Source organism: Populus alba, chromosome 6 (genome assembly GCF_005239225.2).
Source record: "Populus alba chromosome 6, ASM523922v2, whole genome shotgun sequence".
Taxonomy (NCBI): domain Eukaryota; kingdom Viridiplantae; phylum Streptophyta; class Magnoliopsida; order Malpighiales; family Salicaceae; genus Populus; species Populus alba.
Window position 1 is genome coordinate 2,456,133 of NC_133289.1, and position 70,436 is coordinate 2,526,568.

Consider the following 70,436-nt stretch of genomic DNA (forward strand, 5'->3'; position numbering starts at 1 on the left):
TTTCAAATCTTATTTAAATGATTAATGACTATAAAGTTACGAATAAATATGATTTACTGACAAAATTATAATAATATCATATAGTATTATAAAGCAAATCCACCCTCAGCTCTATATATCATGTTTCATTTTAGTACTTGAAATATATATATATATATATATATATATATATATATATATATATAATCTTCAAAATGTTTTTAGCTAAAATAGGTTAAAAAATAAATAACAGTGAAATCGTGGGATTTGAACCACCATTAACAAATCCAAGACATAGATTAATATATTTTTGCATTTCAAAAGCGTTTTTAAAAAAAATTAATTTTTTTTATTTTTTTATTAACTTCAAATTAATATGTTTTTAGTGTTTTCAAATCATTTTGATGTGATGATATCAAAAAAAAATTTAAAAAAATAAAAATACATCATTGATATATTTTGGCACGAAAAATTATTTGAAAAACAACTACAATCACACTGTCAAACAGTTTTTACCTTCTCATACTGCAAAAGAAGAGGGATAGCTGGCACAACAGGCCTGTGCTAAATACTAATAATAATATTTTGATGCATTACTAAATAAAAAATATTTTAAAAATTAATTATAACTACACTTTTCAAATACAATCACACAGTAAACAAAGGGCTGAGCCCGGAAGTGCTGGACGGTATGTAGATGACACATAATTTTGGTCACCGTCAACCCATAGGAATTGGGAGTTGATGGGTGCTTTGTTTAGAGAGCAACTATCCTTCGTAACTGGAACAACTAGAGCCTTGTGTAATTATTAGAGAATAATCATTCTCATTCAATAACCCTAATTTCTCTTTTTTTAAAAATTTTCTCTATTTATTTTCATAAAAAATAATGATAAAAAATGCTTGTAAACTTCAAATTTCAAAATATCTGAATATACAAAAAGGAAAGAAACATGGCTCTCGTCTACAATTTGTACGAAGCCCAGTTACCGTCAAAGCACCCAAGAAGGACACCAAGGTTCCTAAAATATTAATAGGTGTATGTGTTATTTGAGCCCATGCTAATAATTATTTTTAAAAGTAATTTATTTAAAAATATATTAAAATAATATATTTTTTATTTTTTAAAATTTATTTTTAATATTAGCACATCAAAACAATTTAAAAATACTAAAAACTTAATTTTTATTTTTTAAAAAAATTAAAACTCAATATCAAACACCTTATCCAAACAATTTAAACCTGCCCCAAAGATGATTACAATAGCCCAAACGCGCAGTGACAGCAAAAGGGGAGTGGGGCAAAGAACTTGTAAGAAAATTTTATGATTTTTCTTGTTCTGCACATCAATCTTGAATAAATGCCATATCTTTCCCGAGAAAAATTCTTGGAGTATTTTATGGAAATTAGAACGGTAATATATATATGGAAAATGACAATTGAGTCGCATTAACTTCTTTCACCTTAATATTTGAAGATTCTTGGAGCAGCAGGCCAGTTGTGCTCGGGCCTAGCCCAACAGATGATACATTATCTATTTGAAAATAATATTGCCTCCAGGATTCAAACCCATAATCTCATGCCTTTTTCTTAAAAATAATAATTGCTTTTAAAAATATATTAATTTAATATTTTTTTATTTTAAAAAATTAATTTTTAACATCAAAACAATTAAAAAATATATAAAAAAAACACATTTCAAAAAACGATCCAAGCAGCTCATGAGTTATAATACTTTAATTGTTATTAAATGATTAAAAAATATATATTAAGGTGTTTTATTAAACTATGGGTGAGTGTGTTTAATTTTGGATATAACCGAGCTATCAAAATATTTTGGCAGACCACCATCTCAAAATAAATAATTTTTTTGAAAAAAATTGATGCAAGAAATCCTTGGATGTATATGTTCAACCGCTATGATTTTTTGCATCACTGAGACAATAAGCCACTCAAAATAACCTTGTGGATGATGAATGAATGCAGGCTAACTTGTTACACAAAACTGCATTTCAGAAACACTTCAGAAACAAGACAAGTTCAGAGACAATAGCAGAATTATAGCAGCTAAATCAGACATCCTCAGAATAAAGGAGAATGTGCCTGTATTTTTCCCTCACAGTGACAACGGGTGTGTGCGCTAATTGTTTTATACAGAAAAATCGAGGTGTCCTAGACTTGCCTATTTCTTCCATCATTTAATTAGTCTACAAAATTGAAGTCCATAAAGCTTCATGATATACAGAACTATCAATCGTTGGGTGGCCTTACCTTCAGAACTGGCAAGGACATCTCCTCATGTTTTATAGAGTTAGCTTTGCCACTTGATGCACCTCAATGGCCTTTATGACCAGTATTTGTGTTTACACAGAATAAAGCCTAGGAATCTGCAACGCAAAACATCATCAGATAAACTTCATATAAAATCAAAACAACATTGATTATTAACACAAAATCCATTGTTAAGGAGAAGAATGTTGGTCAAAAATACAACACATGGTGAGTATGAAGCAGTGGACATGGGAATTCAAGTAAAAACAACTTAGTAGTGGATCCACTCAAATGATCCCAGAAAAAGAATTTCATAATCCATAACGATTCTGCTTATTGGACAGGGAATGGTCCAACATGTATAGAGATAGCCAGAATTTCAAGTTCTAGACTTCTACGATGAGAATCCCATTAATTTTGGGTGCCTTTTGAATAATAAAAAATTATTTATGACGGACAGGCTAGCTACTTTATGATCAGAAAATGGTAGACCTGGTTTTATGTCTCCTTAAGGGCTGAAATAAGGGATAGTTTACCTAGTATGCTATAGTTTTATAGCAATTGCCCCTGATATAGCAACTTCACATTGTGTTGTTTTGGTAAAAAGCCTAAGTGACTTATTTTTACCCCTAAGAATTCTTTGAAACCTAGAAAATGTCATGGATTAAAATTTTCGTAAATGCCATCTCATTACTTCTACTTCTATTTTTCCCCTCTTGCTCCTCTCTCTTGTTTTTTTTTTTTTTGTTGAAAAATCAAATAAGGTATTTCATCCCTGGCTATGTACTTCTATAATTAGAATCACACTTCAGCAGTATTGCGTGAAAAGGAAGCCCCGAGAAGCCAACCAAAAAAATCAGCCAGTGCCATCTCAGAAATCTGGTGTTATTACTAGAAACCAAGACATTTATTCTACTTCTTACCCCTCTGAGGCAAAAGTAAGTTCAGCCCCACCAAAAGCAAAATCTTACTGTGAGTGGGTTCACTGGGGTAAGGGTGGGGGTAATTAGCCATTAAAATGAATTTGGTTCCCTATGTCAGCTTCTTTTCCGACAAGCAAAGCGCTCTTTCAATATGAGGATCGTCCTTAATCAATTTCACCCAAACATTAGATGCTATTGCTCACTTTCATAATCACACTGAGCAATGATTAAATATTTTTCCAAAGTGAGATACCATTTAAGAACTTCAAAAAAGTTTGGAATGTCTATCTATAAGTAGAGAAATTCAATTACAAAAGGCTTGCTTTAAGTTGTATTTTGCACCCAAAGAGCACCTGAACCACATACCTTACTTATTTGGCAAGAAGGCATGACCACAAAAGTAAGTTCACTTCTGGGATGAACAATTGTTATGACCAGAACCAGACTTTCCTCCATTGCTAATGGCATCACTTGTCTTCACCCGTCGATAAAAGAGAACATATGCAGCAGCTGATTTCACATCTTCTTCATTTATAGGTGATATGTGGGTGTCATCAAAGTTGTACCACCTGCTCTCGTCCAGAAGCTGCACAATACAGGCACAAATAAAAATAAAGAGATTAAAAAGGAAGAAAAAAAATGCACGCTGAATCCTAAAAGTTTAAGAAATGAACCAATCATTGGAAAGCCCATGGTCCCAAGATTAGATCTAGAAGCAGAAACTGGATGAACAGAAATGTTCTGTCAGCTTAGCTCCTAAATCTACTAATCACAACAAATAAAGACTTGAACAGGATACCTTATCAAACATATGAACTGTAGAAAGGTCTTAATGCCCCAAACATTTTATCTAACTTCAAATTAATTAGCACCGACTATTGAACCTTTCTTTGGAAACTGTCAATACTAGCCAATAATATGAGCTGCACACCAATCTTCTAAATCATGCACCTATTATCAGTTCCCTCCATGCTCACCTTGATATGTGCAGTGTAGTGCCCACTTCCCATGCCACCATAATGGTTGGTCAATGCATAAAGTTCATAGAGTTGACGTTGAGTGTTGTTCTTGTTGGCTATGTACTTTGTCAAGTCAAAGTCATGAATAGGAAAGTTGACAAAAGTTTCTAGTTTATGCTTCATTGATCTGCTAAACGAAAACCTTTTCAAATGGATGACTAACACTTCTGGAAGCCTCCATAAGTCAAGCTTTTTACTTGCTTGCCGTCGCTCCTTACATTTTGGGCAGTACCTGCACCAGATATATTCACACTAATCTTTTAGTGCAATTCCTTTCCCTTCAACATGTGAACAATAAATAATTCTATGACATGCAAATGCACAAGGAACATGCCAACTGGTGATATTCCATTAAGGATTGGTCTACATTCAAATAAAAATTTGCATGTGGGGGAATAATAGACACTAACCACATATCTTCAGGCACCAAAGGCTCTTCACGCAGAAAAGCTTCTAGACAGGTGTACAAGGAGAGAGGTTCAGTACGAGCCTTCTTATTCACGGGTCCATACTTGCACACTTCAGGCAAGTTTTCCAAGTAATGAGTATCATACTTTTCTAAGAGCTCCTGTGACCAATCAACGTATACAAGTATTGATGTTGATGTTGAGGATAATTTAATTGCCTTGTCTTCTCCCACAGAAAGATCAACACATGCATTACTTTCCTCAACCAACTGGAGAGGTAGTTTGAATAATGTTACTGCAGTACTATCCTTGTTCACTGAATCTGACATAGGGTTACTACATGCTTCACCAGAACTGCTGTCACAGCACTTTTCTGATGCCGCCAAAGACAAGCAAGGCTCAGAAGTATCAGCTTGTCTCAAACTTTCAGATCTTAACAAAGACGAGAGCATTGTGTTAGCTACTGTCTGTATGTCACCTCTTGTAATTACTTCATCACGTGAGATCAGAGAGACAAGAGGTGTTCCAAAGGGTTTCCAATGTTGAGCAGCCTGTGTAGCACCCGTTTCCCTGTCATTCAATTAAGAATTAAGAGATCCAAACAGATGCATACACAAGCAAGTACAAACAGATAGAAATATAAAGCAACTTAATGCACAGCGCCTTCCAGACAAACAAAGACAACAATTGGTGTAGGGTATGAATATCCAGATCAGATAATACATACTGTTCTTGACGGCGATGAATCAACCTAATCAGAAGTGTTTTCTTCAGAGACTTTGGTATCTTGTAGGCGACAAGGTGGTCATCATCTTTGATCATGGAAAGGGATATTAAGGGGTCTTCTAAAAATCTTTGAAACAAATGGTTCCGTACCTGTGAACAACATGTTCCATAAGTCAAGCCAAGGAATTGCACATCCATAATTTTATGAACATGTGTAACAACAGTCAATGCTATTAACCTCAGCAAGTTTAAGCTCTTCATTATTCTTCAAGGAACAAGCACTGCTAAGCGCATTGATCAAGTCCCTGCATCGCCCCTGCTTCGGAACAGTCACAGTGCAAGAAAATGGCAGGGCACTTCCATCACAAGTAAAAATCATAACAGTCATAGAACGTGTAGTGGTGGATTGAAGTGGCAAAGAGAGGTACATAAAGGGATCGAATGTAACAGAGATTTTATGGCACTCAGGGCAAACCAAAGTCGACTTGTACTGGCCCTGTGAATAGTGAAACAGTCAACAGTACAATTTAGAACAGCAAAAACAGTGGAATGAGGGCAATTAATTGGTGTATGTATCCACATGGAAGCATAAAAATTAGCACATCTTTAGTATGAAGCAAGAATACCAAGCTTCACATCAAAGAATTCCATGAAAAAAATTTATAGGTTGGATTTTGGAACTACACTAAATTCAATCACTCACCTGCACCAGTACATCCTCGTATGACGCTGTCTTGACCTACCCTCAATGATTGGCATATTTATCTTAATATTTTTTACTCTTCCTACAAATTGCAATCACCTCTTATTTAACCATTTCAAGCATTTTCAAACATTCATCTTAATATTCCCGCTGTATGTTTTAATAAAAATTGTGTCTTCACCACGAAGCATGGATTACCACGTTATGAATCTAGTGCAGGCCTAATCACAATTATATAGAATGTACCCTTCAACAAACTAGAGATCCATACTTGCATGATACCAAGCAATGTTTCTTAATTTCACCACCCTAGGTGCCAATATGGTCACATTGAGGCGCCTTTAATCAAATCAAACTAACACCTCCATTCATGTTGCAACGATTACGATACATGAACTCTATTTTAGTCCTGCTTGCATGAAACCTTGTACTCTAAAATGGTTTTCCATAACTCTAAATCTCTTATTTTCCCCAACTTTGGCTTCATGGTTATCAAAACTATTTCACAAGAAAAAAACCATGCACAATTATTTGGTGTGCCTGTGCTTGTGTGCGTGATTTAGCTGCACACTATCCAATACCATCCTATATATGTCCGGTCAGTTCATCCAAGACCAAAAAAATAAGGATTTGATGTAAGCAAGTTTGAATAATCACTATAATATGCACCTGGCAAACATCAACAATTATAGAATCATTACGAGCAATATGATTTGCCCAATACTCGTCAGCAACTTCTTCATCTGGACGACCATCAGCATCTTTAGACTTTTTATAAGGCTTGTGTTTAACACGATTCAGATCTTCATGGAGACCATCTAAAAGAAATGCTAAAAGCTCCTGCAATGATACCAACCATTTAGCTTACACAAACTGTGCATAATCCATAGAAAATGCAACAACATGACCATTAGTGAAAAGTTCATTGCACTTGAGAACTTGAGAACCTGAGAATCGTGCTGATTGTAGCCACTAAATTGAGGTGCAAATCGAGCCAACTTCATTTTAAATTGTCGAGGAGCAATTGCTGTTCGTCCAGGTGCCCACAGCCTTCGAAGTAACTCACCAAATGCTAAAGCGAGCTCACCCTACAAAACAGCTGACTCAATTCAATAGAGTATTAACAGAATAGTTCAACAATGACTTGCAATACTTAAATAGCTGAATAAAACTTCCATCAATAAAAAATTACTCCTAATATAATCCATCCATTAAAAATAATTTCCATTCAATCATTCTTAGTGATAGATGAGCTTTGCATCTCACTGTTTGACCTAGAGGTCTTTTGATTGGCTGGAACTCATTTCCAAGGTAAGCTACATAGGTATCCAACAGCCATATGAATGTAAAGAAATATGCTCCTACAGAGTCATATCTATTATATGTAGAGAAGGCCACGCCAAAAAAAAAGGGGGGGGGGGGTTGGGGGGGGAGAATCTATCGTTTTTAAAATCGGCCTTCTATTTTATTCATTGATGAGAAATATCTTCAGTAAGCAAGCAATGTGTACAGGAAACATCAAAATTACATAATTAAAAAAATTGCTAAAATGCCAAGTTCTGGCTGGACAGAACTCAAAAAATCCATTCACTCAAAGTTTTGCATCCATGATGCCATTATTTTTATCATTTCTATGACCTTATTTTTACTGCAGTCTCAAAAAAATCATGTATCTCACAAAGCTACAAAAAATTAGGAACAAAGCATGTTTCCATGCTACAAACATTATTATACAGAAGGTAGAAAAAAGCAATTAGTGGGATGCAGAGATTTCCCAGGAAGTCCACAGATACATCTGTAAGACTTCAAATACATGCTTGTACATTGCAGTACACAAATTTTGAGTGAAAACATATGCCGTCCCTTTATTAATTTAAACAATAGTTCATATGCCTATAAACATTCTAGGTTGCTGAGCCCACCAAGTTTGAAAGGGGCTCAAATTAGTTAAGAAGCTCTACTTGTGAATGGTACAAATGAAAGGTTTTATCTATTTTACACCTGACATAAAGTACCAAACTACCAATCACTGCCACAAATGATCTGATCTAAACAACTCAAGAAAAAAAAAAAATAAGCATGAACAAAAGCTATGAAAGAAACAACAGACTGTACTTCCAAAAAAAGATGGTTATATTACTCAAAAAACAAATTGCCCCTCAATCAATATATGAACTTAGTTCATGAATGGCATGAAAGAAAACTGTGATATTTATCAACAAGACACTTCAAAGACCATATCATTTAGATGATATCTAACAAACTCAAAACTGAGAAATTTTTGCTATCCAGTGTGTACCTTTTCACTCAGAATTTTAAGTGTTTCAAAATCATGCTTGGAAAAAAATAAGCATAATTTATACTGTTCATCAATAATCAAACTTACCACCATACCGAGTGGGTTTTGCCAATTTATCTCTTGATGATAATCCTCTCGAAAATATTTGGCGAACTCTGATGTGTGAACAAGACATTGTATTGCACTATTCATAAAGCATGTGTTCCCTAGGTTCTGCAACCCAATCAAGCCACCAGAAGACCCCCTTGTAGTAACAGTACTGATCCCATAGGTGTTATCCAACTCCCTACCTTGAGATGTCAGATTCAGACTTTGTGATAGCTCTGTACTGCCACCTCTAGAAGCACCCTTGCTTGCAGATAAACCTCCTGCAATGGATAAGCTTGACTTAGAAGGCTCTAAAAGAAAAGAACTAGCTTCCTTCACAGTAGATCCATTGCCCTGGGCAGATCTTATAAAACGACTCAATGCAGTACCATTGGCATTGTTATGAACCTCCACCAGAATCTGTATATGGTTAGAGAACAAATGAAAAGTCAAAAGTTAAAACAAGAAAGTAACATGTAGTTTACACAATGGCACAGTACAAGAAGACTTACATCCTGATCCATCTGTAAGTTGGCGTCGTCAAGTGTTCTATCCATGTCATTCATCAAAGCATGTTTATGTTGGCCATAGTAATCCCAAATGCATACCTGTAAGAAAGAATACTAATTGATAAGAAATTGAATACAAGGAATAATTCAACATATTTTCACAAGAAGCTTACTATCTATATTTCAAAATATAAAAATAAATATCTGGGGTATTTTCAAGCCTTTACCTGCTCTAAGTTCAGATCAAAAAGCTCACAAGCTCTTTTGTGAAGCTCTCCAATTGTCTCCTGTGAAAATGATTCAGTTTTTGATAAGTAATCACAAGATATACATGGGGAACATTTCATAAGATGAAAACTTACAACTGAGACTTTAAACTATTACCACTCAAATTGTAGTATTCAAATTCCAAACGCCATTTAGAAACAATACATTGGCTCTAATTATTTATTAGCTGTAATAATCCAAGGTTGAAACTGCATTTATTTGGCGAACAAGGTATGCAATTTCAAATTTATGTCTATATTGCTGCAACAATTCCAACATAGTAGTTATCAAGGTGGTCAAGGAATTTGATGAAGAAATGACAATTTTGTGGTGGATTGTGGTGGATTTAGGGTAACAGTTGTAGGGGGTGATGATGTGATACTAATAATGAGATGGGGCAACATTGTTGTGATGGTGTAAACATAATGCCAAGTGTTACTTTTTAGCAATTTCCTTTTATTTACTAGTTTTTTAAGTGTTCTCGAGAATTAGTTTATTTCCAGAAACACACCCAATACTGATTTCAGAAACATTCTCAAAGTTACTTGAAAGATCAAGTGTTGAAATTTTGGATAGTCTATGCTAATTGAGTCGCCAAACATGTCCTTAAGTCAAGTTACAACAAAATGAGTAGCTCGATAAAGTAGTAAATCATGAAAGATTTCAATTCATACCTTCTTGCTAATTCTTATTGTACTTTGATCACCCTTCGGCATAACAAATAGCCGAAGACGGAGAGGATACACCTCTACAGCATACTCTGTCTGAGAAAGACCTGAACTGATTACTTTCCGAGCCAATGCTGGACCACCTCCATACCTATACCCAACAGCGCCAACATATTATAAGAGCATTTCCCCATTTTAGTTTTTCCTCCAAACAACAGTGGCCCATTGAAAGATGCAATTTAGCAATCTTTTATTGCTTGTGATTATGGGAAGGCAATAAAAAAAACTCCTACCCATGTTCTCTATTCATGTTGGCAGTAGCTATTTAATATGGGTATTGATCATAAAAATCCTAGCAAACATTAAGATTATAACTACTGATCCTTGTGTAAATAATGGAATTCAAAAATGCAAAGACCGAAAACAAAAAAGAAGAAGAGAGTAATGTCATGTTTTTTGTTCTTCCACAATTTCATACACAACTCACCACGAATACAACTGGTTCCAAACTTCTTGTGGAAGCAATATATAATCTCGGCCTTCTAATAAAGTATCATGAATCTCAAAGCCAACATTTGACTCCTCAGAATTTGCGTCATGTATCAAATCAGAATTATCAATACTAGCAGGCCTTCTTGAAGAACTAACCGCGTCACAATTCTCTAACATAGATGACCCATCATTAGTAACATTCGTTTGTTCTTGGTTCACATAATCAATCCAATGTTGCCACCATCTATTATAACCAACAAAAAGGTATATCAGCAACCTTATTAATAAAAAATTACCAGCGCAAACTCAATTCAAAAAACACCTTCCATTCTCTACCACACACGCAGTGAACAACATTATTAAGTAAATTCCTAAGTTCCCACTTGGCACCTAAACAATAAAAGTCTCTTACTTCTAAAAAAGACTTGAAATATACATTTTTAAGAAATTTCAGGTAGCTAAAGACCTATTTTATAGTAGAAAACAACAAAACAAAACAAGCCCACTTTGCACTTCTAACATTAAAAACTTCTTAACACTAAAAGAATCCAAACATCAGGAGAAAAAAAGACTTGAATTTAACTCTATAAATCAAAACTTTGATATTTTTTAATTCACAAACTTCATAACACTAAGAACCCACACAGAGAAGAAAAATAAAGAAATTAATGTTACCGTTGAGTGATTAAATAAAAGCTATCGCCTTCTTTACTATTATTTTCTGAAGTAATTGCAATGTCTCTAATCAAAACCCTCTCTTCTTCTGGTGTCAGCTGTGGCCCACCGCAACTATTGTTGCACTCCACCGTCAACTCCTTCATCAGAGAAGAAGAGAAGTGATTCCTTTCTTCGATCTACTGATTTGTGAGATTTTCTCTTTCGTTTTTGGTTTCCCTGGTATTTGTTTTTGTTTTCTCGGGAACCAAACAGAGAGCGAGAAAAATATCAGGGGGTTTTAATGTAATGTCTTTTTGAAGTTTGTTAGATAACTTGTAAATGGGTTGATTTTTCTTCTAAATGGGTCGGTTTTAACTTCGATGGTTAAGGATGGTTATTTGACCCGATCCAATAGATACTCTTTTCCGACCTATCTGAAAACTCGACATCCACTCTATAAAGTAGTGTTTGATGCATCGTTCTCCGACTCGATTAGGGATTAGATTATGGAAAATCTGAAAATTTATTTTTATTAAAATAATATTTTAAAAACAAAATTAATATTTACACCATTAAAATTAATTAAATTTAATCGTATGAATCAATTTTAACTAAGTTAATATTTTATTTGAATTAATAAAATTTTCTTCAAAGTTAAGTTTAAATCCTACATTTACATTTTTTTTTCCCACATCTTCAAATTGAATTTGATTTAACAACAACAATAATTCATAAAAAATAATAATAATAAAATGGTTGGTTGTAGATGCTTGGAATTTAACTTATGTAGTAGGTATATTTGTTTTTTATTATTATATGCATGTTTAGAAATATGATTGCGGTTACTTTTCAAAGTGTTTTTTACTTAAAAATATATCAAAATAATTTTTTTATTTTTTAAAGTAAACACTTTAAAATTGATCTAAAAATATTAAAAAATTTAATTTGAAATTAAAAAATAATATTATTATTTTTTAAAATAAAAAATTTTAAAATACAAAAAAAATAAAACATAACCTTGATTTTATTTTTTTAAAAAAAAATACTATAAAGATTTTTGTCAAGTATAAAACCAAAGAAAAGGAAGATTTGCTTATAGAGTTTCCAAAATTAGATGGTTTCTCTAAATAAAAAGCCCAATAGCGTATTATCACCAGGCCCAAATAAATTCCCTAACCAGCCTAGCCTAGTTTCCATAGCCTATTCACCCAAATGCTGTATATTTTTGTCAGAATGAAAACGAAAAAAAAAAAAAATCAGAACATGCACTCAATTTTTTTACCTTTTCTCCGTGTAAAATTATTTTTTAAAAAAATATTATATTGATTCTCAAACATTACTCCAAATTAATAAATATTAAAATCAATTCGGCTTAATAAGTAAATCTAGACATTAAAGAGTGTTAAAAAACCAAAAACTAAATAAAATTTAATTTAGTTAAATTCAAAGGACTTGATAAGTTAATTTATAATTGAATTTAAATTTTAAAAAGAAAAATTAAAATGATGTTTTTAACCTATAAAAAAACTTGATGACGCTATGTTGATTAACCCTTGAAGAATTTTTAAATGAAGATATTGTAACTGCAACTTAATTCGTGGAAGAATGTCTTCACAAAAACTAGGTGAAGGCAAACGAGCTATGAAGTTGTACAGTAGTACAATTACAATGAAATAATATCGTCAACAATTGTAAACCTTTTCAGCTGTACCAAGTTCTACCTCTCCATTCCCTGCAGCACCATCTTCAGATGCTTTAAAATCTGCTTCCATGTCTTCTTCCAAGGGTTTGTAATTGTAAAACCAGGCACAAATTACAAAATACACAAAATTTACAACTTGGATGCCTGTTACAAGCCAATAATAATAGTCCAGCTTTCCTCTATTAAGGTTCCTGTCGGGTAACCAATTGTTCTTGTGGCCTGTGTACTTATGAACTAATGACACTATAAATGTGCCCAAGTAATTTCCCATAGAATTTGCTATCCAAAATAACCCTAAAGCAATGCTTCTCATGCTTTCTGGGGATTGATCATAGAGAAATTCCAACTGTCCAACAGTCATGAAGATTTCTGATATTCCATGAAGGGAAAGCTGAGGAACTAGCCAGAATACACTTATAGGAACAGTGGCTTTAGGGTTATCCAATAGGTTATGATGCTCTGCCACCGTTCTTCTCTTTTTCTCGACCAATGCAGAAACAATTGACGTGAGAATGTTGAAGATTAGGCCTATGCCCATTCTTTGTAGGTATGTGATGCCTGCAGGGGTTCCTGTGAATCTACGCACAAAGGGCACGAAGAGGCGTTCGTAGAGAACGAGCCCTATCATCCCGGTCAGGATACCAAAGACGGACATGCTCGCCGGTGGAATTTGAAAGGAATTTGACAGATGACGTTTCATAGTCCAGGCCTGCTGAGTATTGAAGCTGCCACTGTGTGAGTTAGCTGTGACAAGTAGAATCCCTGCTGCCCAAACTGGAAGCAATCTGAGAAAGGATTTTAGCTCCTCTACTCGATGCACGGTTGCTATCTTCCATGGATTTGCTGGGTTGGAATCTGTTGCTTCACCATCCTTCATTACTGCTGCTTTATCAAGCCACCTGAAAAACGAGAAGGCCGGTTCAGAAATTCTTCAACAGCAAGTTTAAGGCCAATGACCACATGGTACTGGACTAGGTCGGGTTCCCATATTGTTCAGCATTCTAAAGATATTTTGAAAACATATAGCAACATCAGGAGCTTAACACAACTTACTTGAACTGAGGGGTGTGTAAAAGCCTTCCATGTACAGATATAGCAGCATCAAGTTCTTTGTTTTGGTACAAGAGACTCGAATCTTCTGGAGCCACAGCTTTTCTCTTCCTTATAGCAGAAACAATCACTTGAGTTGCTCTGACCAATGGGCTTCCTCCTGGTTTCACCTTCTTATAAAGCGGAGAACCAGCTAGAAAGACAATGAAAGCTATACCCATGGCGATAGTAGGTATTCCAAGACCCCACCCCCAACTCACATTATCTTGTATGTAGACCACAACACTCACTGCTGTTAGTCTTGCTACTCCCAAGCTAAAATAGTACCAATTGAAAAAGTTCCAGCTCCGAGATTCGACGCTTGATTTGCTCATATCCAATTGGTCTGCAGCATAGGTCATAACACAAGGCCTAGTTCCACCCAAGCCAATAGCTAAGAGGAGTAGAGACAAGTAGAGGGTGCTTAGTTGGAAACTCGAAGCCTCTTTGCAGTCCACAAGCGTTGGACAAGGTGGAGGATGTAGTGATTTCAATAGTGCTGTTGTGGTGAAGCTAATTAATCCCTGTGGTAATAATTACAGATGTGAATCTATTGGTGATACAGCGGAGATGGCAAGCACGGAAATGTATTGTAGTTTGGAATTAAGCTTTCTGAACTAACTAGTTTGGATCGACCACTGAGCTTCGTGTCCGTTTGGGAACACAGTACAACCTGCATCAGAAGCTTACTGCATTCCCAAACTGTCTCTTCTCGTGTAAAAGCCTTCTCTAGCCCATATCGGACTAGTGAATTCATGAGAAATTCTTCTCTCGCAATCTATTCTTAAATTTGAATCCAAAATGATAACATGGAAAACAAACGCATTCGAGAATTAAAGATTGATTTCACGACTATATTGAAAGCCCAAGAGACCTTGTTAACAGCTGCACATCAAGATTCTACTTTCATGTATGGATCTTCAGTTAATTAAAAACTTAGTGCTACAACATTAAACAAAAATAATGCCGAGAGAGTGAAGAGAATAAGAACCAGTTCAAAGATAGTGGAACCAACGGCAATGGCCCAAAATGGGCCAGCAAATGAGTCAGCGATCAAAGCACCGATCAAAGGTGTTAAGCTGGATGTTCCATCGAAGTTTGAGACAATGTTAGAGGCTCTTACAAGAGGCAAGTTCAGCTGCTGAGTAAGGTATGTTATCATGTTTGCATGGAAACCAATGGTAGAGAATCTGTCAAATATTTCAGTTGCTGCAAAAACATGAAGGTTAAATAACAGACATTTCAGCTCTTCGCCGGCCAACTTAATAAAGCAAAAAACAAACTAACCAAGGATGAATGGAGTTGCTTTAATGCCTCCAAGCTTCTTTCTCTCATCATCTTCCTTGATCTTCACCTCCCCCTGCTTCTCTTCATGAGATTTCTTATTGTCCTGAGATTCCATTCTTGGTCCAATTCCCAATGTCAGGAAACCAACCAGGTTAATGGATATAGGGCAGGCTACTGTACTGTAAGCTAAAAGGGGTACTTATAGGAGCTAGGACCCGTATATTGCGTCACCGTCTTCACCACTGATATCTACGGCATTTATGTCTATTAATCACATGCTTATTGACGAAAACTTCCTCAGATTATCATGATGAGCATCTTACAACAAAATAAAAAAATAGATTATTGATATATTACATCGTATAGATCAAACTTGGGATAAAACAAATCTACTTGCGAATTTATAAGTTTGTGAGCGTTATTCTATGTACACTAGGAAAAGAATATTTGGAAAAAATAATTAAAAAATCCTGCTGAGCCTCAGCCGTACATGCATTTTGATACTCTCGTTCCCTATTTGTGGATCTGTAATATATCTATTGAAAATTTACAGAAGAAGATGAACCTGAGGAAGGTGCATGCATATAGGGGAGGTTTATATTGCCAGCAACTGTATATATACAAGCCAACTTTTACCTACCAGCAACAACAAAAAACCCGATTTATCAAAGAAAAAAAATCCCCGACAGGATTTATAAAATAAATAAATGCAAAATAGACAGGAAAAGGTCGATGGGAACAAAAAAAATGGCATTGCTGACTAGACTTTGCTAGCTAGTTATGATTCTTTTTAGTCCACGCAGGACAAAAGAAAGAAGCTTACAAGTCATAAGTCACACACCATGTTGCACCAACTATTCTTGCTACAGTGTTTTTTGTATTGTAGCCGGATATTTTTTAAAAAATATTTACAATATACTATCCTAGCTATATTTAGATTAGGTTTAGTCAATATCTTGTCTAAGAATTCAAAGTTAATTAAAGAGTCTCAACTAATCTATTGAAATAGGTCAGGTTTAATAATTATTTTATTAAATTACAGAGTTTTTCAACTATAACACGACTTTCGAAAAGCAAAAATATAAAAAATAAAAAATAAAAATATAGTGTTTAGAGTCTCCTTTGTTTTTTTTTTTTTTCAAAAAATTATCTTAATTTTAAAATTTAAATTATTAAATTAGACTCTAATTAAAATATGATTTGTTCATAACATATTTTCTCAAGCAAAATTTCTTTAGAATTAAAACTTACATAAGTATATATTATCTTAAACTTAATTTTATAAATTAAAATTTGATCGTACGGTGAAATTTAAATTTTAATTGTTTGGTTATTCTATGCATTGATTGAGAAACTCGATATCTTTTTTTATTTAGGAGTTTCCAAGTTAGTTTACAAAATTGCACTTTCTATATTCAATAAAATTGTTTTGTTCCTTATTTTGCACAGCTATTGAACGGGACATTAATGTAGTGGCATCCAAGGAGATCGTAGACAACTATCCTAGTGGAGAAACAGGTTGAGAAGTCCAGAATTTCATAGCACCTTGATAGCTTAATCGTTCTAGAAACAATTCGTGATGAATAGAATTCGTATTTCGTACAGCACAAACCCAGAATTGCAAAACAATTAAGCCATCAGATATATCATCCCATTCTTTTTACTAACAATTGAAACAAAAAGATGTCAAGTAAAAACAGATCTGAGCTCAAAGAGGACAAATGGGGATGCCTCCAAGTTCCTGTCTCTTGTTATCTACTCGATCTAATGTCCTCTTGATTCTCTTCAAGTGTTTGTTTCTGCGTTTGTAACTGCGTTTTGGCAAATTTCAGAGTTACGGTTGTACTCGTTTTGATGTGCTGATGTCAAAAATGATTTTTAAAAAAAAAAAAACCAAAATCAATTGTCCTGAAACCCCAATCAAATGACCCTACAAGAGCATGACATGTGTGTGTGTATTCGTGCTAATAGTGTTAAGACTCAAGACCAAGAAGGGGGGGGGAAAAAAAAAAATTTGTATATTTCCATCCCTATTTTTCATAAAATTTATAATTCAAACTTCATTTTAAATAATAATAAGAAAAAGAAGAAGAAAGGTGCATAAATTAAATCTCGGTTTATCTAAAATCATCAATTTTAATTAGAAACTTAACTCAAAAATATAATTTATATTATTTTTTAATACAGTTTATTTCAGCATTATAATTTATAATTTAACTACAGAATTCACATGGCTAGTTTTAATCTCCTGGATAAATTCTATACTATCACTTTCCTACGAAGTTCTACCTCTCCATTCCCTTCAGCATAATTCAACCGCTTGTGTTGAATTTCATCTTGTGCTGGAACATCATCATCTTCTTCCTTGACCTCCTCTAAGGGTTTGTAAGTGTAAAACCAAGCACAGATTACATAATACACAAGATTTATAACTTGGATCCCCGTTACAAGCCAGTAATAGTAATCCAATTTTCCCCTGTTAAGGTTCCTATCAGGCAACCAATTATTTTTCTGGCCAGTATACTTGTGAACAAGGGACACAACGAGTGTACCTATGTAGTTCCCCATGGAAACTTCGAGACTATTGAGTGCGGCGGCCGTGCTTCTCATGGTTTCTGGTGATTGGTCATAGAGGAATTCCATGTGCCCTACAGACATGAAAACATCTGCTATTCCATGGAGAATATATTGAGGAAGTAACCAAAACACACTTATTGGGATAATGGCTTGAGGAGCATCCAATAGGTTGTGAAGAGCAGCGACTTGTTTTCTTTTGACCTCAACTAATGCTGAAACGATGGTTGCAATTATGTTAATAAAGAATCCTACGCCCATTCTTTGCAGGCAAGTGATGCCTGAAGGGTTTCCTGTAAAGCGACGAGCAAAGGGAACGAATAGACGTTCGTATAACACAAGTCCTATGAGCATTGTTAGGATGCTGAAGATGGAAAAACTAGCTGGTGGGATTTCGAAGGAGTGCGACAGGTGACGGTCCATAGACCGAGCTTGTTGAATAACAAAGCTATGGAGATGTGAGGAAGCTGTCACGAGTAGGATTCCTGCTGACCAAATCGGCAGCATTCTGACGATGCATTTTAGCTCCTCGATTCGGTGGACAGTGGCAATCCTCCATAGATTTGGTGACTTTGAATCCTTTTCATCTTCATTTGTTACTATTGCAGCTTTGTCAAACCACCTGCCAACACAGATGCAATACATTTAAATTTGACCGAGTCATTATGTTCAAATTAAAAATCCAGCTCAAAATCCAGCTCTAAGTTATGATTTAGTAGCTCAATCTATTTTAATAATTACAGTTTCAGTATGCTAAATTAGCCTGAGAATATATACCACCCGACCATCAAATAGAAAAAAAGTAGATTATTTAAGAGGATTCTGTCAGCATTGCTTACTTGAATTGATCGGAGTGTAAAAGCCTTCCGTTGACAGAAATAGCAGCATCGAGCTCTTTATTTTGGTACAGCCTACCGGGGTCCAGTGGCATCACTTCTTTCCTCTTCTTCGCGGCAGCAACGACGACCTGAGCCAATCTAACCAAAGGGCTGCCTTCTGGTTTTAATTTATTATAAAGTGAAGAACCAAATATAAAGGCTACAATGGATAGAGCCATGCCAATAGCTGGGATTCCGAGACCCCAGCCCCAGCCCACGTTGTCTTGAATATAAACTACAACGGTCAGAGCTGTTAATGTCGCCATTCCCATGCAAAAATAGTACCAGTTGAAGAAGTTCCAGCTGCGTGACCCGACAGCTGATTTGGTCATGTCGAATTGGTCTGCAGCAAAGGTTACAACACAAGGCTTAATGCCACCAGAGCCTATGGACGTGAGGATTAACGACATGTAAAGGATCCATAGCTGAGAATTTGAGGCTTCTTTGCAGTTCACTTGAGATGGACATGGAGGTGGCCTCAGTGATGGGAGCACTGCTGACACTGTTAGGCTGATCATTCCCTGTCGCCCGAAAATAAAATAAAATAAAAAACTTGTCATGTGGAGATTAATCTTCAATCCATTTTCATGTTAAATTAATATTCTGGCAAGTTGATGTTTTTTTTCACTTTACTATAGTTGACTCTAGAAAATAGTTAAGTCCAAATTGACCCACTGTAATATCTTATTTTATACACCGAAAATGATATATAACATTGAGTATAAATATCTTTGTTCATAACTACGTTAGTCTGAACAAATTTAATTATTTCACATCTCCCAACATTAGATCACCAATAAGATCACTTTGGTCTAAATGGTACAGGACTTGAACTAATCTCCAGTTGAAGTCCTGGGAGTTGAAGCATTGAGGTTCGAGCTTTTTGACTTGTGAGGAATTTACGGGATTATTAAGATTGAATTGAAGAATCGTCAATCAGAAGTATACCCAAACTAGGTTTTAGTTTAAATCCAAAAGAATATCCATCTCATTAAATATGGTTAACTCAATAAGACTCGTAATTCAAACAAACTTGATCTAAACTTGATCACATCAATATTTAAAAAAATTATTTCACAAACCAATCATTAATCAGAAGTATGTCTCGGACTAAGTTTTGATTTGAATCCAAAAAAATATTCATCTCGTTAAATATAATTAACTCAATGGGACTTATAATTCAATCAAACTGGATTTAAATTAACTCGATTAGGTTAACATTAGAGATTTTTACTTGGTAAACCATAATTTGCCATGATGACTTATTAATTTAGGGTGTGTTCAAGATTATAGTATAGGTTGCTTTGTAAAATAATTTTTTAAAAAAATATACTTTAAAATAATTTTTTTTAAAAAATTATTTTTTAAAATTTTAAAATCATTACATCAAAACCATTAGAAATCACTAAAAAAAACATCAATTTAGCTTTTTTTTCAAGCTAAAAACATTTTTAAAAAAGTATTAGAGAATAATATAAATCATATCTTGATATTTTATCTAACTTAAGTTATTGAATTAAATTAATTCTTTAATATAATATCAAAATTTTGTGATTAACTAATCATGAAATTTAAATGTTATTAGCAGAGAAGAAAAAAAAAACAGCAAAAGTTATGAAAAAAGACCGTATACCCTTTTCTATATTAATTCCCATACTAAATCTGACAGCTATAACTAATACTACTTTTAATTTAAAATCTAAATTATAGAATAATAGATAGAGAATGTGAATATCAGCATAATATTGATATATTAAAATATTATATTTGAGTATAAAAATACTTTACACACACACACCATATATATATATATAAATGAACACCTCTTTCTTCAGTTTAAAACTTAAGTGGATTCAACATGGATGTGTAACTAAATATATCATCGTTGGCTCAAACACCAAGGGTGTGAGGAAGTTACCAATTCGTAAATAATGGAACCACCGATGATGGTCCAATACCGGCCGGCGTAGGAATCGGCAATCAAAGCACCGATGAGTGGCGTAAAGCTACCCATCCCACCAAAGTTGGTGAGTGTGTTTGAGGCTTTAACCAGAGGCAAGTTCAGCTGCTGGGTCAGGTATGTTATCATGTTGGCATGGAAACCAGCTGCAGCAAACTTGTCGCATATTTCATTTGCTGTATCAAAAATATTGGAAAGAGAAAAAAAAAAAGAAAAAGAATGGATTATTGTTAATAAGTCATCAATTCAGTATAAATTTACAAACTTGGCTAATTATTTTTATAGGGAGTTTGAATTAGGAGAGAAAATATTTACTCTAAGCTCTTGAATAATGCAAACTCACATAGGATGAATGGCATTGTTTTGATGCCTCCAAGCTTCCTCATCTTGCTATCTTCTTTCTCCTCCTCCTCCTCCTCCTCCTCCTCCTCCTCTTTCCCTTTCCCATTGCCAACCTTGCTACTATTAGTTTCCAGCTCCATTTCCATTTCGTGTTTCATGTCCAGAGGCAAGTTCCCAAGTAATAGCCATATATATAATGGTTCAGTGCCAGAGATAGGACGAAGATGAGTGATGGTCAGGCCAATAATATCAGATTCGGGATCCACAAAATGGACCCCTTCCATCTATGCATGTGATGTGTTGTCTTGTCGCATTGCTTCACCTGCCTGTTCAAAAGAGCCATCTTCTTCCTTACAAAATATATTTTTATATAACATTAAGTAGTTCAGTGATAAAAATTTAAAATTTAAAATTTTAATTTTTTTATGATATAAAATTTGAATTATATAGTTAATAATATAATAGTTATTGAAGATTTATATAATTATTAACTTTAAAATTTATAAAATTAGTCGAGATGCGTGGAAACTAACCCAGACACTTTTATATATATAAACATTCTTATCCTTGTATGTGTTATATATAAACATTTCGAAAAAGCCATTGTCATATATGCACGGAGAAAAGTAAGAAATTTAAATTAAATCAACGTTCCATTGGGTATTGAATGTTTTTTTTTAAAAAAAAAACTATATATTTTTATCATAGATTGAATTCCTTTTTTATTTTTCAATTATTATTGTTAAAAAATCATTCTAATTTAATAATTTAAAATGTTACGTGATATTTAAAAATATAATTTATATAATTCTTTAATATATTCTCTTGACTGTACCTTGTTTTTAATTATTTATAAAAAAAATCATGTTAAACAACTATTTTAATATAAAAATAAAGCTTCAAAATCTTATTAATTTATACAATTCTCTAATAATTATTAATAAATCATTCCTGAAGAATATTGTTACTTGGGATCCAGGAGAATATATATATATATATAAAATGGATGTGTGAATTGTTTTATTTTCATATGTGCTTCTTTTTCATACATGTGAAAAGGAATTTGTTTTATTTTCATATGTGCTTCTTTTTCATATATGTGAAAAGGAATTTGTTTTATTTCCATAAATTTACAGAAATAAATACCAAAAGAATCTTCAAAAAAAGTACCAAGAAATTAAGAAACGACAATTAACCCGTGAACTCATGTGTGGATAGAGTGTCGAGCATTGTCTGATCGGAGATGAGTTCTCTGCATGTTCTCGAAGAACAGATTGATGTAAGCTATACAAGAAGAAAAGTGGTCCATTTATAACAATATTAATTAGGTAATTAAACATATTAAATACTAAAAAGGACTGTAAAGATTCCTCGGAAGTCTTGAATTAATAGAAATTAAGAGAATGAAAAAAAAAATTATTTAATTTAAAGAAATAAAACAAAGACTGCATGTATAACTTGTAATTTTTATATTTTATTTTTTAGTGAGTTTATTTTATTATTGAGCAACTTGTGTTATGACATGGGAGACATGTTCTCTTATTCTCAGGAACGTAAAACTCATTCGGGAATTGTAAGTAAAAAGTGTTTTTTTATATAAATATATTAAAATAATATTTTTTTAATTTTTTAAAATTTATTTTTAACATAAATATAAATATAATTCAAAAACTAAAAAACAATTTTTTTTCTAGTATACATCATGAATTATTAACCGGCTCCACAATCTATCGTTTGTGAGCAATTTCTGGAATCAACAGTCGACATAGGGCAATGTGAAAAGAAGAAAGTTTGATAGCTGTAATAAATTAAACAAAACAAAAGGATTGATTTGATGCAATCAATCAATCATCCCCACTAATCAAAGCATATTTATTTTTATATTTCAAAAATACTTTTAAAATATTTATAATTTTTTTATTAATTTTAAATTAATATTTTTTTAATGTTATAAATAATTTTTAAAAACTAAAAAAATATCATTAATATAAAAAATTTTTTAAAAAATAACTATAATTATACTATCAAACAAATTATAAAAATTCTGAACCGCTAGCAGTAATCTCATAATTGTAAGAGGACAAAAACATAAAGATGTGGACCAACACACTGGAAAAGAATGACGTCCCTACTTACGCAAACAAGATCAAAACTATACAAGATTGACTCCGCCGATGAACATCCATCATGCTACAAACAAAATTCTAGAGAAAAAGATGAACACGCCTGCTATTGATTGATTGTGAGGTCCGTGACAACTAGATCAAGTCCCAAAGTTAATTCACATTTTTTAATTGGATGGGATGCATAAGGAATATATTTACAGACAATGTCGCACCCTCTAATCACTCACGGGTCGCGTTGTCATGGCGATATTTTTCGAGCTAGATTCAGAATTATTTTTTTTTATTGGTTAAAAAGTCCTACTATTATAACAATCCTAACTAGGTTTTTTAAAAATATTAGATAAACAATGATTGAATAAAAAAATATTTACTCCTCTAGGATAAAACAGAGGTCAATCAACCCAACAACATATCACCCACCTTTTATTCTTTAAATCCAAACAATACGGTCATTTAAGGTTTTTAATTTGAAATTGATAAATTTTAATTGAGCTTTTATTCTTCTAATTTCTTTTAATATCATCTATAATTATCTTCAAACCTTTAATTTCATACAATTTCATCTTTGACAAACTCAATTATCAGCCTTTAAGTTAGCTTTTTTATTTATTTTGATCTTTAGTTTTAAATTTTTTATATTTCGATTCTTAATTGACCAACAATCTTCTAATTTTTTCAATTTGGCTCATGATTTGGATAATTTCAGTCCTTATATTCATGCATTTTTTTCAGTTTGGTTCTTAATTTTGAATTTCTTCAATCAAGTCTCTAATTTTTTATCAAACGTTAATATTTATGCAATGAAGTTCTTGATTTGACCAAATTCACTTCTTAAATTGTTAAATTCTTCTTGATGTTATTTTATAATTTTTATTATTTCCAATGTTGTTTTTTTATTTTACTTATCTTTCAAGGTTAATTTCTATTTTTTTTTCCTATATTGTTTCTATCAGTTTTTGTTGCTATGTAAAAGGTTTGTATGATGTTCTTTTTAAGTTACTTTAAGATTTGTTAATTTTTTACAATTTATCAAGATTTCCTATATATTTTTAAAAGTCACAATCTCTAATTTCTTTCTTAATACAAATAATCTCTTATGATAAAACCAGAAAGTATTCACTAAAATGAAACAAACAAGAAAAAAAAGCTGGAGAATGTATTTGGTAAGTGTTACTGAGGTCTGAATACACAGATTTTAATCCAATAAATCATTATGACATGAGAATGAAGAATTTAAATGTATTTTTAAAATTCTCCATATTTTAGTTAACATCTAAAACACTACTCTATTAAAGGAGTATTTAGGATTAGGGTGCAGAGTACCTTTTAAAATATATATTTTTTTAAAAAAATACATTAAAATAAATTCTTTTTAGTTTTTTATTTATTTTTCATACCAACATATCGAAATTACTATAAAACACTAAAAAAAAATCAATTTAATACATTTTTAATCTAAAAACACTTTTAAAAAAGCATCTAAAAACAGATATTAAAACACACATCGATAAAAAAAAATTGAAAATGATGAATTATTTAATTTTAATTTGAATATTTTTTATTATTATTATTATATTAAATGAATGAATTATATTTCCATGTACTAAAGATCAACAAGAATGCGAAATATTTTAAAAGAACAATAAAAAAAAGAAATATAAGATAAAATTGAGAAAGGGAAGAGATGTTCTCCTTTATTATATACAAACAAATCCGTTGTTCAAAATATTTAAAAAAAAAAAACTCCTGGTAAGCACAAAAAAATGGGGCTCGAAATGGCCATATGACAGATGTTAGGCCCGTATTTGTAGGCCCACAACAAGGTGAAGTTAGTTTTTTGGGTTTTAAGTCCTAAGGTCTGTAGGCCCAATATATAAGGGCTGACTAGAATGATCGTGGGTCAGGCTAACTAGGCCTGAGCAAGAAACTATTTCCTTTTGCTTTAACTTAACTTGGTGGAAAAAACTTTTAGTACCATGATTTGGAAAATCATGCAAAGGCCCATGGCTGACAACCTTAAAATTATCAAAGTCAAAACTCCAAAAGTAAACTGGTTTCAACTTGAACACACCATGGTAACGAGCCTAATTATAAAACTTGTACAAAAGGCTTTTTAGGCTGTGTTTGTTGTCCATTTATTTTTGTGTTTGTGGTGCAATAAATACAATAAGATATTTAGTAATAAATCAAACTGTGTTTTATACTGTGAGACCCATTAAAAAATTAAGTTTGAAATGCAGTTTTTACATGCCCTTTTAACTGAGTTTCGTAAAATTCTATTTATTTTTTCTTTTCAAAAGCGTTTTTGAATAAATTGAAGAATTTTTTATTTTTTTATTTGTTTCGGTTGCCATTAACTTATTCGTGAAGGAGACATTAAGATGCTTGACCATCCCGCACCCAATATGACTCCATGTAAAGGAAGGTGGAAAAAATGGCAACCCTTAAGGGTCATTAATTTAATAGCAAAGGATAAAATCAAATAAAAAATCAATTTAAAAAAAAATCAAGTCAACCCATGTTAACTCGACTAATTTGCAATCCGAGATATGAGATGGGGTTAATCTCACAAAAAAAAAGTTGAATAAATCACAAAGTTTAAGGCCTAATAAGTCGGAGTCAAATGAAAAAAATAATTCTAAAAAGGATTTTAAAAAATACTGAACTCAAACTAGGTAAATCATTGAAACTAGTGGACTGGGTCATGAGAATGAGACTACCATGTAAGAGGGTGACATGAAAAAATTACAAAGCAAAATTCTCAATTATAAAAAAATACAAATAAAAACATAAACAATTAGGACTGAATCTTGCACAAAAAATAATTGAAAGAAACTAATTAGGGATTAAATTAAAAATAAATAAAGAAAAGGATAGAAAAGGAGTAATGAAAAAAATGAGGAACAAAATTTGAAAAAAATAAAAGAAATGAAATTCTAAAGGACAAAAAAAAAAAGCAAAGGATAAAAAAAATAGCAATTAAAATAATGAGGATCATATTGAATACAAAAAATAAATTAAATTAACTGTGGAGAGGGATAAAATTGAAAAAAATAAACAAACTTCAAGAAACATTAAAATTAAAGCAAATAAAAATAGAAAAAATGAGAACCAAATCCATAAAAAATACAAAGTGGAGGACACAACTAAATTTTTAAGAGCCTGACACAAACACCAAGGCCCAGGAGAGAAAAATAAATGGCAAAAGAAAAATATTCAACACAATCAAACTACTGCCTACCTTGCTAAACACACTACCCTAACTATTGTGCCACAACCTTAAGCATTGAATGAGATGGCTATCGGGTTTTTTTACCATTTTAAATATCCTCACCCGTCTCTGGAATAACTTGGAGGACTCTAACGCGTGCATGCATGCATCAATGTATTTTATTGATTTATTAATATTTTATTAAGGCAAATTATAAAAAAGGTGTTGGAGGCATTTCAATATTTCATAACAACAATGGTGCAAGGACAGAAATGCCCTCTGGGATCATTGTGAAAATTTTAAAAGTCAAAGGTTAAATAGATTATTTTATTGTACAAAAACAAATATAGATGGTTGTTGCTAACCGCGTTCATGGACACTGTGGTTGTAAATTTATAATAATAGCCGTTGTCACGACAAAAAGATGGATGCTAGAAATGTTGTCATTGAATCATTGGCTGTGTTTATCACTTGATCATCGTTGGCGTGACAAATTAACACCGTTGTGATCTTGAAACACTCCCAGCTGGTTGCTATATATTGATCCAACATAATTTTGATGAACTATATAGTATTATCTTTACGTAGTCCAAAAACTCTAAGTTAATTTCAAGCTATAAATAATACTTTAATATTAGTGGTGTCATATAGCCGCATAAAAATAATGAAGAAATAATTTTTTATTATTTTTATGGCCCTGTTTTGGATAATGCTAGCTTTAATGAGCTTTATTGTATATATTAATACGTGATAATTCAGCAAAACAAACACGTATTAATATATACAATAAAGCTCATTAAAGCTAGCGTTATCCAAAACAGGGAGTGAAAAGGTTCATTGTCGTCCAAGCTTGCAATTGGGTTCTCCCTTTCCACCCAAACAAATTAAAAATGTTAATGTTGGGAATAACTTCATATATATATATATATATATATATTATATATATATATTGCTGGCTTGTTTCAGGAATCTATGAAAACTAGGAAAAACTGCCTGAAACAAGCTCACAGCATACATTGATTCCTGATTCTATCTTGGACTGCAACTTATAACTTGCGATACAGATCAGTTATTCCCAACATTAACGTTTTTAATTTGTTTAATTTCTTGCCACAATACAAACAAGTCAATTCTAACATCGATCCTGAAAAACAAGACACCAATGTATGAAGTTCAAGTCCAGGGAGTCAAACCCCCTTCTCTTTACATTTTTTTTTTTTATTCGTGAATAAATAAATATTTTTACCACAATGGTAATGATAAATCTATAATAATCTATTTTTCAAAACAGTAAATTTACTTGAAGGTGTCTCCAAAGGGACAATCCCACTGTTTAGAATGCGAGAATTTTCTTTTTGAAGTATTTTCTCGACACACTTGAAACAAAATTCATAAGATATATATATGAATCCAAAATATGAAGCACCAAGTACACATTACCGAAATGGAACAGAGACAAGAACATGTTTTTATTTGTTGTAGCAACTCAGATTATAGAGCTGAGCCACTTTATTACCATCCTGAACTTCTTCAAGACCCTGTTGGATGATGCTGTTTATAGCGCCTTCCTAGCCAGTGGAGGAAATAGTTTTGTCCAGATGTTGCTGAAGAGCAAGCATGCTGCTTTCATCCAAGGCTAAAAACACTTCAATTCCATCACCATCTTTAGTGTCCATAAGCATAACAATGCCAGATGGTACGTCCACGCTACTCACCCAGGAGGGTTTTCCCCATCCAAAATCTGCTTCATACCATGGGAACCGACACCAGCAACTGAATATAAAGGTATCTACACTGTCTTCTCCAAGTGCTTCACCCACCTCCCTCACCTTACTGGACACCATAGAGTAAATGTCATCACTACTTGAAGCTCTTGCACAATCATGGGTGGTGGTGCTTATTGCGTCGTGCACCCGATTCACGAAGTGATGAAGCTCTATCTTGATCTCATCATCTGGCATAAATTGCGCATTCGCCGAATTAACAAAGTTTCCACAGGAGTAGTCCGGAGTGGTCATAGCTGTCTTCCCTCGCATGTTAAATGTGTTAACAATTACGGTAATTATCTCCAAGTTGGATTTGCAGCATTCAAGTCCTACATTGTCTCTGATATTAGCTGGAAAGATATATTCCAGCATCCCAGTAAATACGTGATTGTATCCTAGTAGAAATAGGTTTCCATGTAATTAGCAAATCAATCCTAAACTATAGGATCTGATACGTAGGGATTCTTATGTAGAGTAGCTATATATATTCTGCTTGTAACAGAGGAAGCTTTAAGTGAAAATAAAACAATTGAATCCCTTTGAAAACTCTGCGTATGTTTTTTACTTGGTATCAGAGCAGGTTTATTATCTGCTCTTTATATCACCCACAAACCTTATAAATCTTACGAATCCTCCTTCTCGTACCATGGCCAGTGACAAAACCGAATCATCCTCTTTTCCAGTTATCCAGGTTCAGTCAGAGAATTCCAGTTTCTCAACCAATGTCACCCTTACTGAAAGCAACTATGATGTCTGGTCTCAAATCATGGAGATGCAAATTGCAGGACGAGAGAAACTTGAATACCTTGTAAGCAACACAATCCCAGAAAAAACTGATCCATCCTATGCTAAATGGTATGCTGAGAATCAAAAGATTAAAGGATGGTTGTTGACCTCCATGTCACCAGAAATTATGAAACGCTATCTTAGATTGCCTACTGCACATGAAATCTGGAATGCTCTAGCCAAAGCATTCTATGATGGGGCAGATGAATCACAGCTATTTACCTTGAACCAACGTGCGTTCTCCACCAAACAGGTTGGTCGTCCTATCTCTACCTATTATGGTGATTTGGTAGAAATATTTCAAGAACTAGATCATCGTGACAAGATTGTTATGAAAGATCCCGATGATGTCATTGCCTATAAAAAATCAGTTGAGAGACTGCGGGTGCATATTTTTCTGAATGGCCTTGATGAAGAATTTGAACAAATTCGTGGTGAGATCCTAAGGAGAGATTCTGCACTAGACCTTGAAGAAACATATGCTTATGTTCGCCGTGACTCTATCCGTCGAAACACACTGAATGGGGAACCTGGACACTTAGAGCCATCTGCTATGATAGCTCGCCAAAGTAAGTATCAACGACCACAGAACCTGAAACCAGATCGAGCTTCTGGTTCACTGAATCATAATCATTCAATTGGATCGCAAAATCGCAGCTATGAAATAGGAGCTGCACAACCAGAACGCATATGCACTCACTGTGGTGAAACTGGACACACTAAGCTACGCTGCTATGAATTGATTGGATATCCAGAATGGTGGGATTTTTTCAAAGCACCCCGTAAGAGAAACTTAAAGGCAAATCCTCATGTGTCTGTTGCTGTGGCAGAACCAAATCATATGTTTGGCAATAAATCTGGGAAAGACTCCTCTTCTGGTGCTATTACTGGGAATGCACGCGACACTGCTGAGAACACAGGTGCTGATGCTATAAATGCAGGTAAGGCTCTTCATACCTCCACTTCTGTTAGAAATAGTGAATGGATAATTGATTCAGGTGCCACAAATCATATGACGTTTAACAATAATATTCAGACCATACAACCCTCAAACCACCATGTAGTTTTCACAGCCAATGGAACTCCTTCTTCTGTGTCAGGAGAAGGCACGGTTACTCTTAAAAAAAATCTGAGTTTAGAGTCAGTTCTTATTGTTCCGAATCTCAATCATAATTTATTATTTGTTGCTCAAATAACTTGTGCCTTGATGTGTGTTGTAATTTTTTGGCCGAACCTTTGCATATTCAAGGACATTCAAACTCGGAAGACAATTGGTTATGGTACTAGGAGAGGGAAGCTCTACTACCTGGATCTGATTCCAGCAAGCTCAAATCAGTTGGCACAAGTCTTCTCAACTAATACAGCTAATGAACACCAGAAGTCTGAAATTTGGCTATGGCATAGACGTTTAGGCCATGCATCCTTTGGATATTTACAGAAATTATTCCCACAATTATTTTCACAATTGATTGTTTCAGATTTTAAGTGTGATGTATGTGAACGTGCTAAAAGTCATCGTGTTTCATTTCCTATTAGTATGAATAAAAGTCCTGCACCTTTTATGGTTGTTCACTCGGATGTATGGGGACCAACAAACACTCCTTCTCTAAATGGATCACGTTGGTTTGTTTCATTCATTGATGATCACACCCGCATGACGTGGATTTGCTTAATGAAATCAAAGAGTGAAGTGAGTTCTTTATTCCAGCAATTCCACAAAATGATAGCAACACAGTATCAGACCAATATTCAGGTGATCAGGACTGATAATGGGGGAGAGTTTATCAATCACAGCTTGAAAGATTACTTGAACACACATGGCATTATTCATCAAACAACTTGCCCTTACACCCCTCAACAGAATAGGGTGGCTGAACGGAAAAATCGTCATCTCCTTGAGGTCGTTCGTGCCTCCTTATTTGAAGCTCACATGCCTACTAGTTACTGGGGAGAAGCTGTTACTACCGGAGCATACATTATCAACAGGGTACCTTCTAGTTCTCTGCAATTCCAAACCCCCTTCGAGGTTCTCCATCGCCTTGTAAGTGCTCCTACAATGCCAAACTTACCTCCTAAAGATTTTGGATGTGTAGCTTATGTACATCTTCATAAAGGTTTGAGAACTAAGTTGGAACCTCGGGGACTTCGATGTGTGTTTGTTGGCTATGCTCTGCACCAAAAAGGCTATCGATGTTATCACCCTCCTTCTCGCCAACTTTATGTTACTCTGGATGTGGTCTTCCATGAAACTACTATGTATTATTCATCTCAAACTAAGGAGAACGATGAAGTGCAGATAGCAACTAAGCCTACAGACAATGTGGATATCATTGCACATGGTAACCAACTGATTGATACTTTGGATAGCTTGGAGACTAATGAAGAATGTCCAGTTAATGAGAACACAGAGGAACACCAGGACAGGGAAGAGTATACCAGTGAAAATGGTCCAGAAATCGTTGATGGTAACCAGGATACCTTGGAGGGGCCGACAGTTTCCCACAGTGTACCAGTTAACCAATTGTCTTCCCCGGTTGATTCCAGACTTGAGTCTCATGATATTCATCCAGTTGAGTCCCTAAAAGAACTACCTAATCGAGTCACAAGAGGTAAACCCAAGGTGAACTATGAACTAACCCTTCACTCAAAACTCAAATACCCTATGAATAACTATGTATCCTATCATAGATTGTCAAACGAAAAAATGGCATTTGTACATCAATTATCCGTTGTATCTATTCCTAACAATGTGCAGGAAGCCTTGGCTGATCCTAGATGGAGGGAGGCAATGAATGAAGAAATGAAAGCCCTTCAACAAAACTCAACATGGGACGTTGTTGACTTGCCGAAAGGAAAGAAACCTGTTGGGTGTAGGTGGGTCTTCACCATTAAATACCAAGCTGATGGAACTATTGAACGGTGCAAAGCAAGGCTGGTAGCCAAGGGATATACTCAAACATATGGAATTGATTATATGGAGACTTTTTCACCGGTGGCCAAACTTAATACTGTTCGTATTATACTATCTCTAGCAGTTAATCTTGACTAGCCGCTACATCAATTTGATGTAAAGAATGCATTTCTACATGGAACACTCCAAGAAGAAGTGTATATGGAATTACCTCCCAGCTGTAAACAGCAAACGGAAGGTAATAAACAGGTCTGCAGGTTGAGAAAATCCCTATATGGTTTAAAGCAGTCTCCCAGAGCGTGGTTCGGAAGGTTCACAAATTTTATGAAGACAGTTGGTTACACACAAAGTAACTCGGATCACACTTTATTCTTGAAGCATAATGAAAAACACATTACAATTCTCATTGTGTATGTTGATGATATAATAGTAACCGGAGATGATCCAGGAGAGAGGAAGAGATTACACGAGCACCTTGCCCGTGAGTTTGAGATGAAAGACCTTGGAGAGTTGAAGTATTTCTTGGGCATTGAAGTGTCACGGTCAGATAAAGGTATTTTTCTTTCACAAAGAAAATATGCCTTAGACTTACTAAGTGAAACAGGTATGACAGCATGCAGTCCAGCTAGCACTCCTATGGAAGAGAACTTGAAACTACATAGTGATTCCAATCAAGTTCCGACTAACAAAGAACGTTATCAGAGGTTGGTTGGAAGGTTAATGTATCTTGCACATACTCGACCTGATTTAGCTTATTCATTGAGTGTGGTCAGTCAATTTATGCATTCTCCAAGCGAAGAACACATGAATGCTGTCACCCGTATCTTACGCTACTTGAAGTCGTCTCCAGGAAAAGGAATTTTGTTCACAAAAGGACACAATTTGGATGTTAATGGTTATACAGATGCTGATTGGGCTGGTTCTATTCAAGATCGACGTTCTACTTCTGGTTATTTCACGTTTGTAGGAGGAAACTTGGTTACATGGCGAAGTAAAAAACAAGAGGTAGTTGCTAGATCAAGTGCTGAGGCTGAATATAGAGGGATGGCTAAAGCTATATGCGAATTGTTGTGGATTAGAAATCTGATGATAGATTTACATATTAAGCCAGTCAATCCTATGAAGTTGTATTGTGACAACAAGGCAGCATGTGATATTGCTCATAATCCTGTTCAACATGATCGTACTAAACATGTTGAAGTTGATAGGCATTTTATCAAGGAAAAGCTAGAAGAAAAGCTAATTGAAGTTCCTCATGTTCGATCTCAAGACCAGCTCGCTGATATACTAACCAAGGCACTGTCAAACCACGCGTTTAGTGCAATTCTCAGCGAAATTGGAATGAGTGACATCTACGCACCAACTTGAGGGGGAGTGTTAACAATTACGGTAATTATCTCCAAGTTGGATTTGCAGCATTCAAGTCCTACATTGTCTCTGATATTAGCTGGAAAGATATATTCCAGCATCCCAGTAAATACGTGATTGTATCCTAGTAGAAATAGGTTTCCATGTAATTAGCAAATCAGTCCTAAACTATAGGATCTGATACGTAGGGATTCTTATGTAGAGTAGCTATATATATTCTGCTTGTAACAGAGGAAGCTTTAAGTGAAAATAAAACAATTGAATCCCCTTGAAAACTCTGCGTACGTTTTTTACTGTAAGTCCGAGGAGGGAAGGCCTCAAGTGGCCATGTCTAGCTTGAGCTACCCTTATGAGAGCCATCCATACAAGTGCTGTCACGACCTCTACTCGTGATGGATGGTGTTTCACCAGCTGTTCCGAATCACCATCTCTAGCAATTGCTTTCAGTTTTGATTAAGTATGGCCATCAAACACGAACCTTCTCCTGATAATCTTGATGTCCGTTCCTGGAGCCGTGCCAGTACTGGACGAAGGCATTTGTTTGGGTGGAAAGAGAGAACCCAATTGGAAGCTTGGACGACAATGAACCTTATCACTCCCAATTCGACAAGCAGTGGCCCAAGCACTGATGAATGTACCTATAGTGAATGCATCAGCTATCCTGTGTGCGATGGATATACCAATAGCCAGTCCACCACATTCAAACATGTTGAATTGAACCATCACAAGAGGGCTGCTCTCCGCTTGGAATAGTGGTGCAACCAGATGACTCGCCATTTCAGACTGCTCACGCTCTTCTCTTTCGAGAAACTGAGATAAGAAACCACCAACTTTGGCTTCCAAAAACTCTGCTCCCATGTCATTACACTCAACTGAGAATTCTTCCTTGATGTATCTTCCCCCGAGTGGGTAAAAGAGGCTTAAGGTTTCAGCTAATGATTTTTCCATTTCCTTGCTTCGTTTTTCGTTGTTTTGATCACCATCGGCTGGATAGTAGAAAATGCATGGTAAGTAAATGGAAGGAGCAACCTGGTCAAAACATGATACTTTCAAGTTTTGAAGGTGCGGTGGAGTTGGTGATGAAGGGGCTATCAGTTTTCTAGATAAGATTTGAACCTCCATAGCCGAAATTCAGATGTTGAAAGAGCAAGAAATGCAACAATAACCAGAGAGGGTTTGTTTTGCTGAATTATTCTTTCAAGCTAAGAGTAATGCTCGACTTTGCACACATATTAATATATACAATAAAGCTCATTAAAGCTAGCGTTATCCAAAACAGGGCCACAAAAATAAAATAATTATTTCTTCATAATTTTTACGCGGCTGTATGACACCACTAATATTAGAGTATTATTTATAGCTTGAAATTAACTTTAAGTTTTTGGACTGCGTAAAGATAAGACTAATAGTTCATCAAAATTATGTTGGATCAATATATAGCAACCAGCTGGGAGTGTTTCAAGATCACAACGGTGTTAATTTGTCACGACAACGATAATCAAGTGATAAACACAGCCAATGATTCAATAACAACATTTCTAGCACCATTGCTAGCATCCATCTTTTTGTCGTGACAACAGCTATTATTATAAATTTACAACAACAGTGTCCATGAACGCGGTTAGCAACAACCATCTATTTGTCTTTGTACAGTAAAATTATAAATTTACAACAACAGTGTCCACTAGTTTCAATGATTTACCTAGTTTTTTATTTTATTTTTGGGCGACAGGGAATGATCAGCCTAACAGTGTCAGCAGTGCTCCCATCACTGAGGCCACCTCCATGTCCATCTCAAGTGAGCTGCAAAGAAGCCTCAAATTCTCAGCTATGGATCCTTTACATGTCGTTAATCCTCACATCCATAGGCTCTGGTGGCACTAAGCCTTGTGTTGTAACCTTTGCTGCAGACCAATTCGACATGACCAAATCAGCTGTCGGGTCACGCAGCTGGAACTTCTTCAACTGGTACTATTTTTGCATGGGAATGGCGACATTGACAGCTCTGACTGTTGTAGTCTATATTCAATACAACGTGGGCTGGGGCTGGGGTCTCGGAATCCCGGCTATTGGCATGGCTCTATCCATTGTAGCCTTTATATTTGGTTCTTCACTTTATAATAAATTAAAACCAGAAGGCAGCCCTTTGGTTAGATTGGCTCAGGTCGTCGTTGCTGCTGCGAGGAAGAGGAAAGAAGTGATGCCACTGGACCCTGGCATGCTGTACCAAAATAAAGAGCTCGATGCTGCTATTTCTGTCAACGGAAGGCTGTTACACTCCGATCAATTCAAGTAAGCAATGCTGACAGAATCCTCTTAAATAATCTACTTTTTTTCTATTTGATGGTCGGGTGGTATATATTCTCAGGCTAATTTAGCATACTGAAACTGTAATTATTAAAATAGATTGAGCTACTAAATCATAACTTAGAGCTGGATTTTGATTTGAACATAATGACTCGGTCAAATTTAAATGATACAATGGGTTGATTCACGATTTAATTGATTGGCTGAGTCAAAATCAATGATTTTTTAAAAAAATAATTGATTTTATTTTAATAAAAAATTTAAACCGTGTTTACTGGCAACTTAATGCTCCAAGCCCTTTACTGGATTAGACTGTAGGACGGGTCTAAGGATACTAAGTATAAGAAGGTGTGGCACCAACTCAACACATGTTCGCCAGAAGATTGCTCGCAAACTTCCTTTAGCAATTAGCATGCAAACAAACCACTTGTGTATTGCTTTTATGCTTTCTACCTAAGCAAAGAACAAATCCAGCGATTCTTCAACAAAATACAGTGATAAGAGTGGAAAGAAATGCGAAGAAGCCTTGGAATGAATGGCATACAAGAAACTCAATACCATATATAGAATCTGGAAGTACTTTATGTAGAGATCTCCGATGAATGGTGAAGAGCCAGTAGTGCCATAAATAAAGCATCAGTAGCCATTCTTTCCTCCTGCAAACAAACTGCCAAATATCTCAGGGTAATGAAGGCAAACCTATAGTATTAAGAATGTGGAAGTGCAAATGCAGAACGCTCTGGTGCTTGTGGAAACAAACGACTATTTTGATTCATTTTAATTTCAATAGTGAAACTGCATAAATATGCTGTGGATCAATATGCCTTTAACAAGAATACATGTCCTTGCTCACGAGTTCAAAGGAAAATATAGAAGCTTTATTGTTAGAATTTAATCAGCACAGAATTAAAAAACCTATCTCGTTCCAACTCATGACAATGGAGAAAAAAGAGAGAGAATGTATAATTGGAAGGAGATAAGCAATAAATTAACAAAGGGACACTACTTCTAATGCAGGCGGAATCTATAGCCTTCTCAATTGAAGTCCTTCAATCTTTTCTTCAGCATGTCCATTGATTTCTTCCGTGCACTTTGCTTAGTATTTCTGGTTGAGAGGCTACCAAAGATTCCATCATGGGAATCCTTGAATTTATCACAGATGCTGGCCACGTTTTTATAATCCAGAGCATCATAGTTTTTCTGCCTTATCACAGGATTCATAAAGTTCTCTGGCTGGCTGCTTGACAAAAGGTTTATCAACTGTCGTGCTTCTAACAAGCAGCCTCTAAAACTACCTTCCTTGTATATTTCACTCAGGCCGGTGCTATGAAACCTCTCATCAGCAAAATCCTCTATAATCTTCAAATCATTGTTGAGAGATAGGACTGCATTAGCATTGAACCTCCTTACGCTATCACTAAGAAATGCTCCGACAATGGAATTGGAAATGTGCTCGAGGGCACCACTCCCAACTTTGTGTAGAGCATCCAATGGAAGAATTTGTTGTGCAGTTGACAAAAATAGTATCGCAGGTAAATAACCCACCTCATTTATATGGTCATTTCCATTTTGTGGTGTTTCCTCTGAAGTCCAATTGATATTTTCTGTAATATTCATGAATTCATCTAACTTGGTGTTCACCAAATTCAGCAGAGCGAGATAAGCTGCATCCCTTGAAGTTTTCAGGACCACCTTGGCTGTCAAACTAGCTTGAGGCCTCTCAAACTGATGGATCGGATTCACATAGTTGGGCCTGCATGTTGAAGAAAAAAATCACAAGCTCTCTCAAGAACAGATATGTTTGCAGCAATCTGCATGGCTTGAGACACACCAACTGCACCCCCATGGATCGTGCTAAGCATCACTTTCATTAGCACAATCAATCAAGAGCTTGTCCAAGTATTTTCTCACAATGTCATAAAAATTAGTATGCACCCCATACGATAAGTAATCAACAGAACCTTTGATGAAAGATCTAACAATGCGGCAAGTATCAGGTACCATGGAGGAGAATGGTGCATAATATGGGAAAGCCGGCATTATACTCTCGAGGTTTGAAGATGAAAGGAGAGGACATTATTCTCATAATCAGTATCCCTTCTCATTACCATCTGCTCATAGGTGTCACTTCCAAGAGTATTGACAATTTGCTCCTGACATTCTCCCAAAAGAAGCTCATGATACTTATCTCGGCTACGATCAACTACCTCAAGAATTTGGCCAACTTCATACCCATATTGTCTAAAAGTTTCCCCAAGAAGAGTGACATAATCCTTCACCAGCAGAAGATGAGTTGCAGAATCCATATGGGAAAACTGTTCCTCCAGAACAGATGTCATTTTAGCCACAGCCACTTCCCACATTGTCTCAACATGATTTGCTGACAAAAGATCCCCAGCAGTTCTTAAGACCCGATCCTCCACTATGAAGTAACCAGCAATTTGGGCCAAATATGTTTGATAAGATTCAACAAATGGTTGAGTAGTAGAGATTTGCAAGTCTGAATTGAGTTGCAATAACCGATTCTTATAGTAGTATTCACGAAACTGCTCTTGGATTCCAAGGCAATCGTGAATATGATACACCCGGAAAAGAGGAGTGAGATCAAACTTCAAGACTGAATCTTCATCATTTTTCCTCAACATCCAGAGTATATACAAAATCTCCTAACCCTGAAATGTTTTGTTCTTCGGCTTTTCTCTGATGTTCCAGCATTTCCTCATCTCTTTGACGAGCTGACAAAGTATGGCCTATTGCTGTCTGTCCAATATCCTTAGCAGAACTCCTCACTTGAACTAGCCATTCATTAAATTGACTGGTAACTTTCTTCTCAATATGCGATTTTATTACTGGAATTGTCTTCCCTATGGCCGTTTTAAGTGCCTTCACAGGGATGTTCTGCAAGTAAGTCCTCTCGATCAGATCCACTGTCTTCAACGCAGGGTAAAATTGGCTTTCCAACATGTGGTTGTTAGACTTCACACAGAGTTCCAAAACTTGTATGCATATCTTCGATGTTTTGATAGCTTCAGTCACATTCTTCTTAATCCAATAAGATTCAAGAAGCTCCTCAAGTTTGACCAAAAGAGCACTCCCAACTTCTTGCAATCGAAAATTCTCACTCGCAAGCTCACTTTTTAACTCTTCAGCATCAACCAATACACCACGAAGTTCATCAACCGCAAGAATGAATTCCTCGTAATGGCTCTTGCACAGCTCCTCGATTTCAACTTCATTCTTTCTCACAACAGACTTGAGTTGATGAAACAGCGATTCAGGCCGCCCCATTTCAAATGCATGCCTGACAATTGGACCCAAATCCTCTCCATTGCCAATCAAAGTTGCAAGCACCAAGTCCTCCCCTCCATCCCCATTCTCTACAGCAGTTCTCCTCTTAGGCTTCGCATCCATTGCTTTTACTAAACACTGAAACAATCAAACAAACCACACTCATAAGCATCCGAAACTAAATTAAAAAATCCACAAAACTCCTTATCGACCATCTTCATCAACGAAGTAAAACAACACCTACAATAAATCACATGTAACAAAATTTACGCTAATCATCCAAGTCTTTTCCTCAATAAACATTTTTGTATAAAGATTCAAACAGAAATAAATATTCAAAGACAGCACGAAATGCAAAACATCTAAAATAGAATGGAAAAAACAATCTATGATTAATCAAATTTAATAAATTATAGCCAAATAAATCCATCAAACATAAAATTCATCAATTTACAAACAAAGTGGAGATAAAAAACAAATCCCCATTTCAAAATTCACAACCAATCAACCAGATACAAAATGTGAACAACACAACAAACAAAAATCCCCGGATAGAAAAAATGAAAAACCCAGATACAAAATCAAACAAAGTTAAAAACTTGATACTTACAAAGAGCTATTGAGAGGCCTCCCTTTTGGGCCAAATTTGCTCTCTTTCTGCTATGTAAAACAAGAAATGAAATGTGTTTTCCTTAGATTCTTCACTCGTTGAGCTGAAACAGCTGTTTTCAATGAAATCTGTGATCAATGAAGGTCCTGCTATTGTTAGTTTCAACTCATGTGAAAATTCATGTTTTGTTTTCTTTCTGTTGCCGTTTGTACCTTGTTCAATAACGAAATTGATATTTCCACTCCTTGGTTTGTTTAGATTCGTCCGCGACATGGGATATGATTATTTGTTTTAGTGTACACGCTAACTGTCATGCACCTTTGTTTTCATTGGCTAGTTGCTTGAACAGGTAACGTGGCAGTCATATTGATTAAAGTTTTATAAAGTATGTGATTAATTAATTATAGGATATTAATATATTAATTTTTTTCTCTTAATTTTGTTTGGGATCTTTCAAATTGAGTATAATAGAAATTGAGTGCGGCCAAATCTAACTGGCTGGCCAAACATTCAAAAAAAAAAATTAAACATTTTATATTCACATATAGTAACATTTATCATATAATTAAAATTTAGAATGCTCTAGGTAAATCTTGTTATATTTAAAATAAAAAATTAAAACACGGTTATTAAATCTAGCTAACATGACGGATAGATAATAAAAAAATTAAATTTAAAATCTAATCTAGACCGATGGTTTATTAAATTAAATAAAATATTAATTTAAATAAACTTGTTAAAAAATTATAATTAACATGTGGTGTATGATATTTTTAAAAAATATTATTGTTTTAAATAAATATAATTAATTCAGTTTAACCGATGAATAGATAAAAAATAACAACTGAAGACACTTTTCTAGATCGGTTCTTAAATCGGATTTCACAACTGTATAACGCCGTCAAGAAATTATGTGGTGTATACAAGTCATGGCAACAAATTACAGAGTCCAGGTGTCTCATGCGCATCCATGAACGGATAAGAGTAAGCGCGGATGCCCCAACCCCATCCTTCAAAATCTGTCTCTCTCTCATTTCTCTTGAAGAATCCTTCAAAATGGCAACTTGCTTCACTAACTCCAATTTTCTTCATCTCCACTCAAAACATCAAGAACAACAACATTAACAGCAACAACAACGTCGTTGGACCAACATAGAAACCAGGTTGTTTTGAGGAGACAAATCTTGACGGGACTGGTGTTGTCTCCATTAATCTTGATTAAAGCACCTCCAAGTTCAGAAGCTAGAGAGATTGAGGTTGGTTCTTACTTGCCACCTTCTCCAACGGACCCTTCTTTTGTTCTCTTCAAAGCCAGCCCAAAAGACACCCCTGCTCTTCGTGCAGGTACGTAGATTCTCATTTTCCAATTTATATTTGCATGCCTGTGTCCACTTACTCCACCATCTGCCTTTTAGTCCAGCTATTGAATTATCAATTAGCTCAGTTCATGAAGTCGCTTGGCATATTTCTTTTACGCATGCTGCCTGAATCAATTTTTGGGTCTAACATTTTGAGATAGCTAGGTTTATTGGGGTTTCTTTTTGGTTTTTTTATTTTTTTTCATTTTTAAAGATTCAAGGAATTGAAGAAGGCCCAAATGTGACTAGGGTAAGCCCTAATAGAAGCATATACCTTATTTTCTTCCTCAGATGAAGCTTTGAAATATTTATATTTGGGTGGTCTATAATTTCTAAGAGGATGCTGAGGTTTCTAATGCTGGTGTTCCATGCTAGTGGGTTTTTTTTGTTTCCATTATTTCTTTGTTGGAAGGAGGGGATGCGTGGAGCAATGTGGGTGCTCATGGACATAGTTATCAAACCCGATCCAAGCGTTAGCAAAATCTTAGAATTGAGTTGGCCGAATCTCACCCGGGTTAGGCTAAATCAACAAGATCAGCTGAGTTCGTTATCGGTCATGTGAGTAACCAGTGGGGGGATGGTATTTGTAATTTGTCAGAGGTTTTCTGCATTAGGCCTGTTTGTTATTAAAAAAAAAACGTGAGGATGAGAAGACTTACAGTGTAAAGAGGAAGATTTTTTTTTATTTGTCACAATTTAATGATATTTGAAATTTAGTTTCTTGCAGGAAATGTTCAGCCTTACCAGTTCATCCTCCCACCGAGTTGGAAGCAAACACGCGTAGCAAACATATTATCCGGTAATTACTGCCAACCTAAGTGTGCAGAGCCCTGGGTTGAGGTAAAGTTTGAAGATGAAAAGCAAGGAAAAGTCCAGGTGGTGGCTTCACCTTTGATTCGCCTGACTAACAAGCCTAATGCAACAATTGAAGAGATTGGAAACCCGGAGAAGTTGATTGCCTCTCTTGGCCCTTTTGTTACAGGAAACTCTTATGATCCTGATGAGCTCTTGGAAACAAAGATTGAAAAGTTCGGTGATCAGACGGTATCATCCTGTTAACTCATCCCGCAAATTGTTGCATTTCTTTTTGCATTTTCTCCATTTGTGCTACTGGCTCCAGTCTTCCTTTCCCTTTGTTTGGCTAAAGAAACCTAAGCTATTATTAGTTAACAAAAATGGCAGTGTCATAGTAAAGCTTCTTCGATATTTTCTGATCTGCTGCTCTTACAATTTTTTCTGAACTGTTAATGCTTTTCTTTGTAACATCGTATCTTTCTTTGAAGGGGAAAAGGGAAAAACCAATATATTTTTATTTTATATTCTAGTCACCTCAAACTCGTCATTGTCTTTGCAGTATTACAAGTACATGCTTGAGACACCATTTGCTTTGACGGGGACGCACAATCTTGCAAAGGCAACAGCTAAAGGAAGCACTGTTGTGTTGTTTGTAGCAAGTGCAAATGATAAACAATGGCAAGCATCTGAGAAAACTCTAAAAGCCATTCTTGATTCCTTTCAAATTTAGTAACTTTCCTGATGAAAATAAGAGATTATTTTTTGTTCATTTTGACACTTGGTTCCTCAAGTTACATATGTAAACAGTCCAATAAACCCTTCAAATGCCTTTTGTTTTATATGAGTTCTATATATAATGTAATGTTTTGATATTAACAAATTTGCTTGACCCACATTTGTAAACATGTTAATCCTCCAGTTTAAACAGGAAGTCTATTTCTTCGATCTGTGGAGGTTGACACAAGCCAATGTACATCAGCTGATGCTTGTCCGTCTTGCCTTTCTTGTGTATCTGATACTCCCAGCAGTCTAACCTGAATCCATTTCCACAATGTTCCAAATGGTGCATACAGTAGCTCTCCCATTGAAATCAAGATGCAGAGCACGTAGAGGAATGGCTTGATGGTATCCGGGAAAAATATAGAGGCTAAGGATGCCGATGACAGCAAACCAAACAACACGATGCTGCACCTAACTGCAGTCACATAACGTTGGGACCAAAAAAGTCTAACACAGGTCATCTCTCCTACCCAATAGGTCAAGCAATATGCTAGCAGACAACTAAGGCTAGTCCACATGGTTACAGGATTTGTATCGAATGGAGTGCAATCCTTGCCTTGATACATCAATTCAAGAAAAATGAGAAGGGCAGGCACAATAAAGGCAAAAATGTAATGGAATGAATTAGCAGTAGTAAACTGATTTTGCTGGAAGTAGTTTCTTGCGTTGAAAAATGCAATGTTGAATGAAACTTCTCTATGTGGAAGGAAGCTATGCAATTGCAATGAGTGGGATGGGGAGTGGCTTGTTCTTGCAATGTTGGCCATAGGATATACTGAGCTTGCTAAACGTGTTTTGTTCTGCAGGTTTGGTAACTAGATTGGATTCTACCGAAGTGTTTAGTTGGGTGAATGTGTCGTATCACAACTAGCTCTTTACTTCCGTTTTATAGGTAGAATCAGGTTCCAATTTATTAAACTACCTGTTTCTTTTTATGTTTTAAAAATATTTTTGAAAAAATTTAAATTTTTTTATTTTTTTTATTTCAAATTAATATTTTTTTAGTATTTTCAGATTATTTTAATCCGTTGATATTAAAAATAATTTTTAAAAAATAAAAAAATATTATTTTAACATATTTTTAAAATAAAAAAAATATTTTAAAAACCAATCACAATTATATTTCTAAGTATTAGGCAGTGTTGATTCTTGAGACCACCAAAGACATGGGTGGTCACTAAACATAATGGCACTGGATTAGGCAAGTTTCCTAGCAGCTTCCTATCTTTGTAGAAACTAAAACTCTACATTGATCAAAGAGGAAGTGGCATCTTTCAGACTCTAGGATTAATCGCCTAGATAAATATGTCTAGAACATTGAATCTCGGTGGATTGAGTGAATTTCTTTGACAATATATGCTGTTGTGTACGCATTAAAAACCTCAGCATTGGCTTCTAGTAGGGAGCTTTGCCTACTAGGAAAAAAGTAGTCAATGGACCATCCAAGTACTCAGGTTTCAATAATGGTGGTCCGGTGACGACCATGGATTAGTGTTTCTCATAATACTAAAAGAACTTTGACAAATAACCAGCTCTGGGCCCAACTAGATGGAGGGGGAAAAAAGCTTGCAATCTTCCTTTTATGATTTTTCTTGTATGGTTTTTTTTTGTCCCTGGAGCACCCAAGATAGGTAGTCTTGTGAGTTGTGACGACCTCAGGTTTCAACGACGAAGAAAAATAGAAACCCAAGAGACTTCAGCAAAAAATAAAAATAAAAAATCGCCCTTGCAAAGAGATCAAGGGAGGTTCAGGTCCATGGAAATCATTGGTGAATTCTAAGCAACAAACCTGATCTTGAACCATTGGATTTAATGATTGTGAGCACCAAGGTCTTGGATGGTCTCTAAAAGACCACAGATCCAACTATAAAATAGAAGTCAAGGGATGTTTTGGAACATTACAAATCCACCCACTTTAATACTTGTCTTGACACAATATCAGAGCATATTTCTAAACCTAGCTAAATCTATCTTCCCCACTCCTAGCCTCTGCAAATGTTCTTCCCACAGAGACAAGTTTCATTGAACATTGCATTCATGACTGCGAAAAACTATGTCCACCAAGATCAGCTGAAATCCCCAAATTCAACCCATGCCATTTTCACCTTTATCGTCCCTGTCCTCCTCTGCTTTCTTGAGTTTATGTATCAAGGAAAGGACTATTCTCCATTTGATACACACCCCATTACTATGTGGATTGGCCTTACTTGTGTCATTGCTTACTGTGTGGTCTACGGAGTTGAAATATCCTGTGTCAAATATTTGAAGTCTCCGGTCTACGCCTCTGCAGCTCGTGGTGGCGCGATGTTGTTTGGTTCACTGTCAGTAGCTTCTTTAGCCTCTATACTCTTTCCAGACTGTATGCAGCCAATCCTGTATCTGCTGTGCACCTTATTTTCACTATGGGAGTTACTATACAGCACCATTTGGAATACCATGGAGATGGAATCTACACAACATAGGAGTGTCAGGCATACATCAGCTGATGCGCGTTGGCTCGTATGGAACTCCTCGGATCAAAGATATAGACTTCCACTTTGACACCATTTGTACTAGGGCACACAAATACATTTGAAGAAGATTTTTGAAAGTATTAGGACAAGGAAACATTAGAGATGAATATCCAAATGAAACTCGTCGATTGAAATGTGAGACTACTAATGTACATATGATCCAACAAAACCATGAGACTAAGAATACAGTCATTAATCCAGGCCTTTTATCCCTTTGTAATTCAATGATCTGTAGAATACCAAAATCCCTAAATCCATGACAATTGCTAGAGCAGAAAGCCTTCAGTAGTGTCCATGCATGCCAGGAGTCTGTGAAGGGAGGGTAAAAGAAAATTCTACAGTAGTTTCCTCAAATCATCGGATTTGTGTGCCTATTTCCTCTAAGAAATCGGATTCAGTGCTGTTCAAAAATAGAAACTATCTTAGAATTCCTCACTACATAGGATTCAAATTTCAGAAAATTCCGCAATGGTTTCCTCAAATCATCGGATTTGTGTACCTATTTCCTATAAGCTATCGGATTCAGTATGAAATTAGGATGACCCTCGTACCTATAAAAGAAAACAGGACCCTACATCCCCGCCGAAACCTAAACATCCAATTTAGTTTTCTTTCTTTCCTCTTTGGAGTTTTTCTGATTAAGCCCTAGTTGATAAGATCACTGATCATCAATGGAGCAACAGTTTCTGTCGTTGTTTGAGTCAGCAAAGACATCTGCAGATGCTGCAGTCACTTCTTCTTCGATGATTCCCGAAGTTCATCGATGCGTAGCCGCTCTGGCCCAACTCAAGAGGTTCCCTGTAATATCATCTAGGGTTCTTCTCTTGACTCCTGTCGCGAAACAGGTTGAATGTCTCACAAGACACCCTGTAAAGATGATCAAGGCTGCTGCTTCTTGCTTGCTCTATACTTGGAGAAGAAAACTGTACGCAAGACACCCTTCCATTGATGGAAAAACTCGGCTGACGAAGTCTGGCGGCGTGTCAAGGAACGGGACTCTCATTGTCAAGATGCGCGGAAGAATTCTAGGAAGGGTTGAAGTTGGCATGCCTATCAAGACTGTAAAGAATGAAGAGAAGAAAGTAAAAGAGACGGAAACGGGTCTCAGCTGTTTCAAGAAACCGCCACTAGTACCTGCCAAGCAAACCAGAAAACCTGAGGAGAAGGTGGAAAATACAATAAGCTGTATCAAGAAACCACTACGTGCACCTGCCAAGAAAATCATAAAGCCAGAAGGGAAAGTGGAAAGTATCAAGAGCGGTTTCAAGAAACCACCACATGCATCTGCCAAGGGCGTCACAGTGCAAGAGAAAGAAAAAAGTTTCAGCGGTTACAAGAAACCACCACAAGCAAAGGGCGTCACAGTGCAAGAGAAAGAAAAAAGTTTCAGTGGTTTCAAGAAACCACCACAAGCATCTGCCAAGGGCGTCACAGTGCAAGAGAAAGAAAAAAGTTTCAGTGGTTTCAAGAAACTACCACAAGCATCTACTACGTGCGTCACAGCGCAAGAGAAAGTAAAAGGTTTTGGTAGTTTCAATAAGCCATCAAAAGAACCTGTCAAGTGCGATGATGCTTTACGAGGCAAGGTCCGATCCATTCTAGTGGAATCACTGACCAGAGTTGCCAACGAAACTGAAGCAGGCTTGAGGAGAGCAGTAAGCTCGCGTGACCCAATATGTGTTGCTGCAGATGTTGAATCGGTAATGTTTCAGAAGATGGGGGCATTCAATGGCGCCAAGACAGTGAAGTACAGGTCTGTTCTGTTCAACTTGAAGGATCCAAAGAATCCAGATTTGAGAAGGAAAGTTCTTCTGGGACAGATTAAGCCAGAGAAACTTGTGACTATGACATCAGAAGAGATGGCAAGCAATCATAGGCAATTCGAGAATGCACAAATCCGGATAAAATCTTTGCTGAAGGAGAAGAAAGCAGGACAAGAGTACAAATCTGTTGATCCTGTGGAATCTTGAGGCCTTTATAGCTTGTGATCTATATGTATGCTAGGTGCAATTAGTTTAACAACTGATGATGCTACTGTACAGTAAATTCAATTCAATTTAACAGTTTTTCATTGTTTCATGTGTTACTCAAATCTATGAAGTGTAAATTTTGTTTGTTTAGCATGTTATTAATAAAACAAATTCATCAATTTTTAGTCAATCCTGTGAAACAAAAACATTCCCTAAGCCAAGCTATTCTAGTTCCCCTACCCTACTACATGCAAATGCTCTTCTCCCAGAGAAAGGTTTCATCAAACAATTGCCTTCATGGCAGCAAGAAACAATGTCCAACAAGAACAAGTCACTGCCCTAAATTTAATCCTTGCCATTTTCACCTTTATCATGCCTGTCCTCCTCAACTTTCTTTAGTTGATGTATCAAGGCAAGGACTATTCTCCATTTGATAGGCTTCCTATTACCATGTGGATTGTCCTTACTTGATTACTGGCTTATTGCTTGGTCTATGGAATCAAAGTGGCCTGTGTCGGATATTTTCAGTCTCCAGTCTATGCCTCTGTCGTTCGTAGTAACGCAGAGTTGTTCTGTTCACTATCAGTAGCATCTTTAGCTTCTATAGTTTTTTCCAGAATGTATGCAGCCATTGTTATATGTTCTATGCACCTTACTTCCAGTTGACACAGCCTGCCAAGAAGATGAATTCAGGATAGACTAGTGAGACCATCAGGTGATCAAAATAGGAATGTTAACCAAACAGGCCGCACATCGGCAGATATCGAACTTCTCTAATCAAAGATTTAGACTTCCCAGATGAGGCTATGGCATCATTTCTAACTTATAGTAAATCCATACCTGATGAACAGAAATTTTTAACTTTTCAGGATCAAGCAATTATGAAGAATATCATCATCTAGTCACAATCAAACTCGTTAATTACAACTACCAATGTACACGCACATGATCGTAACAGAACAGTGAGAAGAAGAAAGCAGCCACTTGGGCCTTTTATCCCTTTATAGTTCAATGATCTGCATAACACCAGAATCAAAGAAAGTTACCAGGGCATGTAGCCCTGGCTAATCTCTTTGTTTCATCATCTTGTTTTGATAGTATATTTAGATGAAAACAAAACTTCAAGAGGCTTAGGACGAGTAGTTATTGCTTTGTAGGAATCACTCTTATTATCTCAATCTTTTAAAATATTATGTCAGTCCAGTGACCAACACAGAATGAGACCAGGTCCATTATCAGACTACTCGGGCAAAATCCTTGCCTGCTCACAATCAAATGACAATCCACCCTTCAGGCAAAAAATTTAGATGGGATTTGCAGAAATATTTGCTATATGTGAGCATATATGATTATACTTGTTCGTTGCCCTATGAGCAATATTTTTCTTCTCTTAGAATCTGTGACTTCCACAATCATATCTTTTTTTGATGTGTTTTTTATTTAAAAAATATAAAAATAATATATTTATTTATTTATTAAAAATTTATTTTTTTACATCAACGTATTAAAGTAATACAAAAATATTTAAAAAATAATTTTTTTGATGAAAAACATATTGAAATTCACCAAGCATTTCTCCAATTCAAACCGAAGCAAGGCGATGGACACCTCATGACCACAATCAAAAAAAGAATGACATAGAATAACATTTTTCATGATGAAAATGAACAGAAACATGTTTTAAACAATCATGTTTTTTACTGAATCTGTTTTCTGTGAAAACTTCAAGGTATATTTGTTGGCTGCACATTGGATCTCATTCTAGCTCTTACATTAATCATACATGCTCGAAATCTTCTGGATAAGAAAAGAAAAGACCAGTACATGGAAAACATGTTTCCTCTTTACAGGTTAGTAACATGTTTCCTCTTTACAGGTCTATTTGAAGCATTCATGTTTCCTAATTTTACATGACCTTTGCTAATGAAGGGTATCAAGAAATAACAGAACACAACAGGAGATTTTCCTTTAGTACAGTCTTAGCTGTCTCTGTCGTTTATTCAATACTTATTTAGCAAGTCATTTCCATACTTGTTTGCGGCCTGTTTGCGTTTGTTGTTCTGCATATGCTTACGTATGCTGCCAATATATACTTCTGGAGGCGGTATCGCATCAATTATTCCTTCATATTTGGCTTGAAACAAGGAACAGAACTGGGTTATAGAGAAGTTCTGCTGTTAGGCTTTGGTCTAGCAGTCTTGTCATTTGCCAGCGTGCTGGCAAACCTTGACATGGAAATGGATCCTAAGACAAATGATTACCAAGCATTAACTGAACTTGTACCTCTAAGTTTGGTTGTGGTAAGACTATTGAAGCTATTCAAAATACTTCCCCTGCTAAATTTCAAAATATATCTGCTCTAAACAATTCCTTTTTTAACATGTTATATTTCCATTATTTTAGCGTCCTTGCTAGTTGCTCTTGAAATAATTCATGGAAGAGTTTCCAATTCAAAACCATAGTTGTCCGACTCTCGGTCATGTAAGTCATTATGTCAACAAGGTCAATCCTTTGTAATTTAGTTTTTTAAAAAAAAAAAAATATTAATATTGACACAATTAGGTTTGAAATATATTGACTAGTTAATTAGATTTTATTAAAACATTATCTTTTTTAATTTAATTTATAACTCTGTCGGGTAAGTTTCAAGTCATAAGTTTTTCAAGTTAATTTATCAAGTCGTGTTTAGCAAGTATATTCGAAGCTGCTAGAGTTTAAAAGTTGGAATAACAGAAGTATATTTGCTTATTTGATGTTGTTTTAAGAGCAAGACAAGAAATATAAGTGACATTAAACTGAAGAGGCTGTAAAAGTGGTTCCTGGGATTTGCTAGAACTCAACAATCTAACATGTTTTACATAAGAATTCCTCATTGTATCAAACAGTAAGATTTTCTAAATTGGTTCCATAAAAATAAAAGAATCTTCATTCTATGATGATTTATAGGTTTGAAGGATCAAACCAGGATTGACCCTTAAAACTTTATAAGAAAAAAAAAAAAACAAAATAATAATGATAATTATAATTTGGGGCAGACATAAGAAGAGATGGCAAGCAGATCAAAGGCGACACCAGAATGAGCAAATCAGGATGAATAAAAGTGATTCACAAAACAATTTAAGGTTTTACAAGATTGTGGGTCTGATTCTCAACCATTTATAAGAACAGTACAGTTGTGATAAGTAGATGTTAATTGTTAATGATAATAAATAAGTTTGTACACAAGGAGGTTAAAGTGGGATACTAATAATGGTATTCTCCTGTTTACAAAACTGGGAGCTGAAGCTGGGTAAAGTTTAAAATAATCCCAACTGCTTTCCATCCTCAAGTTGTCACTAGGTGTAGGAGAGGACCAGCGCTCGGAAGCACGCATGAATAAGTTACATATTTTATGCTGTCTAAGAGCACCACGACAAAAATCCGAGAAAGTGACTTCGGGGTGATCGCATCAACCTCCCTGTCGCTGGACTCTCTGGGATCAACAAGGACAGAGACAACCATTGGAGAAACCGATTTATTACCATGAAAGTTCTCTTTCTGGGTGTTCCTTCCAACATGTTCTCCAGTAATATTGAGATCAGATCCTGGAAGAGGAATTGGCAGGCCACGGAGGATCCTTCTATTGTTCCCCTTCTTGAGGTGAGTAGAATTATTCTGTCGGTGCTCAGCTGTCATATTGGCAACAGAGGAAGCAGGAACTATGGCTCCTGGTGCAGGTGAGACATCAAACTGGAAAACTTCAGTGCACATACCATGACTCAACAATGGCCCTGAAAATAGGAAAATAAAGCAACCGCTGTTAATAAGTACTGGAGAAGCCAAAAAAAAAGAGTAAAAAGCTGCCAGTTTCTCAGGTCCCTGATTTGTAAATAAACAAACATTCAAGGACATGGAAAAACAAATCCAGAAGAACGAATTGTTCATTCACAGAATTAAGCACACGGCATATATTTATAAAACATCCAGGAAATTGTTAAAACCCTATTTTGTCTAAAATTGTTAAAAATCCAGAAAATAAACAATCCAAAACCTACAAGTTGTAACTAAAAGGCAGAGCATAGGTGCAGTAATTAAACACTTAAATCCCACAATCCAGATTTCAGTTAATCAGACAATGGAATGGCAAATACATTTCCTTTAGAGCTCACAAGTTTCCAGTATTTCCATACACCCATTTTGTCTCAAATTCCTCCTCTTCTATTCAACTCGGCATCTGCCAGTACCCCAGCTGATCCTCTGTTACTGTCCATTTTTTTATGTTTGAATTCTTTTTTATGAGCGAGACTCTATTAGTCTTTACAAACTTAAAGAGAAATAAAACCATAAATGATGTTGAATATCCATAAACCACCTAAACTAGGTTTGATTCATTGCTTAGCACATGATAAACAATACTAAAAGAACAATGAAAAGAAACATCAACCAGGATGCCATGGATGAATATAAATTTTAAATTTCAATGGATAGTTTATATATGAAAGCATAAAATATAGCAACTTATATGCATGTATGAAATGTATAAAATGCATGATAAGGCGTAATAATTACCTGCAAGGCCTTCACGGAACCACTGCTGCAGTTTACCTTTAGCTGCGGATGACTTCAAATTGTCCTTTGACGTGTCAGCAGATCCAGAATCAAGTGCCTTCTGTCGCTCAGTATGAGTTCTATACACATGAGAATGTCTACCTCTATTATTACCAGCACCAGGAATCGCCAGTGCCGTCTCCTTAGTGATATTCACTTCAGGACTCTCGTTAGAGGCCATAGCTCTCTCGCTTGCCAGAACAGAATGAATTATCAAGTTTCCATCTATCTTCACAAGCTTATCATTTCTTGGTACGTACAAGGACGCAACGAGGTGTTCACTGGCATTACCAAACTGACCAAATTCATCGGATCCAGGTAAACGCTCAGAAGCTCTTTTATTTGCAGAATCATGCTCCAGACAGCCATTATAACCTCTCTCACAATGTCTTCTATAATTAGAATACCCAACACCGACCTTCTCATGCGACCCATTTGTGTGCCCATCAACAATCAAAACCCTTCCTTTATGCTGATCATAAAACTTCTCACTAACAAAACCATGCCCCCCCACCCCACCCTCTCTCACTCCTCCAAACTTAACATCCACGATCGGAACCAAACAACGGAACAACAAAATAAAAAACAAGAAACCAAACAAACTAACACTGGCAACCTTCTTAGTTTTCCCCTCCCCTTTCTTACTCTCAACCTTCTTAGGCTTTGCCACTGGCACAGTCTGTTGTGGCTTCAACCTAGGAATAGGAACCAATGGCACTTGAGACCCTTGTGACTTAACAACATAAGGTGCACACGGCACCCAGGGATAAGGCGCCATGGGCGCATACATTGGTGGCGGACATGCACCGTTTCCACTCAATTGTTGTCGTAAAGTGGCATTTTCAGCCATAAAATAGGAAACTTTACCATTCAATTCAGCTATCGTGGAATGCATCATTCTCACCTTATCTTCTAATTCCTCAACATAATGCTTCTTTCTTTGCCTAGACAACTGTGCACTTTCACGATTCCTCATTAACCTCGCCTTCCTCCTCTCCTCTTCTCCACTCAAACTCGCACTCCCACTAACATTAACACGCACATTCTCACTCTCCGCTTTCCGGGACTTCAAGTTCCGAATAATCTCTCCATTTTCTTCATCGCCCATTTCTTTTTTCCTCTTAGCTACCGCAATTTTAGCACTTTTCCGCTTCTTCGCACTTTCAGTTTCAGTTTGGACAATTTTTTTATCACCAACAAAATTACAGGGATTAACATTCGTACCTGATTCCGGCGAACCAGCATTCAACACACCCGACCCGGAATTCCCAGACCCATGAGACGACACCGGACTCAAGACCGAGCTCCGATAATCAGAACCTCCCGAATCACAACTCTCAGCCTCGGACGGCGTCGGATTAAGATACTTATCAACTTCCAAACCGCCATGATCGCCGCAATTCCCGGGTCCACCCGAGTCGGTCGACTCCAAATTGACCATATTAGAAGCAAAATCCCCAAAACAACCTTCAAAGGGACCCGGTTGAAAATCTAGGTTATTATCGGGTTGACCCGGATCACGGTTGACTGTGTTGTTGTTAGGGATTAAGAACTGTTCGTTCTCGTAAGGTAAGTAGAGGTCAGGGAGATCATCAAAGGTGATGTCAAAATCGGAAATATCGTCGAAATTCGAGGACAGATCTAGAACGTCAAAGTTGTCAGGATTTTGATCGAAAAAGATAGGGTCGAGGGGAGGGGTTGGGAGTTGGGAATTGAATTCCTCCGCCATGTTCTCCGTCGACGTATTCGGATTCTGCGGCAGAGATGGTGGCGGCGGCAGCGAAGGTGGGTGGTGGTCGAGGATGGGATCGGCCATTTTTTTGGGGTCGGGAATCAGGAGTTTGGGTTTGGGTTTGGGGGTTTTATAGCTTTTTTGTGTGGAATTTTAATTTAATTTTGTTTCCACGTTTGGAAAAGGATAGTGGGATACACGCTCCTCTTATATTTTGAGAAATTATTAACTAGTGGTTATTTTGGATGACCATTTTTATAGGAATACCAACATTTCATTTTTCTCAATTGAGTATATGAAAGTTAGTCTTTTCCATTTTAATACAATCAATCTTTTGAAACTTACAATCGAGGACTTCCATGTGACTTTTGGCAGTTGTTATGTTTTCTACTAACATGTCCTTTGCCCTTAACTAAGAAAATAATAAATTGTTGGCTCACCAACTTGAAACAATTGGAATGTGCTAGTTTGATTCGTTTCATGAACTACCCCTAAAAAAATATAGATTATTGGATCAAATATTATTATTAAAATGATGTTGTTTTGTTATTTTTTTTTTTTGACCTAGTAAGATATTAATCAGGTTTGGTCAGGTTAATCGAGAAAAGATTTCATTAAATAAGTGTTTTGTTTTATCTAATTAAAAACTTAACTCGAGATTGACTCTGGGTCCTAAATTTTCGAGTCAACCGATTAGATTAGACTAGGTTTGACAACTATTCTACAAGGACCTAGACTTTTTCTTTCTGTTTTGATGCTCTTATTTTAAATTGCATAATAAAGTAATTTAGACAAAAATCCATCATTTTTTTTATTTTTGTAATGAAGTAGCTGATGAATTTGATTAGCCTTTAATAAGAAATCTACTAATATTTTGGCTATTCAATATCAAAATAAAAAAAAATAAAATTAATATTATATATGTGTGATTAGTTTTGAATTTGTATAGAAAACATGTTATTGCAATTTTAAATTATAACATGTAAGGTTTACTTACTTTTAATGGCTGGTGGATTTGTTTGGATTGGAATTTAATGAGTTAGTAAGGTTTTTTTTATGTGAACACACTCATCAAAATATGAATATGAAAGTTTTATCTAGAAACCAATCAAGTTAATATTTATTTATAGTTGGGTGAGAATTAATTTGATAATACTTTAATTATTAAAAAAAAGTTTTTTGAAATGATTTGATTGGATTGTAGTAAAAAGATTGGTTAAAGTGCATTCTATAAGCAATAAACTCAATATTTTTATTGAAAAATATTAAATGTTTTATTCTTTTATTTAATACCAAAACTTTATGTGATATCAATTTCAATGCAATATATGTTGTACATTTACTTGAAGATGTCATCTCTTTTTGTTGATAGGTGATTCATGGGTACTAGATGACTAATTCCGTTAAATAATGAAATATATATACTTAGTATTAGTTTGGTATTAAATTAGTTTTTATTTTTTAAAATTTTTTTTTATCTAAAATAAGCACTGGATTAATTTATTTTTAAGTGTTTTTCAATAATTTTTATATACTGATGTTAAAAATAAAATAAAATTTTAACAAAGTTATTTTAATGAATTTTCTTTATTACTCTATATTGTATCATTAAATGTCTGAAATTGAATTATTAAATGCAGAGAAATTAAACATATGAAAATTGCATACTATTTACTCTGTGAAATTAATCCTCATGCGGAGAGATATTGGAACAATTTTGTAAGGTAAAGGGTAACACTGGAGCTATTAAGAAGTTAAGGGACCAAATCAAAACCTTATTATAAAAAAAAATACGTTGAGTCCCATATTTATAATTTGCCCTAAATTGCTCCAACCCGTCTTTGCCAAAGCGTGATCACACGCTCCAACTAATCCACTAATTTATTCGTCCGTGCCTGCTTCTGTTAGAAAAGTCAAAGCCAATCCAGAGGCTAAAAAGTGGCGCCAAAAAAAGCCGCTGACAGCGCGTGGTAATTCACGTGTTAGATAAAAGAAAATTGAGGGGCCCACGAAAAGTTACTGATGGATTGATTTAATTCGTGCAGTGTACGGATGATGAGAATGAGAGGCGCGCGTGGGATTTGTTTGAAACGTTTAGAACGATAAATTCTTTGGTAACCGCTCCCTCGGTGTCTGGAAACTTCTTTCTTTGTCATGGCAGACCACTTTCTTTTATGCGTCGTTGCGTCCCGTCGCCGTTACGTAAAGCTTAATTTACTTGTTTTTTTTTTATATAAAAATATTTAATATCCAGAATATACTTAAGACTTTGCTGCCTGTTTCGCTGCGGTCATATAAAAAATATATAATTGTATTAAAAAAATATAAAATAATATTATTTTTGCTTTTATGTGATAAAATATTTAAAATAATAATTAAAAACTCAATTAATATATCAGAATAAGTTAATTAACCACCATAAATATTAATAGATGAAAAAACAATTGGTGTGACTTATTCGATCAAGTGGGCAAACAACAAACTAGCTTACGAACTCAAATGATGATTATATTAAAAAAAAAAATTTATCATTCTAGTTTTATTTAATTCTAACTTAAAAGTGAAAACAAATAAATGCTAAATGATTAAATTGGGAAAACAAAAATTGAGAGAGTGAAATGAAAAAACAAAAACAAATTTTATCAACCTAGATTAACATATGAAATTTACAACCTGAGTAACGAACACAACTATAATGAGTTAACTTGAATGAATAATTTATATTTCTTTTTTCTTCCTTTATTCTCTCTGAGTGAGATCTTCATTAGGTCTTAATTTATCACAAATCATATTAAATCTATAAGCAAATAAAATAGTAATAAAAGGGTTTAAGTTAAAACTTTAAAAATATGTTATGTTATATTGATCTCAGTTAGCTTTAATCAACAAACAAAATTTAGAACCCATGTCAAAATATGATTCCAATCAGGCATAATTTTTCAAGCTAAGCTATAAAAAATAATGAAATTGTTTATTTATTTATTTGAAGTTAAAAAAAAATTCAATGATAAAAAAGGGTTAAAATACATATTTAAAAAAAAATCAATAAGAAAAATACATTAAAAGAAGCCCTTCATATTGCATCATAACTTATCAAATCAAAGATTCACACCAAAGGTTCAGTAGAGTCTAATAATATGTTTTAAAAAATTCATGTTGTACATAAGTAAAGAATAAATAATCCAAAAAAAACCACCAGAAAGCCTAGATGCATTGGCCTAGTGGCCCAGCGCATCTGGCCATATATAAAAAAAAAAAAAAGTATAGGTTGCACGCTTGAGCCATATATTTTTTTTAAAGAAATTAAAAGGTAGGAGATTTTTCATCCGAATCTTTTATTAAATAAATTAGGCGACATGTCTCCTATTGAAGCAAACAGCGGGTCGCCCATCTGCCCAAAATCTAGCCACAATAATGGTGCCTAGAAAATCTAGATAGGGGTATTTTTGCCCAAAGATCTTTTTTTTTTCTACTCATTTTAACCAAACAGCACGTTATAAACACCTTCACAACACCTAGAAACCAATTCATCAACCTAAGAAATTAGAAAAACAACCCCAAAACATGAAATCAAACTAGGTTATATTTTTCTTTCTCAACATTGATCTACTTTTTTATATAATATTAAGGTTTGAAACAACAGTTATTTGACTCTTTTTATTAAATATAACCCTTGGACATCAACACTAACCAATTTGATGGATAGAATATGCGAAAACAACAACTTTTTCTCTATATGTCAGAATCTAGTGACAAGTCTTCTCTCCTTAAAAAACCAGGGACTTTAAAACAATATAAATGAAGTTATGTACCAAAAATGAATTTAGAAAAAAACACAATGGACTAAAATGGTCTAATTTAAAAAATCAGGGGATTAAAGTGTATTTTTTTATGCTAACTCTAAACATTGATGCCTTTTCTAAGTTGGTCTCTTGTCTTTCAGTTTTGTCCCTAGCCGATAAAATAAATGCAATTGGGTGCTAACTTTGCAGCTAAAGGACACAATTGAGAAAAAAAGGTTAAGGGATCAAAATGAAAAAATCAAAATTGCATTGCTCTAGTCCATAATGCTTTATGGTTTCTTGAATGGTGTTTGACATTGTTCGAAACACCCCTGCATTTTAGTATATTTAGTTATTTTTTAGACTCGATTGAGTAATTGATTCAAGAAAAAAAATATATGGGGTCAACTCAAATTAATATTTTTTTTATTCAAATGATATCATTTTATTTTTTTCTTAATATTAATTCAGTTGAGTTTGGATTGGTTTAACCAGTTCAACCAAACCACTAAAAGCTCTATCACATTAATTAGGTTTTACTAATCTAGTGCTCGCACCTTGTTACGAGTCTATATTATTTTTTCAATAAAACATTTAGGCATCACAAATGTGTTTTTAAAAAATAAGAGAAATCAAATAACTCGGGTTATATTCTTGACCAACTAAATAAGTTAGCTTTATTGAATCATATCATAAACAAAAGAGGCAACGATAGCAAACACGAAAACATATATATATATATATATATATATAGAACGATCAACTAGAATTAAAAAAAAAACATCATTAACCTGAATTGAATGATAAAACTAAAAACAATAAGACTTTTATAAAAGAGTTAAGGGGAAAAAATAAGAAATCATAAAAATAAAGATCAAATTAAAAACACCAATACATGATAAAAAATACTTGAACATGTAGAATTTTTCAACATGGTTTTTTACATAAAAATTGTAAATGTAAATAAAAAAACTTATGTCCACATCCAATTAAATAAATCACGAACCATTGTGTAAATAAATGGAAAAAACATAATTAATGATAAAAAAAATAACTGGAAAAATTAAAATACCAATATAGATTAAGATATTCAATATTGCAATATAGGTTATTTATCTAACTGTGTTCAGTGAAAAAATTATAGGTGAATCATACTAACTTATGAAAAAAATTAAACACACCGAACATTTGCTATTCAACAAAGGTTAAAAAACTAAAAAAAAAAAAACATAGAGAAGGGGTATCAATTAAAACATATATTTAAAAATTATTTAAAAAACACATATAAAAAACCATTGATATTAAAAAATTGAAAAAAAAAAAAAATAAGGCCAGGCACAACTTGGCTTGGTAAGCAAGCACCTAGCTTACTCAAGAAAAGGCCCATGCATATGCCTTTATTTTTTTTAAGCAAGCTGCTTGGAAAAAAAAATGATGTGTCATTTAGAAATCTCTGAATTCGACACCTGGTATGGCTGGAAAAATAAGATTCTGTTTTATTTTAATCTAAAAACTTATTTTCAATCTATTTTGACTAAAAACACATTGGAAACACCTTCGAAAACTTGTTCAATCAAATTATGGCCTTTAAAAAACACACATTAAAAAAAAAAATTTGAAAACCTGAAATCAACTTAAAAGCAAAAAATCCCTTGATCTCATATTTGTTTTTGCAAGTGTTTTCAAGGTAAAAAAAAAAAAAAACATAATCATAACTCCACCATCATATGAAACCATTTGACAAAAAAATAAAAAAAAATTATTGACATAATTTTTCAAATGAAAAGTATTTAAAAAAACAACCAAAATCACACTCTCAGACACATTAGGCGAGTAGCATGTGCCGCTTTATCACACCACTATGGAACCAAATTCCGAGATAAACATATGGCGCGAGCTTGTTTGGCAGTGTGGTTGTGGTTGTGGTTGCTTTTTAAATAACTTTTCGTGCTAAAATGAATGCCAATAATATTTTTTTATTTTTTAAAAATTATTTTTGATATCAACACATTAAAATAATTTAAAAACACTAAAAACATATTAATTTAAAGTTAATAAAAAATAAAAATAAAATTCAAATCATTTCAAAAATATTTTTAAAATACAAAAATAAACAGGTCGGAGACAATAGACATATTCACTAAAAGCTTTATGCTATGGAATATCATAGATTAAGTAATGCATTTTTTATTTGACATATTTAATAAATATATGAAAATAATGATATTTCTTATATGATAATGGTTATTTTAATATATTAAAATAATAATTTTTTATTTTAAAATTTTAATTTTAGCATTAATATACTAAAATAATTTTAAAACATAAAAAAAATAAAATAAAAATTATAAAAACGCCAAATACAAGCGGAAATCAACCAGAAAAAGAAAGACATTAGACTAGATAGGACCAACTTCTAAAACCCCAAAACAACAAAGTGTTATGGAGTTGATCGTTGACACCAAAGGGCAGAGACTCACTGCTTGCTTTACCAAAATCACTCAATGTTGATCACAAAAGCATCATCAATCTCCTCGGGCTTGATTTTAGGCACAAAAACCCTAAGAACACCAGACTCCATCACAGCTCTAATGTCCTCGGCCTTGTACTCATTCTTTGGAAGGTCAATCTCGAAAGAATACTTCCTGGGTTCCTCTTCTTTAGAATAAAGCCTCACTTTCTTGACTTCTTGACCCCTAACATAGATAGAATCATCTTTGACCCACATCTTTATCCCTTCTTTGCTAACCCCAGGTAAGTCCACTCTTGCATACATGGCATCAAACTCGTCTTTCAGATCATACAGCAACTCTGGCCCTTCTTTGACAAAAGGGTGGGGGCGGCCATAAATCTCAGCATCAGCAGCAACATCATCCTCATCTGAAGGGTATTTATGAGACTGTTTTTTATATACTCACAAGAATCAGTCAAAACGATGAAAATGTAAATAAGAAATATTAGTCACCTGTAGAGGAGAAATCAGTGGTGGAGTCTGTATCAGGTTCGGTTGTAGAGGGGAAGCGGGTGGAGGAGAAGGAGCGGGTGGAGCGGGTGGAGGAGAAGAGAAGGAGTTTGAAAAGTTGGGATTTTGATGATATAACTCTGGTTAAAGACAACATGGGTGAAGAAGCCATTGATCGGAGATGAAATGGAGGTTTATAAGAGCTGCTAGGGCTTTTGTTTGGATGGGAGGTTTTCGGTGGGTTAATCGGAAGCAATGCTTGGCAACTGGGAGCAGTGAAGTCAAGGTGGGAAGAAAGGTATTAAGGTGTGGGTGTAGTCAGGTGGACACATGATAAGGTGTGAGCGTAGCTGTCATTAGCTCTCCACCCCTCGATGGAGTCCTACTATCGGTTGATTATCTGATTGATGGTCGAGATATGGACAGATTGTTTGTTCTGCTAAGATCGAGAGATCTAGAAAACAATAGGCTTCGTTCGTTAAAGCGCGGCGCCCCTAGCTAACAAACGCCCACTAAAGGTCATTTTGATTACCGAGCGCGTGTAACTGGTAATATAAGTGAATGGCATATTGTAACTTAAATTGTTTTATATTTAGAAATATATTAAAAATAATTTTTATTTTTAAAATTTATTTTTAATATCATCTTAAAATAATAAATGATATAAAAAAAAATAATATAAAATTTAAAAACACAGTTAAATCGCATGCATGACCATTATAGCATGACATCTTGCCATTATTATTATAGAAAATTATTATAACAAAATCTAAAAGGCATGTGGGATTTATTTTGCGAATCACATTGTGTATTCTCTATTCATATGTATTAGTTATTTACAATGTATTTTATTCCAATGCTTTAAAAAAAAATTGCCCTTTTTAGACTAAATAGAATGTCAGTTTAAATAAAATCATCAAGATAGTATAAAATCAAAAAACAAATGATAATAGTGAAAAAAAAAAAAGAAATTAGATGGAGGATTTGAAGTTTGCGGAAAAAATAAATGGGTTCTTTTGACTTTTTCAATTATGCATTTTTTATTCTTGTAAACTTTAAACGTTCATTTTTTTTATACGCAACTTTATTTTCTTTATTTTTTATTCTGTGTTAGAGGGGGGAAAGGAGAAGTTATTGGATTCTAGCTTAGGAGAGCAAAAATCATAATTTTAGCGATTCACTTTGCATAAGATAGCAGATATAATAAGCTCGTGATTATTTATTTATTTATTATGGGTTGATTTTGAATTTTTTTATGGATTTCTGAATTTTTGCACTGTATAAGAGTTTATAAAGGTGTTTATAATATTTTGCAAGTGTCTCTGCATAGAAAACAACATTAGTATTATTTTGGTGGTAGAATCACACAAAGATAGATAATACATTGTCTATTTTTATTTTATTTTTTAAAAAATAAAGGTGAATGACAAGTCATCCATTCCATAAAAAAACAAACTAACTCTAACCCAGACACCTGGGCTTTTGTTTTTTAGGCCCATATGTGTTGGGTTGACTAAGCTCATATGTCTAGGCTGTTTTTACTTTTTATATGTTTATTTGATTTGATTTTTTTTTTCATTTTGATCCTTCACAATTTGATCTTTATTGTTTTATTTTTATTTTTATTTTCAAATTCATCATTTAATTTTTTGTTAATTTTTAATTGGGCAAAGTAATTTGTTTCAATTTGATACTTGTAGGTTTATCGTGATATCAAATAAACACTCCAATATTTGGTTGATTTTTAATTTTGTGAGTATTTTGTTTTTATTATATAGTTAAAAAATTATAAAAAGATCTATTGATCTCGATTGTGTTCATAATCTGAATTACGAGTTTAGCTGGTTAACTTAGGTTGGTTAGAGATTGAGTTTCATAATTTATTTTGATTGCACAAATAATTTTTAATCTATTTAATTAAATACCTGCATAACCTTTTAAATTTACAATTATGATATTTTTATGTCAAAAAGCACAAATGAATTTCTGTCATATTCCTTTTTTGGTGTTGGAATAAAAAATTACTCAGCAAGTAAAGAAGCACAAGTCAAATAAATAGTAGAAAAATACTAAAAGCATTGTGTTTTAATTGTAGTAATCCATAATATTATTTTTTATTTTCCATAATCTAGTCCTCAAAACCTTGTTTTTATTGAATTTCATCCTTTTTATACCCAAATTCTTGGCCATTTTATCAAAAAAATATCATGGAGGAATAAAACTAAAAAAAGGGACCAAAGTATAAAACGTGGAAAAAATAGATGGCATATTAAAAAATAGGGCAAAAATTTCATCATGGTCCTCTTACATTATAAATATTGTAACAATCCATAATAATTTTTTTAATATTTTTTATGGTTTATCCCCCAAATATTGTTTCTATTTAATTGCATCATTTTATGCCCAAATTTATGATCAATTTATTAAAAATTGTTGAATATGAACAAAATTAAAAAGTATAATACCATATTGTAAAACAATGAAAAAATAGGTGTCAATTTAAAAAGGGGGCAAAAAGTTCACTCTGTCCCTCTTACATTTTAAATTATAACTTTTTGATTCCTTAATGTTTCACAAATTCAATAGTGATCTAGATCTGTATTTTTTTTATTTTTTTATTCATAGTTTGAGAGAGAGGGGAGAAAATAGTTGAATTCCAATTGCAAAGAGAGTTTTGGTTGATATTGATTTCAAGCATAAAAAAATTAATTTTGATGCTAACAAATTCTATTCGACAAGAAAAGTTTTACCTATTTGTTTTTTGTCATTCTCATTGCCCTGAATGAGAAGTCTAAGCTCAAGATGTTTTTGAATTTTGCATCCATTTTAGTTTTTCGGGTAGTTTTTTGGTTTGTTCAAAGCTATAAACAAGGTTTTTTTAAAAGATTTATAGGGTATTTTCTAAGTTTTTGATTCAAAATCAAGTTTTTAAGGAAAAAAACAAATCAATATTCAAATTTCTAGAGGTCTTTTGGATGCCTGAAACTAGGTCAGTACATAACACACATAACCCATTTATATATTGTTTTTAAGAAACTAAGAGGAAGATGAAATGTCATCCACCTCTTAAAATAATATTAATAAAAATTATAATATAGTTTTAGGCTAAAAGGCCAACATGTCGAGGCTTTGCTTTTTAAAGCTTGGGTGTGTTGGGTATCTAATCTAGGCTTGTGTTCTTGAGGTTATTATTGTTATATATATATATATATATATATAATATATATAATTTAATAATTTAATATTGGGTTTTATTGATTTTTTGTTGGTTTTTTTTTTTAATTTTAACAAATCTCTATGAGATATTTATATGATTTACTTTTACTTAGTTTATGAATAAATCATGCTTATGACCCATATTTCAAGATAAAATATCTACATCAATATTTATTTTTTAATTGTTCAATCTAGTCTTTGGTTTAATATTATTTAGTTTTTAATTTATTTTCATATAAAATAATAATATATTTTTTAATATGTTTAACCTCATATAATTTTTATTTTATTTTATTGATTCATTTTCATGTGTTTTTTTTATCATATGATTAAATAAAAATTTAATTATAATAAACAAAGTTATTAAACATGGTCATGTATATGACTTGTATTGTTCAATTAATTATTTTGATTTATATTTATCTCATAATTTTTTCAGTTTAATATTTCATTGTTCTTAACAATTTTAATTTTATTTATTAGCATATATAATTTTTAATTTATTTAATTAAATATACTTACAAGTTTTTAAATTTACAATTAAAACTACACACACACATATATAAACATGATAGAAAAAGAAAATCCTGCCCGCAGCCTTCTTTCTTTCGTTTTGGTTAGAAAAGAGAGAGAGAGAGATAAGACCCAAAACAAAGGGAACAACGAAGGGTTGGCTCATCTCTCTCTAATTTCTAACAATGAAACCCTTTGCTTTGTAACACACGCCTCTATCCTCTCTTTGATTTCTCCCTTCCCTTCCTCTCTCTACTCACAGGGAAGCAGAAGAAGAAGCGTGGAAAAAGAGGTTTTTCTAGAGAGAGAAACATAGAAAGTGGTGATATTTTATTATCATGGACTCAACAACACAACAAGCAACGGCGGCCATTAATGAGAAGGAGTCAATGGTGGATCCTTTCTTGGTTGAGGCTCTACAGAACCCGCGTCACCGTCTCACCAGTTAGTGCTTGGATTTTTTTGCAATTGTTTTCGATTTTTCGATTTTTTTTTTAGGATACTTGCTGTGTTGTTCAAGATTTTGGTTTTTAGGTTATTTGGACGTGTTTGGCCATATGGGTTTCTGACTTTTTGTTGTTTTATTGATTTTGTGGATTTATCTGGGTAATTTTGTGTTTGTATGATTTTTATAGGGTTTTGTGATTTGTGTTTTGATTTTGGAATTGGGTTTTCGTTGATTTTGAAATTGATTTATCTAGGAGTTTTAAGACATATTAGATCTGGGTTTTGATTTATGTGAATTAGAGGTTCGTGTGGTTGCTAAGGAAAGAATAATGTAACGGGAGGAGCAGGATTTGTAGCTTTAGTTTAGCTTTGTCATCCACAAACTAATTGCCTCCAAGTCACGGTTAGGAAAATAATGGGAAAATTGGATTCAATTGTCTAATTTCTTTTCCTCGAGTGCAGTTCCGGGAAATTGATTGGTTCTGAATGTAGATTAGATCCGATGCTGACTTCTTTAATAGACTTCTAATTAGTCACAATAGGCTCGTTATTTTTTATGAACCAGGTGCTATCTTGAGTGTCTCAATGCCCCTAATAACACCTTTTCACTCCCTTGGGTTAAGTGATGTTGTAGGAGAGGAATTAGTTTGTTGCTGATTACTTAGTCTTCCAAATTTATGTGTGATTTAATTGTCATTGTAGTGCACACTAATTCTGTTGTATGGATTGTTACTTGGATTTCTATTGACTGCACACCTTTGTGTGTGTACATGTCAAGGTAGTTACTGCTTGGTGAGAGAATTATAGCTCTTAAGGTTCCTTTTTTAATCTGGTTACTTCTGAAGTTGCATGGGGGTATGGTAGTGTGCATCCTTACCAGAGGTTGGTTGGTTTTTTTTTTTTTTTTTTTTTTCTGGGAAAGAAAAAATGAGGCGGTATACTATTGCATCCCCAAGGACATTGGTACAATATTTATATAACAGATGCAAAGTCTTATGTGAAACATAGAGATGAGTATGTTGTTTTCCAGGTACCGTTATTTCCATTAATTAAATGCTCATATTTCTAATAAATGGCATGAGATGTTGTATTTCAACAAACACACCCGTTGTTGTATTGATTAGGATTCAATCTTTCTCGCCTCTTACTTTCTGAAAGCTCACATGCCTTTTATGTTTAGCAAATCAGGTACTGTTGAGAATGTCATTCATATTTTGGCAAGGAGTATTTTATATGTATTGGAAGAAAGACCATGGAAAGTGAAAACCTTACAGTTTTTATGGTTTAGGGAGACTGTTTGGTATTGTGGTAGCTTTTGTTTTTTACCAAACCACACAAAAAACTTTTTGGTTAGCCAAATAGCACCTAGACCCACACATAATTGTGTTTCAAACCTTGGTTTTGTAGAAGCTAAAATAACCTGCTTTCATTTATGGAGACATGCTTTTCATTTATTTTGCAATCAAAGATCTATCTTTCAGCAGTTTCAACCAAACATATTTCAAATTGCAACCAAAAGTATTTTTCTTAAACCTACTTTTTTTAAATTGCAACTACAAAAGCTACCACAATGTCAAACACGCACAAGTAAAAGTAGAAGTTGCTGCTGCGTGAATACAGTTTTGGTCCTGGACAGGGTGGAACTAGAAATTTAGTGGGATGCCAGTGTAGAATAGTCCCAAGGTACATTTGAAACTGTAATAACCTAAATGTGAAAGTTTTCAAAATTGTTAGTGACTAGGAGAGAATATTTTATATCTATTGGAAGAAAGACCACAGAAAGTGAAAACCTTACAGTTTTTATGGTTTAGGGTTATTAAGTAAAAGTAGATGTTGCCACTGTAATAACCTAAATCTTTTTTTTTTTCAAAATTGTTAGCAATATTTTGTTTGGGTGGGGTGGGGTTTGTTGCATGGTCTCCTCAAGCCTCAATGTAGTTCCACCGCTTGTTTTGGGTGACACTGGCGAAACAGAGAAACTGTCATAGAATGAAGAGCATCCCTATATTTCAACGATCCACCCTCACCATATTTGGGTGGTAGGCACCTGTTGCACCAAGGAGGTGCTCCAGGATCCCTACCCTGGAGGGAAAAAAGAAAGGCATAAGACTAGAGAATATCACTTCAAAATTAACTAAGACAGTTACAACAGGGTTTCAAACAAGATAGTTTCAGGATCAAGACCTTTTTATACATAGGCAAAGACGTGTTTGTTGAGTTCATATATTTATGTTGGATGTCCAACCATGGCAACCCTTTCAAATCAAGACACTGACATGACTAGTGCAGTGATGTATTGGGCATGGAAACCTAAAAGTTTAGATGATGAAGAATTATTTTTGAATTTGAAAGTTCTAGGCATCAAAACTGATTGTGTTCTTATTTCTTGGGGCCTTGATGGTAGTTAGATTTGGCTTTTTAGTATTTTGTAGTTATTTTCTTTTTCTTCTGATGAAAATTATTATAAAATTAGCATTGACTTGCTATGGCTGCAGTGATGTTTTGGTTGTTTGCTTTGTGTTATGGTGGCTTTGCTTTTTTTTTTTTTTTTTCTCTTTCTGGACCGCTAAGATTTATTTTGTTTCTGAATTTGCTGGATCAGTTTTGCGGATGGAACTTGATATCCAGAGGTTTTTGCAAAACCCTGATCAACAACTATTTGAATTCCAGCATTTCCCTACCTCCTACCTTAGGCTTGCAGCACATCGTGTCGCTCATCACTATGGGCTGATAACCATGGTACAGGATACTGGCTTTGATGGTCTGGCAAATAAGATTCTGGTGCAGAAAACAGCTCAAAGCAGATATCCTGCAGTTTGCCTATCTGAAATTCCTGCAAAACAGTTGGAAAGTGATAAACCTGAGAAGATTAAGCTTGCCATCAGACCCAGGCCCAACAAAGGGTCTATAAATGATCCAAATGGGTTTGGGGTCAAACGGAGTCCTGTGAGAAGTGTGGAAGAGAGGAAGGAGGACTATGATAGGGCACGAGCTCGCATCTTCAGTAGCCCCAGCAGCCCCACTGCAGAAGATGCTGTGCCTGAGCTCCCTACAGATAGCAAAAATTTAAGTTCAAGCAAGGATGAGAATGAAGAGAGTAGGAACCCTGTTGTTGATCCAGAAAAAAATGTTTTTATCAGGGACAGTATGTCGTCTCGTGTTGCCATTTTCAGAGACAGGGAGAAGGATCGCACTGACCCAGATTATGATCGGAGTTACGATAGGTAAGGAATATTCATTATATTTGGGGGTTGACAGATATGGAAGATTGGTTACTTCATATCGTGGATTTTTTGCTGGTAATTCTGTCATGGAATGAACATATTGTCAAAATATGGTGTTGAATATCAACTTGTTGATGAGCCTTGTTTATTCTAAAGGGTTGTTCTATAATGGGTTGCTAACTTGTGATGATTCAAGGCCACAATGCATTCTTGGTTATTTCCCTACTTGCCTTTTAGAAATCTTGTTCATAACAAATTGAACAATCACATGTTGGAGAACAAGATTTCCTCCAAAATGGGTACCCAAAAACATTAAAAAAAAAAGTCTATCCCTGCACAGCATGATTAGATAGAGACTTGACTCTCAAGATTTGATTTTCTCAAATTTTTAGAAACAGTTAAATCTCTTGTTACCCTAATTTTCATCTTCTATGTTACAGAAGATTGCTTTTTTTATTGAACAAACTAAATTGCTTTTGAATGATGCAGGTATGTTAGGAGCCTTCCAGCTAATCAGAGTTTTAGCTTGACACCATTCAATATGCAGAAGATTCCACATCCTTTTATGCAGTATGATACTGGTTTTCCTCAGATGGGTCAGATGCCAAGGACGCAGGCTTCCCTTGGCTACCAGCCTGCTGCAGGCCCAGTTATGAGCCCCTTCTGTGCACTGGGATCAAATCAGACATCAAGCGATGCCGCCTATGTACAATGGCCAAGCGCTGCAATGATGTATGCACATTCATACGAGCAATTTAGACATGCTGCTTTCCAGGTAGGGCTATAGTTTATTAATTACAATCTTGAATTTGAACATGTCTGCTTTTTTTTTTTACCCCTTTGAGGTGGGGCAGGGGTAGAACCTCAAATTTGACCATCTTTATTTGATCAAAAAAGGGAAGAAAAAGAAAGACTATCTTTAAGCCTTTGCGTAGTTTTTTGTGGCAAGCGACCCCATAAATTGCTTCCTTGCGGCCGAAATATTTGGCTGTTTCTTGATGTCGGCTCTTTGAAACAGTGTGATTCTTGTTTTGTGAACCAGCTTCATTTGCGTGCTTACTTTTCTTCTCAATTTGCACATCTAAAATACTCTTTTCTTTTTGCAGGCTCCATTCTGTCAGCAACCTCTTAGCTTTGATTACTCTCAAAACCATTAAATGCTAGACAGATGGGAATTGTGTCACCGGTTTACTCTCAGATTTCTCTATACTAGATAACTCCCTGTTAGGATCTTTCAAAGACTTTCTGCTATAAACCTCCTTTTTTATTCCAGTTTTAGTTCATTTCTGCTTCTGTGGATCTTAATATTAGTAAGGAGTGTAATGATGAGACTATTTTATTTGCTCAAATTCACCTTTCCAGTATCATACCTAAAAGCAGCAATATGCTCAGATCTAACAATAAGTGGTTAGGCTATTAAGCACTAGCAAGGACCCAATAAGGTGATTTGCTTATGTCTAAAGTAACGGCCACCAGCTTTGTAATGGAATCCAAATATTCAATACGTTGACTAGAGAAATAAAGGTAAAACAGAATCGTATGGGGATATATGTATAAAAATGGGCTGGAGACATCATGGCCAGCTCCGATCTCATCATGCTTCAATCACTACCAATCAATTACTTGCAAACCATCTTAAACAATTACCTTATGTTGTCTTTGTAGATAATGCATTGTTAGTTACTTTAATCTAAAGTGTTGAACTCTGAACTGTCAGTGTTGTTGTTCTCTCGCTGCCTACAATATACAAGAATTAGTGTTTTGTGATCTGTAGCTGCAATCAGATCAGGTTTTCCTAATATTTATGTTAAAAAAGTTGGCGGGGCTATCTAAAATTGCCTTTCATTTGCCAATAATCCAAAATCAAAGTGAAATACCTAATTACTACTCAAATATTTTATTAGCCACTAGATCAAATACTTTAGACAGCCATGCAACTAGACTTTTAAGAGTATAATAAAAGAAAAGGTTAAGTTTCAGGCCACGCTTGTTTTTCTTCTCAACCTGCTTTTTGTCAAAAAACAGGCTGAGATAAATGCAAAATCATCATGAAATAATTCTAAGCTCAGGGACCAAATTAAATAATTTAATTTTTTTTGGGGTTGCCCGAGCTAAAAGTGCCAAAGTGATGAAAATGAGAGGGTTCTAGATTGCAATCTTTTTATTCATAAAAATAATAAAAAAATTGACCAGGAAAAAGGAAGTTAGGCAAGGCAAGACCGATCTAAAATGTACTGAGAAAGGGGTAAAGCATGTCTTTGGCATACTTACGATCAGGACTCGATACCCAATAATGCCTTGTGACAGTTTTATGATAAGATCTAATAATCTTGTGGGATCCAGGTTGTTGTTTACCCGCCTCAGTAGCAGCAGCAGTAGAAAACATGCAGATAAGCTTTGGTTTTTTTTGGAGCATAGCTGTCGAAACCGGCTCTAGATCTAACTGCATGCATGGAAGATTTGGGTTATTGAGTTAATATGAATTTTTTTTTTTTTTTTTCTAAAACAACTTCATTTTAGTTATATTTTTATTTTTCTTGGGTTTTGACCAAGTTTAGCCATGTCAAATGGGTTACGAGGCAACTCTTATAAGGTTATTTGAGTTTCTCAAGATCAATATCAAAACCATTTAAATTAAAACTAAGTTTAAATCATGAATTTATTAAATCAATCCACCAAACTGGATCACATTGGGAGTCACAAATGAAAATTAACCAAGTAAATGTACAAGAAAAAAAGTTTTTCTTTCTTTTATTTCCTATCATAATCATTTTTTTTTTAAATTTTGAGTAAGCTTTTACGGTACAAAAGGTCTAAATCTTCAGGAGGAAAAAAAAGTTGTATGATTTAAGCAGTATAATTCTATCGTTATGAAGCAATCATGTTACTCACAAAGCTAAATGAGCTTCTTATCCTCAAGAAGAGCAGAGCTGATCCCAATACTAAAAAATACATTCATAACCTAATGTGCTGACTTTACCCTTAATTAAAACCCTCACACCTTAATTAATCCTGTAATTAGAGCAAAAACCAAATAAAACTATGATTAAGGAGTGCAACACCTAGGTCATTTAAGAGGCTAGTATACGCATGACACCTCTTACCAGCTTGTCCATGTGCTCTTGTTTTTATGAGCTCCCATGATACTTTAGGGTTTCCTTTTCTTATAAAATGCTTGCGCTGAACCTCAACGTGCCACATAAAAAATTGTTGTAACTAAGAGCATGCTTAGTTGCACATCGAAACATTGAACGCAGCAGTAGTATAAAAAGGGAGACCACACTGGCTAAGATTAAAGAATTCAACAATGGTATGGAAAATGCATCTTTAATTCCTGCTATCAGT

At 34.5% G+C, this 70,436-nt stretch overlaps 10 protein-coding genes and 1 pseudogene across 11 annotated transcripts; 4 read left to right on the forward strand and 7 right to left on the reverse strand.

Moving 5' to 3' along the window:
- Positions 1 to 1,949: 1,949 nt before the first annotated feature.
- Positions 1,950 to 11,417, reverse strand: LOC118053001 (ubiquitin carboxyl-terminal hydrolase 5). 2 transcript variants are annotated; one of them, XM_035064116.2, is made up of 15 exons: positions 11,026 to 11,415; positions 10,346 to 10,594; positions 9,865 to 10,009; positions 9,151 to 9,210; positions 8,927 to 9,022; positions 8,804 to 8,834; positions 8,415 to 8,695; positions 6,976 to 7,116; positions 6,698 to 6,868; positions 5,564 to 5,821; positions 5,327 to 5,475; positions 4,603 to 5,169; positions 4,151 to 4,424; positions 3,540 to 3,759; positions 1,950 to 2,366 (listed from the first exon to the last, which is right to left on the reverse strand). In XM_035064116.2, exons 1-14 carry the CDS (start codon positions 11,169 to 11,171, stop codon positions 3,580 to 3,582), a joined length of 2,748 nt encoding a protein of 915 aa, XP_034920007.1. In that variant the 5' UTR covers positions 11,172 to 11,415; the 3' UTR covers positions 1,950 to 2,366; positions 3,540 to 3,579. The 2 variants fall into 2 exon arrangements, with proteins under 2 accessions (XP_034920007.1, XP_034920006.1); XM_035064115.2 differs by having other exon boundaries at positions 8,415 to 8,834; positions 11,026 to 11,417.
- A 1,257-nt stretch (positions 11,418 to 12,674) lies between these two features.
- On the reverse strand, positions 12,675 to 21,190 carry LOC118053004 (uncharacterized). The gene is made up of 8 exons (XM_035064118.2): positions 20,841 to 21,190; positions 20,456 to 20,673; positions 18,499 to 19,058; positions 17,351 to 18,281; positions 15,086 to 15,152; positions 14,790 to 15,007; positions 13,763 to 14,322; positions 12,675 to 13,608 (listed from the first exon to the last, which is right to left on the reverse strand). The coding sequence occupies exons 1-8, from the start codon at positions 21,121 to 21,123 to the stop codon at positions 12,690 to 12,692; spliced, it is 3,756 nt and encodes a 1,251-aa protein (XP_034920009.2). The 5' UTR covers positions 21,124 to 21,190; the 3' UTR covers positions 12,675 to 12,689.
- A 6,554-nt stretch (positions 21,191 to 27,744) lies between these two features.
- Positions 27,745 to 28,314, reverse strand: LOC118053008 (acetyl-CoA-benzylalcohol acetyltransferase). Its single transcript, XM_035064122.2, has one exon. The coding sequence runs from the start codon at positions 28,312 to 28,314 to the stop codon at positions 27,745 to 27,747; it is 570 nt and encodes a 189-aa protein (XP_034920013.2).
- A 5,146-nt stretch (positions 28,315 to 33,460) lies between these two features.
- On the reverse strand, positions 33,461 to 34,129 carry LOC118053131 (acetyl-CoA-benzylalcohol acetyltransferase). Its single transcript, XM_035064290.1, has one exon. The coding sequence runs from the start codon at positions 34,127 to 34,129 to the stop codon at positions 33,461 to 33,463; it is 669 nt and encodes a 222-aa protein (XP_034920181.1).
- Positions 34,130 to 34,742: 613 nt separating this feature from the next.
- On the forward strand, positions 34,743 to 35,303 carry LOC140955752 (protein NRT1/ PTR FAMILY 3.1-like). Its single transcript, XM_073410267.1, has one exon. It carries the CDS (start codon positions 34,743 to 34,745, stop codon positions 35,301 to 35,303), a length of 561 nt encoding a protein of 186 aa, XP_073266368.1.
- Positions 35,304 to 36,170: 867 nt separating this feature from the next.
- LOC118053002 (exocyst complex component SEC15A-like) lies at positions 36,171 to 39,441 on the reverse strand (annotated as a pseudogene).
- Positions 39,442 to 40,288: 847 nt separating this feature from the next.
- LOC118053132 (psbP domain-containing protein 6, chloroplastic) lies at positions 40,289 to 42,134 on the forward strand (the record flags this gene model as incomplete). Its single annotated transcript, XM_035064291.2, has 3 exons — positions 40,289 to 40,556; positions 41,298 to 41,614; positions 41,925 to 42,134. Coding segments are annotated over 3 exons (756 nt in total), but the record flags the coding sequence as incomplete, so codon positions are not given.
- A 3,195-nt stretch (positions 42,135 to 45,329) lies between these two features.
- Positions 45,330 to 46,628, forward strand: LOC118053133 (transcription elongation factor TFIIS). Its single transcript, XM_035064292.1, has one exon. It carries the CDS (start codon positions 45,330 to 45,332, stop codon positions 46,626 to 46,628), a length of 1,299 nt encoding a protein of 432 aa, XP_034920183.1.
- Positions 46,629 to 49,705: 3,077 nt separating this feature from the next.
- LOC118053003 (bZIP transcription factor 17) lies at positions 49,706 to 53,122 on the reverse strand. The gene is made up of 2 exons (XM_035064117.2): positions 51,177 to 53,122; positions 49,706 to 50,398 (listed from the first exon to the last, which is right to left on the reverse strand). Exons 1-2 carry the CDS (start codon positions 53,029 to 53,031, stop codon positions 49,953 to 49,955), a joined length of 2,301 nt encoding a protein of 766 aa, XP_034920008.1. The 5' UTR covers positions 53,032 to 53,122; the 3' UTR covers positions 49,706 to 49,952.
- Positions 53,123 to 59,054: 5,932 nt separating this feature from the next.
- Positions 59,055 to 60,142, reverse strand: LOC118053007 (heat shock 22 kDa protein, mitochondrial). The gene is made up of 2 exons (XM_035064121.2): positions 59,695 to 60,142; positions 59,055 to 59,609 (listed from the first exon to the last, which is right to left on the reverse strand). The coding sequence occupies exons 1-2, from the start codon at positions 59,861 to 59,863 to the stop codon at positions 59,227 to 59,229; spliced, it is 552 nt and encodes a 183-aa protein (XP_034920012.1). The 5' UTR covers positions 59,864 to 60,142; the 3' UTR covers positions 59,055 to 59,226.
- A 3,345-nt stretch (positions 60,143 to 63,487) lies between these two features.
- LOC118053006 (uncharacterized) lies at positions 63,488 to 68,440 on the forward strand. Its single transcript, XM_035064120.2, has 4 exons — positions 63,488 to 63,864; positions 66,470 to 67,091; positions 67,581 to 67,866; positions 68,198 to 68,440. The coding sequence occupies exons 1-4, from the start codon at positions 63,759 to 63,761 to the stop codon at positions 68,246 to 68,248; spliced, it is 1,065 nt and encodes a 354-aa protein (XP_034920011.1). The 5' UTR covers positions 63,488 to 63,758; the 3' UTR covers positions 68,249 to 68,440.
- The last annotated feature ends 1,996 nt before the right edge of the window (positions 68,441 to 70,436 follow it).

What these genes read in the sequence shown, in the direction of transcription:
- LOC118053133 (XM_035064292.1), top strand. Translation starts at nt 45,330, where the DNA reads ATGGAGCAACAGTTTCTGTCGTTGTTTGAGTCAGCAAAGACATCTGCA.
- LOC118053006 (XM_035064120.2), top strand. Translation starts at nt 63,759, where the DNA reads ATGGACTCAACAACACAACAAGCAACGGCGGCCATTAATGAGAAGGAG. An exon ending in CCCGCGTCACCGTCTCACCA is followed by an intron (nt 63,865 to 66,469) that starts GTTAGTGCTTGG and finishes TTGCTGGATCAG; the next exon opens with TTTTGCGGATGGAACTTGAT. An exon ending in TTAGACATGCTGCTTTCCAG is followed by an intron (nt 67,867 to 68,197) that starts GTAGGGCTATAG and finishes TTCTTTTTGCAG; the next exon opens with GCTCCATTCTGTCAGCAACC.
- LOC118053003 (XM_035064117.2), bottom strand. Translation starts at nt 53,031, where the DNA reads ATGGCCGATCCCATCCTCGACCACCACCCACCTTCGCTGCCGCCGCCA. An exon ending in GTTCCGTGAAGGCCTTGCAG is followed by an intron (nt 50,399 to 51,176) that starts GTAATTATTACG and finishes TCCTATTTTCAG; the next exon opens with GGCCATTGTTGAGTCATGGT.
- LOC118053007 (XM_035064121.2), bottom strand. Translation starts at nt 59,863, where the DNA reads ATGGCTTCTTCACCCATGTTGTCTTTAACCAGAGTTATATCATCAAAA. An exon ending in CACTGATTTCTCCTCTACAG is followed by an intron (nt 59,610 to 59,694) that starts GTGACTAATATT and finishes AATACCCTTCAG; the next exon opens with ATGAGGATGATGTTGCTGCT.
- LOC118053001 (XM_035064115.2), bottom strand. Translation starts at nt 11,171, where the DNA reads ATGAAGGAGTTGACGGTGGAGTGCAACAATAGTTGCGGTGGGCCACAG. An exon ending in ACAATCAGCACGATTCTCAG is followed by an intron (nt 6,869 to 6,975) that starts GTTCTCAAGTTC and finishes GTATCATTGCAG; the next exon opens with GAGCTTTTAGCATTTCTTTT. An exon ending in TTGGTGCCTGAAGATATGTG is followed by an intron (nt 4,425 to 4,602) that starts GTTAGTGTCTAT and finishes TATCTGGTGCAG; the next exon opens with GTACTGCCCAAAATGTAAGG.
- LOC118053004 (XM_035064118.2), bottom strand. Translation starts at nt 21,123, where the DNA reads ATGGAAGGGGTCCATTTTGTGGATCCCGAATCTGATATTATTGGCCTG. An exon ending in AACAATGCCATTCATCCTAT is followed by an intron (nt 20,674 to 20,840) that starts GTGAGTTTGCAT and finishes TTTTTGATACAG; the next exon opens with CAAATGAAATATGCGACAAG. An exon ending in TTACACTCCGATCAATTCAA is followed by an intron (nt 18,282 to 18,498) that starts GTAAGCAATGCT and finishes CTGTGTTGGCAG; the next exon opens with GTGGTTTGACAAAGCTGCAA.
- LOC118053131 (XM_035064290.1), bottom strand. Translation starts at nt 34,129, where the DNA reads ATGGAGGTTCAAATCTTATCTAGAAAACTGATAGCCCCTTCATCACCA.
- LOC140955752 (XM_073410267.1), top strand. Translation starts at nt 34,743, where the DNA reads ATGATCAGCCTAACAGTGTCAGCAGTGCTCCCATCACTGAGGCCACCT.
- LOC118053008 (XM_035064122.2), bottom strand. Translation starts at nt 28,314, where the DNA reads ATGCTGGAATATATCTTTCCAGCTAATATCAGAGACAATGTAGGACTT.